Genomic DNA, 72,089 nt, shown 5'->3' with positions numbered 1-72,089 from the left:
GACAGCTTAGTTATCATAGAACTTGAATACGGTCTCAAATCGCTTAGCGAATAGCATTTTCACAAACTGGGACCATTTTTGTAATCTAAGTCAGAAATTTCCATATAACGTCAAACGCCTAGAGGTATGCAATGTCCTACAAATGTTCGTTATTCATTCAATTTTGTACGAATCATACTCCATTATCAAAGTTACCCCAAAACAGAAAACCAACTTTCGATTATATGAAAAATTATAAATCCATTCAAAATAATTCTTTTGCCAATCTATCGACTGTAATCGATAGCTAGGATGCCAGTACTTGTTTTAAAAATATAAATTGTAAATCTTTGAAACAGCATGCAAAAATATTCAAGTTTTCTTCGAAAAAACTATCAAAGTTACTCCGTTTTACGGTATCTATTTTAGAAAAAATGCTGCAACTCCACTACGAAATTTGCAAGTATCTTATCACATTTGAAGCCATATGATGAAAACAATGAAGCAGTGAAGAATGAAACAATGAGACCAAATGAATTCAATTTATCAAGTAAAGAAGGTATAAATGGTAAGATCATTTTCATGATGTTTTCCGAAAATCATTAAATCCTAAAAATTCGATTAATTCTTCCAAAATACCGTGAAACGGGGTAACTTTGATAATGCGGGTAACTTTGACAGTGCGTGGCTCACAACATACTAAGCGAAATACCGAAGTTTCTGTTAATCAGTTAAGCAAAACGAATCAACTACGCTAACGCTATCAGTTAAGCAAAACGAATGCAAAAGTAAAGAGTATTAGTATGACACTTCATGTCATCAAATCTGTTCTACGATCGCTATTTGATGAAGTCGTAATGAGTTCGTCACTTATCCTTGACAGCCTAGTTATAATAGAACATGAATTTGGTCTCAAATCTCTTAGCGAAAACCATTTTTACAAACTGGGACCTTTTTTGTAATCTAAGTCAGAAATTTCCATATAGCGTTAAACGCCTAGAGGTATGCAACGCCCTATAAATGTTCCGTAATTCATTCAATTTTGTTCGATTTATACTCCATTATCAAAGTTACCCCAAAACAGAAAATCGACTTTCAATTATATGAAAAATAATCCAGCTTTTTACGCTAGCTATAAAACAACAAGGGGTGAATGGGTTTTGGCGTCTATTGCCTACACTTTTTATGGTTTGATCTTAGTAGGCAATGAATTGCGTTTGTTGATTCATTTGTCAAAAATTTTCACATCATTTGTTATGAATTTCTATGTATTCAAATTCTCTTAGATGTTTAATATTTACCCTAATAATTGCATATAATTTTATTATTTCAGGTACTCTATTGGAAGAATAATCGTTTTTATCAATTGAAGTCAACCGATTTATGAGAAATATTTTGGCTGCTTTAAAAATCAGTGGATTAGGAATGAAAATCAATCATTCCATTACTTCCGGCACAGCGACGATCATGGAGATACATAAACTCAGTGTAATTATTATCTAATGTCTCTCTTACGCCACGAAGAAAAAAATACAAAAGAGCATTCAATTTGTTTTCTTATAGATATGAGAATGTATTTTATTTTACATATTTTTAATTCAACAATCAATGGACACTTTCTCCGTTCTTTCGCTGTGCCACAGACTTGATAATTCTCGTTGAATGTTAGTTTCGCAATTGTCTAGGATTACAGTTAAAATCAGAAAATATATTACATTGATTAGCTCTGCGGAAGCATTTCCAGGTTTTCCACCAATTCTCTAACTCAAATGCTTTTCAAATCTTAACACTAAGTAATCACCAACTATTTGATGCAGTTGTGATAATGCTTAAAGGACCGACTCGACACTACACATTTTGAGGATTAGAAAGACTCGCTTGGGATTTACCAATCGTCCATGATCTAAATCGCTTTAACATCTTCAAAAGGAAATCGAAATAATTCCAGCATAATCCATTTCAGCTCGTAGTCACTATTGGCATTAGCTACTGTACCTCATATACCTGAAATGATTAGTAAATTATTATAAGTGAATAAGAAACCTACCGTAAAACGGGGTAACTTTGATAATGCGGGTAACTTTGATAGTGCGAGACCCACAACATATTAGACGAAATAACGAAGTTTCTGTTAATCAGTTAAGCAAAACAAATGCAAAAGTAAAGAGTATTAGTATGACACTTCATGTTAAAGCTGTTTTCATTGGAATCAAGTGCATTTGAGGCTTTTTATACGAATATTAAAAATTGACACAATTTTAGCATTTTCGAAACGCTTACAAACAATCTGTTCTACGATCACTATTTGATGTAGTTTTGAATAGTTGGCCACTTATCTTTGACAGCCTAGTTATCATAGAACTTGAATACGGTCTCAAATCTCTTAGCGAATAGCATTTTCACAAACTGGGACCATTTTTGTAATCTAAGTCAGAAATTTCCATATAACGTTAAACGCCTAGAGGTATGCAATGCCCTACAAATGTTCGTTATTCTTTCAATTTTGTTCGATCCATACTCCATTATCAAAGTTACCCCAAAACAGAAAACCAACTTTCGATTATATGAAAAATTATAAATCCATTCATAATAAATCTTTTGGAAATCTATCAACTGCAATCGATAGCTAGGATGCCAGTACTTGTTTTAAAAATATAAACTATTATTCTTTGAAACAGCATGCATAAATATTCAAGTTTTCTTCGAAAAAACTATCAAAGTTACCCCGTTTTACGGTACTTCATATTTCGAGATCCTGAAAACAAAAGTGAAAAACTCAGACATAACAACATTACATCAATGTTTTTTTTTACTTCCACGACGCTTGCTTCGATTGAACTATAAACATTTATAGTGTAGACAACAAATGTCAGTAAGGGGTTATTCAAAAATTATGGCATGCTAGCGTAAAAAGCTGGATATATCCCTTCAGAACAAATCTTTTGGCAATTTATCATGGGCAATCGATAGCTAGGATGTCAGTACTTGTTTTAAAAATATAAATTGTAATTCTTAGAAATAGAATGCATATATATTGAAGTTTTCTTCGAAAAAAAAAGTTACCCCGTTTTACGGTACTTAAAATTGAAGTTTTATCATTGGTGTTGGTATCAAGGATGGTATGGTGGTATTAGTAGTATCAGGACTAAAATAATTTTGGGCAAGTGTAGAAGATTTTTGAATGCATCTTCTTTGAGAAGGAGTTTTGTAAACAAAATTGACCAAATCAGGATAATCAGCTTGCTCATCATCACTTAAGGATCCATATATATTGCGATTGTTTCTTCTTCCGCACCACACAGGAACTCCTACTACGCACCACACAGGAACACAAACGCAACACGAGATCCAAATCCAATCAGCCTCTTGAAGTCTTCTTCAAACGCGCCGTTCAAGAAATCTTGTTTACTTCCGCACCCAGGGGTTGTAGCTTCAGATTCTTTAAAAATAATCTCCTGAAAAAAGAAAGAAAAAAAAATGTCAGACGCTGAAAAAACAACGTCTTACCCCGATAATTACTCGTTCAAGGCCTGCTACAAAAGTTCTTTTTTTCTTTTTTGAAAATCTGTTCCAACGCACTGTTAGCTTAACTGCCGTTATACGCATAATTGTCCCATATTCCCAGGTGTGTGGTAAATTAAATTGAAATCTTTACAATAGTATTAAAAATAGCGTGTTCATTAGAGTCAAGAGTTTGTGTTATGGGAAAAAAGTAAATTTAGCTACGAAATTCAAAGTGGGACTGTTTGCCTAGAAATACGGATTTTTGGTGAATTTCTACGCATAACAGTCCCACTGATAGTAGTGACCAATTATGTGCTAAGCATACTGCTGTAGATGACCGTTCTTATGTATATATTGTACCGAATGTAGAGGACGTATATCCTCAAGACTACGTTAAGGCATCTAATGAAGGCTCAAGTGACATGTGCCAAACGGAGCCACATGTGGGGAAGTGAAGAAATACGATTTTATAGTTTGGGATGGAAAGCACAGTTTTCAGTATGTGTGATAATGAGAAAATGTATGAGTTAGTGAAAGAAAGAGTGGATGAGTAAGTTAGAGAGTTTAGAAGATGTAATAAATTCCTATATCGTTTCTTCCAGCTGCAGGCTTGACAGAAACTCATCTACGAATTCAAGTTTATTCTACGGAGTAAATATTTAACTCAAAATTCATGACACAAATCTTCACATGATTTGACATTCCTTTGGACTTAGTTCGCAAAATCATCGCAAATTTGTTTCACTTGTTGAACCTTACATAATTTTAAGCTTCCAAATTATGTTGGAACGTGGCTGCCACGTTGGGTAAATTAGTCATATATAAGAATATCAGAGTTATCTGTCTATCAGTAACGCTTTGAAATGTTTTACCGATTGGTTTGAGTACTATCATATACATTTAGCAGTTTATAAGAAATTACAAACGACAATACAGCTACTTCTTGACATTATACATCTCCACTGGGACGGAGTCTGCTTCTCAGCTTAGAATTCTCAGAGCCCTTTCACAGGTATTAACGGAGAAATTTATATGTCCATGTTGCTAGTTGAACTAGTTTGGTAAGCTAGTCATATATAAAATTCCAGAGTTGTCTTTCTGTCAATAACGCTCCACATTATTTAGAGGTTAGTTTCAAGAATCAAAGAACTGTACAACAGTTATTCAGCGTAATTTTCGGGAATGTTCTTTTTTACAATTGGTGGAACATTCTACTAGACCATTTTGTTATGCAAAACCAATCAAACCACATATATAAAATCCCAGAGCTGCCTGTCTGTCACTAACGTTTTGAAACGTTTCACGTGAAATATTTCACAACAAAACTCCAGCAGATTTTTGCAACACTATGGTCCAATGCACGAGTTCACTAATTTGACGTTTGAGCGGTGCCGAATTCATTAATTACCATGGCCACATAAATACCACGGCACCGCACAAACGTCAAATAGTGAACTCGTGCATTGGACCATAGTGTTGCAAAAATCTGCTGGAGTTTTGTTGTGAAATATTTCACGTGAAACGTTTCAAAACGTTAGTGACAGACAGGCAGCTCTGGGATTTTATATATGTGGTTTGATTGGTTTTGCTGATTGCGTTTGACGTACGGATCTTGTTTATCTGGGCTTTAAATGCGGTAACACAAAGTAATCGACGGATAGTTAGCAACCATGATCCATATCACCGCCAACCTGTTAAAGTAAATCAATCTTTGATTTCACCTTCCTTGTGAAAAATCTGTCCGCGTTTGGTACTCCAGCATTCGATATTTGCGTTTCAAACGTTTCAACAAACACTGCAACAGCATTTTTAAACATGCTTGCTCAACCCAGTAGAGTTATAGGTAGCAGACGTTTTGCATATGAATGTGCAACCTAAGATGGGTTATGCATAGTTTTATGCTTTCCAGTAGAGATGGTCGAGTCTCGGGTTCGGGTTTGAAAATTTAAAATTTTTCGGGTTCGGGTTCGGGTCGGGTTTGAAGGCTACCAAATTATCGGGTACGGGTCGGGTTCGGGCTTGAAAAAAAGTCGGGTTTAGTCGGGTTTGGTGAGAATGATGAACAGAGTAACAACCATCAGAAACGATGAATTTATCATTTTTTCAAACGCGAGTTCTATTCGGGTTTTTCTTAGAAAACTTTTTCGGGTTTCGGGTCGGGTTCGGGTTTGAACAGCGAAAATTTTTCGGGTTCGGGTCGGGTCCGGGTTTTAAGATATAAAATAAGTCGGGTACGGGTCGGGTTCGGGTTGGAAAATGTGAAACCCGACCATCTCTACTTTCCAGTTCCATTGAAGCTGGTTAAGCTAGTCTTACAGTTACCCCACAGTTATGGATCAACTAAGGGTAATTTTGACGTTGGATAACGTCTTACGGCAACATACTGGGGTACAATTTCGAAAACGAAAATTGCTCGCGTCACGAAAAGTGGTTAGATTTTGACTGTTATCAACATAATAACGCCCGGATAGAGTTTCGAGATTCTTGCACTACTTGATTGGAAATCTTTCTACGAATCGACTCCAATAATAAAAACTATTGAGTTTCATGACTACACTATTGATAAATGTGTCAATATCGAGGCAGGTCTTATTTTCCACAGAAAAGCGCATTTTTCTTGCTGTTATAAGGTTTTGACGTTTTGAAGTTTACGTGTACCGTAATTTTGGGTGAAATTTATCATTTTTCTTGTAAGTTTTCAATAATGTTGAAAACGCCAAACAACTGAATGCAGGAAAACAAGTACCAAGGTCAGCCTCTTTGGCTCATGTGCCAAAGTTTTCTAACAAATGTGTTTTTATGCTAAAAATCATCCCTACAATAAAAAATCGGGGAATCCTATTCCGGGGTGAAATTGATCATTTGTCAATGCCATTTTTGTTATTTTTTGTCACGACTCTACATGATGAATATGAGCTCCCTGAATCCGAATATGCTTGCTAAATTCTTAATAATGCAATATATAAAGAAATAATGAATAGTTATTTTAAGAATTTCAATGAAGACGCCTAAATTTAGGCAATTTCCTAAGCAAATCCCTGATATCTAACAGATATTTAATTATTTCAACCGTATGAGCTAATTGGTATGAGTTTAGAAGATGAAATTGGGCTCAGGGATATATTTTAAGCATCCTTACAAACTTTTAGGTTGATACCATGATCAAATCCTTGTTTAGAACTAGAAGTTTATGGATGTTTGTCAATATTACACCGTGGAACTTGAGATTATGGTGATATCTGCGCTGCCGAGATCACTATAATGAATTGCCGGGCACTACTGGCAGATGTAGAGACACATTTCCCCGGATACCACGAGTATCAAAAAGAGCCCATGTCAATCATCGTGACAGGCAACTATAACATCGACATGAGCAAACAAAAGAACATGGGGGTTTGCGGACTCCATGGAGAAGTACCTCAACCTAAAACTGGCCTCGGAACCCATTAAAGCAACCAATCTTAGTGAATCATTCGTGTACCTAACGTTCAACTGGAATATTTGTTTGGAAAGCAAGAGTTTCCGCTCATGCTTCTTCTTCCGTCGATCAATTCTATCGGTGTTAAAGTGTTAGCTGAACCAAGCAAATAATAACACCAATGCCCATAATCAGGCTTGATAGAAACTCCTCCCCGATGCAAAGAAGAGGCGATTTTGCCGTTTTTCTGAGGAGAAAAAATTGAACTCAAAATTTTCAACACAAATCCTCGAAGCATTCGAATGAGAGTGCAAAAAAATGCGAGGATTTTTTCTGGTACTTTCTCTCCCTTGTTGCTAGCTCACCTTTACTCACGCTTCAAAAAACTCTTGAGCACCCCGCCCAAACAAGGCAGTCCTCGGGGAGATGTGAGAGCATTCTTTTTTTATGGAATTTTACTCTGGTGTGTTTTGTGCTACATCTTCCTCGCTCAATTTTCGTTGCCTCCCTGCTTGCATTTTTTCGCTCCCTCGTAAAGAGGCAAAGGCAGCACGCCTGACTAGAGTATGTCACCGAACGCTGATGAAGTTGAGGAGTATTATCAAGCCTGTCCATAATACGTCAAAACTGATATGCAACAAATAGTGTGAAAATTGATTAGATTTTTAGCAGTACAAATCTTTCATAAGTTCGTGACGGTCTCGAACCAGGAAATGAAAGAAGCTAACGTTATCCAACGTCAACTTGGCGGTCGTATCTCGGAAACAACCTCTTACTTTTTTTCAGAACAAAATATGATTAAAAAACATGGTGACGCTGTACAAAACAAAATTACTTCCCTGACACTACTAAATATAGTTGTTTTTGAGAATACACCTCAAAATACTCGATTATTTACGAAAAAGTGTCGATTTCGATGGAAATTGCAAACGATGTCCAACCCACAGATGTGGATCAGTGGGAGAGAAGGCTTCGTATTATGGATCAAACCGACTCATATTATGGATCAAAACACTATAACAGCAATTCTCGAGTACTTTTTCAAATGGACGTAAGTCGGAAAATGTACATAAACTGGTTTTTCGCTGCAAACTCTTGAACAATCAGCGTTTGCCACGCTACTTTGACAATTTTAATACCAATCGCTTATTTGAATGTTTAACATTGGTTAAACAAAACGACGAAACATCCCTTTGTCATTTATTTTGGATACGTCCTTTTGATTACAATTTGACGAATGTATCAAATCAACTGACAGCATACATACGCTTGAATAAAAAAAGCGAAAGTTACAAACAAATAAAAACATTGAAGCGGAGCTACTTTCGTCGTTTTGACACTTGCTGTTGTTTTTTGTAAAATAAATATACTAAATATATAAGCAAAAGATGTAGAAATGCAAAAATTGAAATATGTTTCACGTTTCACCTATTAACCGTTCTGTAAGTCAAATAGAGGGTTATTAAAAGAAATGTATCGAAGCAGTGTAATTGTAGTCCAGATGCTGATACCCGTTTAGGTACGACTCAAACCACTTGCTACGATGCAGCCCGGTTACCTGGTTATCGAACCTTATTAAGGTGATTATAAAACTGTAGCATACCCTAATACACAAATGTCATATATGCAAAGTCAAACTGTAATAAAATTTACTCACCAATAACAAAGCAACGACCGTGCGCAAAAACGCATAGTTATGCAATTGTAAACAACACATCTGGAAGTCATTAACCACCAAGGCGCACCGTTCTATCGACTCTCTCTCTCTACCTCTACTTGTGTGGCGCGAGGGCCGATAGCCCGCAGCGCGGAGGATTCAAATTACAAAGCCATGGGCACTTGAAGCAAATAACCCAAAAGAATCGATAATGCAAGGATAGGCAATTTTGGCTATTTGTCACTCCAGTCGTCTCCTTTACATATCTATACCACTCTTTCAGACACATGCAATGTATTGTATTTGACAGGGTATAAAAACCCTAGAACTTTCAGACAATAAAGGATTCTTTTGATTTAGCTCGACCCAATTGGATGTTATCCAATCTTGGCTATCGACCACTACGTTGAAGACTCCAATGCGACCCACTTGGTGAATACCAGGATGGCTATCGCACCGTAATTAAAGTAAGTCCGTCGCGTTTGCACCGTAGTCGTGTTCGTTAAGTGAAAATTGGAATAAACCAGGAAATGGCGACCGTTCCGATCGAACCTGATGAATAAACTTAGTGATAAGTGCATATAGTGAAACCCAATAGTTGAAGATGGGTAAAACAAGTTCGAAGTCAGACGTAGTGCATAATGCGGACCCACAAGTACGAATAATCAACAACCAAGAATATCATGCTGAAATGTTACAGCAGCACGAAACACTAATTTATTTGATCCTGGGCATAGTGGCTACTCAGTTACTATTGACTCTGTACTTCATGCTGAAGAAACGCGAGCGCAATCGAGCGTTCAAATTGGCCAAAAGTGTGAACAATTTGGCAGAAGCGTGAGTGATAGAAAATTTAAAAAACAGAAAAGCCAGTGGAAAAAACACAACAAATCTGATCAGTGTACCTGTGCCATTCATGCAAGGAGAACTGCAATGAAAAAGTGTGAACTAAAACCTACAAAATGGCAACTCTTAATTTGCTAAAATCAGTGCTTGAGCAATTGGATATTGCCAGGGAAAGGTGCATGGAAGTTGAATTTGCAGTGAATGCTAACGTTAAGAAACTATTGCAAATCTTATCAGATCAAGGACTGTTACAATTAGTGATCTGTAATAACGAACAAATAATAGTGAAAGTGAACAAAGAGGCATCAAGTTTTAGTGCATTGTCACAACTAATCACAGTAAGAAGAACAAACTTGTTACAAATAGCTGCAAAGCTGGTGCCGACTGTGATGGGTAATTTACTCATTTTTACAAGGATGGGAGTTATGTCCCACCACGAAGCTTTACACCAACGTATGGGAGGTCAAATAATTGGAGTGGCTTTCTGACCACCAGTGATCGTGTTAGATAGAAGTTGTGACCATAATTGAGACCGCCCACGTTTGTTTTATTCTACACACCGGGCGTTAAGTGCAAATATTCACAAGACAACACGAATTACCCGAAGCAGTGAAATTGAGTGCCAGTGCGTGAGGATTACCAACGAGACGAACCCTGATGAAGTAGTTTTGTGTGCCGCTCCATGCCGACTGATACGACGACTGATGCAGTTAAATAACATGTCGCTGCCAGATGTACCAATCAAGTAACATAATACAAAGGTATGAACATAACTGAAAATAGATTTATTATTGATGAGGGCATGAAAAGTTTGAATAATATCCTGAGGAATTTAAATAAAGCGCCCAATAGAAAATATAGGCAATTTACATTAACACAAAAATTGAACCATGCAAAATTAAATTACGGGCGAATTACAGATGCCTTAGCTAAAATTGAAACGGTGATAGAGGAGTCAGAATTATTATTTTTAACTAAGGGAGCTCGACAAGTTTACAGTGACATACATATTTTAATATCAACCAAGCTTGAATTCGCTGCAATACATGAAATCAGCATATTCTCATTAGGTTATGCAATTCTTTTTATCAACAAATTAAAAAGTAAAATTAGTCCGAAGATGGCAAAAGTAGATATTAAAACTGGTGCCACACTTATTCATGTGTATGATGGTAACCCAACAAATTTAGATACATTCCTGGATTCGGTTGCACTTTTCGCAGACCTCGTTGATAACGATAACGCAGCCGCATCACAGGATGTTAAAAATGCTGCTAAAGCCACCGCACTTCGATTTATAAAAACCCGACTAACAGAAGCTGCTAGGCAAGCAATTCCAGAAAATGCGACTCTCGATCAATTGATCGACGCATTAAAGGCAAACTGTTCGCCGAAAACCACAGCTGATAACGTTTTAGCAAAGCTAAAAAGTACAAGGCAATCAACTTCCGCAGAGGCTTTCTGTACAGAAGTAGAAAAGCTCACCCAAGAGTTGAAGACTATCTACATTAGGAATAGAATCCAGCAGATGTGGCAACCCAAATGGCCACCAAAAGTGGAGTTGACGCACTAATTGCCGGTACGAAAAATTCGGAAACAAAAACAATATTACGCGCAGGAACGTTTACTAAAATAAACGATGCGATTCAAAAATTACATGAGAATGATGCAACACAAAAGGTTCAGGGGTCTCATTCGGAAGATAGAGCTAAATCTTCAAACGGTATTCAAGCACAAATGTTTATGGCTAACAGGAACCAATACCGAGGCCGTGGACGAGGTAGTAATCTTAACTACGGACGAGGAAACTATAATTCTTACAACAGATATGGAGGCAATTGGCGAAATAATAATTTCAATCATCCACAACATTACCAACCGCGTTTCCAAAATACGAGAGGGCAAGGGAACTATCGGGGTCAATGGAACCATAGAGGACGACCATCGATTTACCTTATGCAACCTAATCCACAAATGATGAACCAATCGGTTCAGCAACAACCTCTAGCTCAACAAATGCAACAAAATGCTCAACAATCAATTATGCCAAATCAAAATTTGCAAAATAATCAAACACAAATGCCAAACCAACATTTTTTAGGCACACCGTTTGGACGGTAGGCACTATAAATGCAGCCGTCTCTAATTACGTAAATTTATCTTTAGATTTATCAGACACTCGATGTACCTTCATAATAGATACTGGTGCTGATATATCTATTATAAAGGCAAATAAGGTGAAATCTACTCAAATTTACTATCCAAACGAGAAATGTATTATTTCAGGAATTGGTCATAACGGAATTTCGTCACTAGGTAGCACTTTCGCTAAAATATCTATTGAAAACGTATCAGTAGAACAGAAATTCCATATAGTAGAAAATGATTTTCCAATTCCAACAGATGGAATCATTGGAAGAGATTTTTTAACTAAATATCATTGCAAAATTGACTATGAACCATGGTTGTTATCCTTTACGATAGACCAAGTACAGATTTCAATACCAATAGAAGATAATTTTCAGAAAATGTTGTTTCTACCATCTCGTCATGAAGTTACTCGATATATACCAGGAATGCAGTTACAAGAAGATATGGTTGTATATTCACAAGAAATTCAACCTGGAATATTTTGTGGCAATACAATAATATCAGCCAAAGAACCCATATTCAAATTTATTAATACTACAAATGACGTAGCTTATATCGCATATGCAACTTTCAAACCAAAAATGCAACCGCTTAAAAATTTTCATGTCTGTAAACCCAAGAAGGCTAACAAAACTCAATCAGAACGACGAGCAAAAATCTTGTCAGAAGTCAATATGCATGAAATTCCCACTTACGCGAGAAATGATTTTGAAAAATTAATAACTGAATATGAAGACACTTTTTGTCTGCCCGATGAAATTTTAACATTCAAGACAAACTAAATATTTTCCAGTCCACAGTTCTAGAGAACCTGAAAATCGTTTGCAATCAGAATTTGATCAATTGGTTGCATGCTGGTGATGATCTACCGGTCGTTTAAATTTCCAGCTCAGAGCGATGTTTGGTTCTCTAGGCTAGTGCTCTTGAAAATTCGAGGTTCGGTTTCGTTTTACAATCATCTTAACTTACGTTACGTTCGCTATATACTGACTGAAACAAGTAGTTTAATAGCTATCTATCATATTGTGATCTTTCCAAACATGGTACGTATCACGTGCGTCCCTACCAACAACTGGAAAGAACTTTCAGCAGTGCCAGGAGTTCCGGATTATATTGCGAATAAAGTCAAGCGTTTGTCAAAAGCTACTTGGGCATCTCCATGGCTAAATTATAATAATAAGATGCATTTATGTACAAAGCATATTGCTCCTAAATACGAACCTAGTGACTTTGTCGATGTGAAACAGAAATGCCAAAAATGCGATCCGATCCTGTCTGTGTCACGGCAGTGATAAAGGATGTGACCCGCATAGTCACAATCATAGTCACTCTGTTCCACATAGGTATAATCCAAAAGGAAATGATCCATAATAGTGGATAATCCGTAGAAGTGCGATCACTGTAGTATAGCTTGAGCTCTTTTGCAAATGAGTTTGCACCGAAACGAACACCTCTAATGTTAGATATAACATTGCGGTCCGCAGTAAGGATTATGCTTGCCTACTATTTATCTAAGCTAAATACAGAAATCTAATCGACTTACCTTAAATGTTGCCATACATCACTAACGAATGCACCTCATCCCCGATTATAAAGCCGGTAGTCGATCAAGATGCATCGGATACAAAATTAAAAAAATCGTTCTCTGCTCCGCAACCTTCCTTCTCCTTGAAAAAATTACATCACTGGCCGTTCCCTCGTTTCGGACTCAGTCTCATTGTGGGTATGTCGGAACTGTTTCAGTAGGTCTTCACTGGAATCACTGAAGTACATTGACGGTATTGAGCATAATCATCTACCGAAATTCCTGTTGTTACTTACCGACTAACAAAGCTTCCAGTATCCCCGCTTGAATGAACACCTGGGACAATCAAGCGGTCAATTGAGCAATCCGGACTAGGACTCTGGGTGTAATATTCAGGTTTGTACTTATTTGGCAAACACAAAACACGGAAAGAAATTGCTCACTGCAATTTATGTTGGCTTTGTATACAAACATCTTGCATTTTTTGTTTGATTCTAATGTGTCGTAAGTAATGTTTACTTTCGCAGTTTGACGGAACATTATGACGTAAGCAAATAGCAGCATGAAAATATTACGTAACGTTTTGACGAAAGTAACACACATGCTGTCAGTATGACTTATGAAAAGGGCTTATCCATGTTGGAGGAAGCAAAACGTGGTAAAATATATTTTCCCTAAAATAACTTTAATTTTCAGAAAAATTTGAATGATTGTTAACAAGGCAGCAATAGGTTAATAAATTATGAAGTTTAGACATACTCGTACCGGATAAAATCTTCTAAGCTTTAAATAGAAATTGAAATAAGATTTCAAATTTATGAAGCTGATTATCTCAGGTTGGGATGAAAGTAACTTACGCCTATTTGAAAAAGTATTCGAGAATTTATCTGCGAGGTAAACGAATGGTGTGCTAGTGAAAGCATACGTTTTGGCGTTTGTTTCGGAATCGTCTTTTCTTTGATTCATAACTGTGGTATGGGTTTCAATGCCCCACAGTTATGAAACAATGCTTCTGGGAATACGGATGACATTTTATTTCCGACGATCGGAAAAAATGTGCTTAACCATATTATAATTGATTGCGATGCTGTACCGATTTATGTTTCACGTTAGTAAAATGTGTTCTGCGTAATTGCAACTATATTTGATGAGATATTCCCGTTTTAATCCAACTCTGATCCATATCTGTGTGCTATCCATAACTGTGGGGTGACTGTACACATGAAATCACAAAGTTGTCTGTCAGTAATTCTCTGAAATGTTTCACAAGCCAAATACTACAATAGCTGTTCAAATGCGGGAACCCTACAACAACATGAAGGCAGCATGCTCATTGCAGTATACTCAGAGCATAAATTTAGGCGATTTTGCGCTTTGAAAGATTACACATAGCTTTTCGCCTTAACCCGTATAGGCCTGAGTGAAAGAAATATTAGCGTGAAAGAAAGCTCAGCGAATACTTAACGGATTTGAATTATTTTTTGTCAGTATACTCGTACACATATCTAGTTTCTAAAAGTGGTCAAAGGATCTCGGGAATGTTCTTGTGGCCGGAATTATTGCGGTGAATCACTGGGTCAGGTTGGGTGACAAGGGTTCTGTGCTTCTCTGCCCCTGGAGGTAGGCAAATTTCAAGCCACAGATAATTTCCATAATCGGCTATAATTTGGCAACTATATCAAGGAGTTTTAAGAAAAACGCATACGCGTAAACCTTCTGATAATCGATTAAATTGAATAATTATGTCAACTGCATTTGATTGATCCTACACATGACAGTTTTCGAGTCCCCGAGATGCCTCAAACTTATGATAAAGGGCACAAATTGTATCTCGACATATGTGTCAAGCTTATGGGAACGCATTTTAGTGAACTATTATGTTCGATCTATACTTTGAAGATTTGAAACGGTTTAGTACCTAACAAATCTAGAGCCGGTTCTTCAGGGCATTAAGTCCGAGTGGCCGCATCTGATACACTTTAAACGGTGCAAAACTATTCATTTATAATGTTTAATATCGGATCTTAATGATTTATGCAAATTAAAATAATTTCCATTGGAAGTAAATAAAGATAACTTAGCGTGTCCCAAAAAATCGCCTTTTCCTACCCGACTTGACCCAGTGATCCCCCGCAGTAACTCCGGCTACCGCAGTATTCCCGAGTTCCTCTGGCCACTTTTAGAAATAAGATATGTGGGCCAATATACTGACAAACAATTATTTGAATCCGTAAAGTATTCGCTGAGTGGTAAGGGTTTTAGTGCTTTTGCTTTCACTCAGGCCTATACGGGTTAAAATTTCGTTGGAACGCCCACGTTGGGTAAGGGGTCATGCACAAATTACGTCACGCTCCAAGGGGGGGAGGGGGTCAAGCCAAGCGTGACAAGCTTTACAAAATTTTCGGACGGCTCATACAAACAGTGTGACAAATGGGGGGGGGGAGGTGGTCGAAAAAGTTGAAATTTAGCGTGACATAATTTGTGTACCATCCCTAAGCTAGTTGACAATGTTGTATCTGGCAGTGTGGAATTAAATATTGGAATACCACCGGAAGCATTTTCCGCCGAATGAAATATCCATAAAATCAGTCGATGGGCTGGTTATATTTCATCGATGCTGCAAACGCCAAGACAATATGTTAATGATTCTGAAAGAAGTCATTTTGTAGTGACGCACCGAAAGGCCCTAACGGACTAAAGCTGCTGTTAAAGTGCCTGTAAATTATTCATTAGCACAACCAGTATTCACACACGTCATCGATTTTTAAATATAGGGAACGCGAGGAGCTGTGGATCGAGTCTTGATTTCTGATTTCGCTAGATTAAGCTAGATCTAAATTATTTATGAGCCGATTTATCGCGTAACTTTTCAAAACGGCCTATTAAGAGGCGCTCTTTATCTACTTTCTCTTTTATCAATAATCAAGCCACATTAACCTCTTCTGTTGCGTTTTTGTATGAAACGCTAATTAAGGACATTGTCCGTCGATCCACAGTGTCATAATAGAAAGAGAGCGAGAGATGAGAGAATCTCGCATTGTAAAATAGGTTCCTTTGAACTGAACAGTTACGCGAGATTTGAATGAAATTTCCATAGGGGATCATCCAAATATGACGTCCATCTGCATGTATTAGGTATTGGAAATAGCGTGACAGAGGGGGAGGAGGGGTCTAGAAATCTCGAAAAACGATGGACGTCATATTTGAATCGCCCCTAGCACGTCAGACATAACTTGAATAGCAACATATATTTTTGAGTGAATTTTCTGATCACGAGTTTAAAAGTAATAACGATTTGACTAACGTTAATTTTTTGACAAATTTTAGTAATTGATATTACCCCTGAAAAATTAAAATAATCATAGTATTTCAGCAAAATTCATTAACAACTGAGGTATATCATTGCGAAATTGGTGATTTTGTATGAAACATCTAAAAAGTTGCAAATTTATTGTCCAATACTGTACGTTCACCACCTCCTCCAGTTCCGTTAGAAAACCAGATTATTTGCCATGCGAATATGAATATTCTGCCAAATCCAGATGGCCCATCTAGCGTCTGATGATAGGGCAAATGATACAAATCAGAGGCAATCATTAACCGTAGAGTGGTCGTACAAAGCACGATCGTAACGTCGGTTGACTGCTGTTGAGTAACTGTGGGACAACCAATAAATACATTTCTCACCATATTCTCACAAACTCTCCGGAACTTGATCCTCTCACGGAGCGATTTTCATTCATCTGGTGTGCTGCAGAGATGATAACGAATTTCTATTACGAATCGTAAAAGATCGAACTGTCGCGGGCCGTCAGTCAGTCAGAGAGCGAACTTCTGTAAGATCTGATCTCGCACAACTCGCGGCGTGGCTTCGGTGAAAAGTTCCGGTCGTAATTTGTTTTGTCGGTATCATCATCACTCGAATCTCATAGAATATCGATTAACCATTCCAGCAACATTATGAGAGCGTAAAATTGATATCTATATTAGTCCTAACCAGTGAAAGTGGTGAGTGGACAATGTTTCGAGTGTTGAGCATCGTTATCGCGGCACGTATCGTTTGGTTCGGGCTTGCATCTGAGATTACGTTTCAGGATTCTTCGCTACAAGGTTGATTGCAAAACAAAGTGATGCCGAATCTACAGACAAACAGACGTAGCAGCTTGAACAATAATTAATTTCAAACACAAAAAGGCACTCAATGCTAAAAAATACTGTGGCCAACTGGCAACTAGGTGGCAAAAGTGCGTTAAGGCTTAAATACAATGATAGCGGAACGGCAACGTAAAGCGGAACCGGTTCGCCAGCATGAGCGATAACATGCTTGTCGACTCAGTGTTGGTTCACTTACATTCGTGGACAGCTCAGTCGAGATGGTGAGATTCATGCTGGCAAACCGGTTCCGCTTTCCGTTGCCGTTTCTCTGTCATTGCGTTTGGGCCTTAAACGTCAAACTCGAACTAAAGCGATACGAGCACCATGGATGAGCCGTTTGCTAACTACACTTAAAATCGAAACAATACCGCAGAGAACAGACATTCATGCTAAGACAAAAATGAGGAACAAAAACTAAGGACTCGCCACACAACATTTTGCGTCAATCGGTAGTGAAAATACATACTTTTTTCGTATTCACCACAGCCATCGTTATGAAAACTTATCGATATCAGAACAAATTTCTTTAGAATCAATCGCCTAGCTCATGTTATCATCACAGACAAACAGCCGTACCACTGGCGAAATCTTCATCGACCACTTATTTAACGATCAATTCAAATTCGTTATTATCAAACCTCACAACTAGTGGCACGCGCATCAGCGTTCTTCGTGTTTGACGTTCCACACTAACGCCTTCTGCAGTCCTTGTTACACAAAACAGGAATTCGTGCAACATGCTCACTAGATGATGATGGAGTCAAATGGGCGATGGATATCCATGGAATTTGTTCTAAATGCTGCGTTTGTTTGTCTATGGTAACACTTTTCTTTAAAATTTATCATCAACATGTGAGAATGTTACGTGAAACACTTTTTTTTATGCATCAAGAACTCCAGAAGGCGCTAGTGTGAAACATCAAACACCAAGAAGAACGATCCACGCGCCACTGGTTGTATATATTATATAGTGATTTTGAACTGATCGTTGATAGTATTGTCGATGGAAAACTCGCCAGTGTAAAGTTTGTTTGTCTATGCAGCAAGACCTACAGATGGCGGTAAAGTGAAACTGTTGAAATCATATGTCGTTTTCGTTTTTAGGAACTGGGTCGGTGATCAACACATAAATAAAACAACGTCAAGCAAAATGTGGTTCGGTCGAACCTGAACCGGGTTGGGGTTGAAACTGTGATTCAGAACGGGTTGCGCCAGTTCCAACCTAGGTTCAAAAACGAATTCGACAATAGTAGACACTGGAATAAGCAAATGCAACCAATGAACTTATGTATTACGCTGTTCACACCAAATCGAACCGCACACTTTGAAAGTGTGACACTTAGAAGTGTGACGGCAAAGTGCAGCCTTGCGATCTGACAGCATTTTGACAAAGAGAAATGTCATAAAAAGCCACGTGTTATCAATTTTGCCTTTGTCTTTCAATGTTTTGTTTTGGTTTTTGATCTTCCACCACAACTAAAGGGCGAGCAAGGTTGCCAGTTATGTGAACTTTTTCATTAACTCCATTGAAGAAGTTTGTATTTGAATGAATATGTTAAATGATTATCTGCAACCACCTCCGAGCAAGAAAACAAGTGTGATCAACGAAGTGCAACGAAAATCCATATTTCAAAGCAACCTGCAATACTAGTGATCCTTTATATAAGAGACAAGCGGAAGTAAAATGGAATGATTTGGCAACAGACCAGCAGTGCTGAGTTTGCTCGGCGTCGAGAATAATATTATAACACGGACATGGCTTTCTCATTGCTAAAAAGTGTACTTTGTTTTGTTACAGATCGTTGAGCTACATTTCCTTCTAATAAACAGCAGAAAAAATCACTAAGGGGCCGTCCATGAATGACGTAGCATTTTTTCACTGATTTTTTACAGCCCCCTCCCCTCTCGTAGCATTTCGTCACAAATGCTGATATCCCCCTTGGTAAATACGTAGCATATCAAGCAAACCCCCCCCCCCCCCCTTTACATATTTTATTAGTTTTCCTCAGCGATTGGGTTGAAACAAAAAATTGGAATTCAGAAGTTCAATACAAAATTTGATATTAATTACTGACTAAAATGTAAGGATAATCTAATCTAACAGTTTGATATACAGTAGCGCTCGAAAGTAATTTGGAAAACAGTTTCAAATAAACACATTTCCTGTTACATAATTTTGGTGTTCAGTTTCATATAGGCTAAATTGTATTACTTTTGCTGTTGTTACCAAGACAAACAAGTTTACTATAGAAAATGTAAAAAAAAATTGATTGGATTGGTGAAGTTCGTTATTGTTGAGTTAGGGTACAATATATTTTTAGTTTATTGAACAGGAATTTCGTTATTAGAGGATTGTTTATTTTAAATTATTCTTTGTTAGGAAATGGATTTCAATGAAAATGAACAATAAAATATATTAATTCGAAATGAATCTTCATCATTATTTTCCAAATTCAAATCCATTTAGCAATCAGTGGTCAGATATAGAAAAGATTACACTTGATATATTTGGAATGTTTAGAAAATTTTAGCGATTATTATACAAATTATTTATCTCTATTAATATTTCAGCTGAACTTCATTATCGTTCCTCATACTAAAATAAACCTACACAACCTATAATGAAACAGTTAAATAATAAAAAATCCTCAAATTACCAAGTTATAAATAAAATTGAAAAGAGCATATTTTATTCTCTTGAAAACGGCTGACTTTATGACTTGTTAACAAATGAGAAAACAATGTACTCCAAGTAGTGAAAGCATTGATTTTTAATTAATTTATTAAACTTTGATTTTGTTTATTTATAAATTTATCAATTAAGACACGAATATAATATAATATTTACATAATTATTTAAAGCTTTGAAAAATCTGTTTGATTGCATTTATCAAGAAAATCTAAAATTTCTTAGATTTTTTTTTCAATCTTGATGAATGCAGGCATTACATTTCATCTCATCTTTTGATCATCTGAGTGGGATATGGATCGAATAACAAGATATTATCTTTGAGCTCTTTGATCGATTTTTCACCTAGATCTCTGACTCTTTTGAGCATCAATAGAATATTTTAATCTCGGCAAACTGTACGGAACAAATGTTCAGAAAGTGACACTCATGCAAATAGAAGACAGAATCCAGAGTTATTATGATTTGTGATTTTAGTGGAAGTGTAAGCTAGTTTTTCATATTGAAATAGATCAACACATTATTTCCCTTTATCTATAAGTAACGCAGCCCTCTACTTCAGTGAAAATTATCGTGTTTATCCTGCCCAATTTGGTCTCCTCCCATGTTGCACCAGGATATATCATAAATACCTTAACGTCAACATTTTCGTCTCAAAGGATTGAACGAAGAACGAAGAATATGAGGAAAACCTTCCCACAATCTAGATTTTACAATATTATTAAATATTATTGCTGCATGATATTTGTGGGATTAACAAGACGTCAAATAAAGATTACCATGCTTTGCATTCGTTATAAATGTATTTTTTTTTAATACTTCAACCCATTCAGTTCCTCTACAAACCGCGTTTGATCTTAAGATGATCTTGATTTTGAGGCTTTCGTTCAAGGATTCGTCATCGTACGATGATTACGGAACTTCAAGAGCAGTTTTTCTATTCAAAACTAAAAAATCTTCGAAGAAAATTTGTTCACTGTGTTTTTGTTGGAGAATAGAATACAGTGAACACTAGAGTGGTTCAAAAAATCGTTTTTGCTCCACACCGCTCATTCGATTCTAGATCAAATTCTGAGTGTCCTCCCAAAATTTGAGCTCATTCAGATGAAAACTGAGACTGCACAAGCTCTTTGAAGTTTATATAGGAATTACTATGGGAAAAGCAAGCAATTCATTCAATCGGTCATAGTGTTTGCCCATGCGCTGTTGGGGAGTAGTGCTACGTTGATACTGGGAGATATATTCATCAGCTACAACTTTGCCGAAGACCGTTTTCAAATCGGACGTATCAGTAATTAGTTATTCATTTATATCCAGTCACAAATTCTTCAAAAGTGCTCATTTAACTTATGAACAGGCAACATTGCTGCATCTGGCGCGAAAGATAGCACGCGCAAATCATGGCTACTATGTTTTACTGCATATATCCAGTGCTGCCTGCTAAACAGCCTAATTATTTTAGCCAAAGTTTCACAACTCATACAAAAATCAATAACTTATTACTGGGGCGTCCGATTTGAAAACGGTCTTCACTGAACACATTATCGTGTAATTTTTTTGATTTTGAACGATTAAGCTGCTTCTGAAAATTCTTCAACCAATGACGGATCTTGCCCCCTTTAACATTTTTTTAGCCATGAGTACATAAATAAAATAAGCCCTTTAATATGTTTAATACAATCATCTGATTATCAAACAAATTATATAGTTTTTCACGTTAACAATCAATTAGGGGGAAGCTAAATATGAATCCATAGGTGTAAAATATAAAAGTGTTTGTTTCACTACAATCAATTCCCAGCCAAGTAAATTGTTTTATTGAGCGCAAAAGCTTGGTAGAAATGGGCGAAAAATCAATACCATATGCCAAAAAACAACTGAGAAATAGAAATGATTACCGTCAGCTGTTCAAAAGAATCTTGGCTGCAGCCGAACTCGTCTGACCATCTCTATCTACTATCATTTTTTGAATATGAGAAAATTACTGACGGAAGCTCAAGGACCGGTGCAGCTCCTTACTAAGCGAGCAAAATGTGTTTTTTTACAACAAATTCCACAGATGTGGGACATCATACACTTGGTTTTACGAAAGTACGTTTATGAACTGTCAATTGTAATCATTTTATGATCAAGATGGAAAGATTGAATCATTTTAATGTGCTCTTGGATTAGGGATAATATCTTTTCAACATGCAAAGATGATCTCTACGTTCAGATGAGATTGGAATGCCTGGATAATTGTTTTGAAGCTGAATCATCATTTTATAAACCATGTTTATAAGTCAAACAAAAATAAAGTTTGATAAAAAATAATTGTATGCCATTTTTTCTGCGCGTCTCTTTTTACCGACATGATTCAAAATGCTACGTCCACTAGCTAGGACCCCTCCCTCCCCCTCGTCATACATCGTCACAAATCCCTCTCCCCCCTAAATAGCTACGTCATTTATGGACGACCCCTAACTAAATATCGCATTGACAAACATTCAAAAATGGTAAATATTTCATATTGTTTGCTCTATGCAAAACAACTTTTACCGAAATAATTTAAAGTAGTGATCCTTTATACACAGACAAACAGACGTAACAGCTAGAACAATTATCAACTCAAAACATAGTCACGTGAACATTTACGCCCAATGCTAAAAATACCTCATTTGGCCAACCGTGAACTAGGTGGCGATAGTGAGCAAACGTCAAACTCTAACAAAAGTGATGCGAGCGCCACTAGTGGCCCGTCGGCCAACTACCAATTATTAAAATTGGGCGCTATTCTGCTGTACGATGAAATTAATTAGAGTGTTACGTCTGTTTGTCTGTGCTTTATAAGAGAGATACGCGGAAGCTGACATTTCTGTCAAAGTGTGAGCCAATCGAGCAGCGAGAGCTGTCAAAGCGTGAGCCAAACGAACATGCGTTATGTTTGTTTTGAACTTTTCTTGAGGAGTAATGTAATCCGCTTGAAATTATTTCTGTGAAAGTTGTTTTACATAGAGCAAAAAATAAGAAATATTTACCTCTTATGAATGTTTGTCAATGTGACATTTAGTAAGTAATTTTTTCTGCTGTTTATTAGTTTGGAAATGTAGCTCAAAGATCTATAACGAAACAAAATACACTTTTAAGCAATAAGAAAGTCATGTCCGTGTTATAATATTATTCTCGACGCCGAGCAAACTCAGCACTGCTGGTCTGTTGCCAAATCATTCCATTTTTCTTCCGCTAATCTCTCATATAAAGGATCACTAATTTCAAGCGGATTAGTTTACTCCTCAAGAAAATTCAAAACAAACATAACGCATGTTCGTTTGGCTCACGCTTTGACAGCTCTCGCTGCTCGATTGGCTCACACTTTGACAGAAATGTCAGCTTCCTCAGGTCCGTCACACTCGGGCTCAGATTGTGTACCACTTCTAGTACTGCATTTGGTCCCTTGGTAGTACAAAAGGTACCCAAGTTTGACAGATCGCAGTACACTTTTCACGGCATTCTAGATTACCTTATGAGCCATAACATTTTGGGCAACTGCAAGGGACATCGAGGTCTTTAATTTGTCTTTGGCTTCCTCGTATCTCTCTTATAGAGGATCACTATGCAATACTAGGTTTGTTATAGGGAGTCGATGCCGGTTATGGACCCTTTGCGTATTATGGACCCCCTACAGAAAAACATAAAATTAACACTCAAAGCAACCTTATTCCTATGAAAATCCACCGGGGGAACTTCGATTGCATTGTTAGTCAGCAGTTTCAGGCAAAATATTTGGTTTGAGGGGCATAAATACAGATATTTGAACAGTTTTGTAAATGAAACCACACAAGAGGGTCCATAATACGCATTTCCAGGTGGGTCCATAATAGGCACGTCGGCAGCGAGCCGGATTACATGGGAATCAAATGGAGGGTCCATAATACGCAACGTCAAATTTGTAAACAATCCTATTATGGACCCCGGGAGGGTCCATAATAGGCATTCGGACAACAGTTTTCCAAATGTATACACGGGTAAAAATCGGATCCCAAAATCATAAAAAAAGACTCATGATTTCTGGAGCCTAGGGTATTTTCAGTTTATGAAAATACACCATGATTCGAAAGCATGATATCATGATTCGGTGCACCCGTAACGCAGTCAGTGCGTTATACTTTTGGCAAAATCATAAAGCTAAATCATGATGTTGGGATTTGGAATCATAATTTCCGGTGCGCATCTTTATGATTCTGGTCGGGTTTGCAAGCGCCATAAAGCTAAATCATATATTTAGGCTTTAGAATCATGATTCCAGGTGCGCATGGTTTATGATTCCGGTCGTTTTTTACAGGATCATGCAGCTAAATCATGCCATTGGGATCCCAAATCATGATTTCTGGTGCGCATCGTTTATGATTATCATTATATTTTCGGACCATAAAGTGAAATCATGATACTGGGATTTGGAATCATGATTTTGGGTGCGCATCATTTATGATTCTGGTTGAATTTGTTGGCACCATAAAACCAAATCACGTCTTTGAAATTTGGAATCATTATTTTTGGTGCGCATTGCTAATGACTCTGAGGAGGATGTAACGACAAAATTGCGTTGATACTTTCATTTATTGTAAAGAACTACTGTAGTGTGAAAGACAGAATAATATTTTAACTATTATTGTGCGTAAAGTTGACTTTTCATGTTTGGTGATTTGTAGATAATATTGTATTATTTTCTTGTTTATTGAAATGATGAAGGTTTGTTCTTTGGTAAATGCTACTACACATAGAGTACCTACATACACTCCCGGTCAAAAGTTTGGGGTCACCCCCTGAAAGACATATATAAGTTTTATGGTGATATCTCTGCGAATTTTCATCCGATTTCAAATCCTTTAGGCTCATCTGAAAGATAAAGAATTATACTTTGTACATAGTTTGCAGATAAAAATTTTTACATATGGTCAGTGTTAAGTCAGAGTGAACTAGGCGATATTTTGGACAGGTGTAGACAAGCCAACAATTTTGACAACTCTGAACTTTTCGATGCTATTTTGTTAGAGATGTTTTATTACATAAAAGAACTATGGTATTTCAGAAAATAAAGCGTTTGATGTGATATCCCAAGTGCCTGAAGGACATTTTTCTAAAATCATTGAAAAATACATGGTCCGGCCTGACTGGACATCGATCATATAGTGTATGAAAAAATGACCCAAAATTTTGATATTTTCAATCGCGCCTACCAAATTTTGAGATGAAGGTTGTAATAGAAGCCTAGTTCTATACCCTCTCAGCCACTTTTAAGAGATCATGGCGGAAAAATCTAGGAAAAAAGGTATTCCAAAAAATATCAACTGATGTCATTGATAAAATTTTTGGGTCACCCCTTAGTATGTTGCAATCCTTAAGTTTTGAGTCTCTTTCATAAAAAATGTAACAATTTTTCGTTCATATCTCTATCATTTTTTTTCAAAATTATATTTCTACACTGCTGGTGAAGGATAATGAATAGTACTCATTATAAGTCTTACGAAAATGAACTCAAACTTTTATGGACTGCTTCATACTAAGGGGTGACCCAACACTTTTGGTCGATGACCAAAATGACATTTGTGTCAATTTTTCATATATTAAATGTAAAAAAATATTGCCTGCCAACTTTGTACAAAATTAGTTTCATTCCTTATCTTTCAAATGAGCTTAAAAGATTTGAAATCGGATGTAAATTCGCAGAGATATGACCATAAAACTTTTACATGTTTTTCAAGGGGTGACCCCAAACTTTTGACTAGAAGTGTATGATACTAAATTTAAGAAGTTACCTGTCATTTTAGTACCTTTAGAAGTTGCTTGTAGTATTCCTAACTGGTAATATCAGCTATTAGTAACTACATATGGATTAGCTAGAGCAGGGGTTCCCAAACTTTTTGTAATCACGGCGCCCTTTGACATTTTTTATCAGAAGCGCGGCGCACTATTATCATTTTATACAAAAATATGAATATTTTCGACAAAGTTTCTGCCAGACTTTTCATGCTAGAACAAAATCTACTTTTGCAAAAAGTACGTTCTTTGATAATTCAATAAAATTATTGATATGAAAAACAATTGCACATTTTTTTTACAAAAATAGGAATCTGCAAAAAATATTAAATTATATTTTGAACTATCACAGTTTCTGGTGTTTCTGGATCCTGTAGTGAACTTTAAATTCTTGCTAAATTTGCGCCGCTTGTATTGTAAAAGCATAAAAAAGAAAAAACGACAAATTTTGATCGAAGCAGGATTTAAAAAAAATCGTCAAAGGATTCCTTTCAATTCGAGGCTATAAAAATGTCTTTACATTTGCGAAAGATTTTAACATGGTTAACATTTTTGCATCAGAATAAGAAATAAGAAAAGTTAAATTGTTTCTCCCAGTGTTGTGAAACCCCCTTCTCGATATAACTAAGCGACTTTAATTTTGATAAGGAGAATAAAAATTATGGCATTTTCCAGGTTAATTTACTTTTTGACATATGATCGCAGAAATGAGCCAGCCTAGGGCTGCAATTCTCTTAAACAATTAATAACATAAGTTCTTCCGTTTCTATGAAAATGTGTAGTATAACATAGGTAAACAGAGGAAGAGCAAGCAAGCAAGATGAAAAAATCATAGTGGAGCTTTTAATAACACAATGTAACTCCATCCAGCCTGAAGATCTGTTTGTTACTGAGATCCCTACCAGCAAGGTTGTGACTATAGCGTAATAACAATTTGATATCATTTATAGAGGATGTTGTTTCAGAACTTCATCAATATATAAACTCTGAGAAAGTTCTAACTAATCCTACAGAAAACTCTATTACAGTAGACGTTCGGTCGGTGCAAACGGTTTAACTGCAATGCTTTTTAACTGCAAGTCCGGTAACTGCAACAATTCTCCAGTTATCGCACCACCAAACGTCAAAATGGTGCGCCATGTTAGCCCCTATGGACCTATGCACGGGTTCATTATTTGACGTTTGAGCGGTGCCGTGTTATTTATGTGTCCATAGCAACGAGTGAATTCGGCACCGCCCAAACGTCAAATTAGTGAACTTGTGCTTAGGTCCATTAGCCCAAATGAACAGTCGAATGAATTTCACGTTCATTTTACGTCAGTTGATGGGTTGTTGACGTTTGTCAGTCGTTGCAGTTATCGAATTTCGTTCGCTAAGTGAAATGTAAACATGTTGCAGTTACCGAACGTCTACTGTATATACCTTTACAATGTTTGTCAACATAAATTTGGAACATGGAATTTGAAAAACTTTGAACATAGATATTTTTTTTTTTTTGAACTGGTGAGCGATATCTCAAAGCTATCTTAATGTTTTCACTCCCAAAAAGTTGCATTCAACTTCTGTGGCGAGCAGCTTAATTGTCTTCTATGTTCGATTTTCGTATTCAACTTTCGTCTGATGCTTTCGATCAATGTAATACAATTATAACATAAGTTGAGAAGGTTTGCCAGGCCTTACTTTTAATCGGCCCACGGCGCCCCTGAAAAAGATTTAAGGCGCCCCAGGGCGCCGCGGCGCACAGTTTGGGAAGCACTGAGCTAGAGGTTTTGTCTGTCATTTTTTGCAGACTAAACTATTGTGTGACGGTCTGATTAAGGACATGGTTTGTGAAATCTAAAAATGGCTATCACAATGGCCGCCTATCATTCTGCTCTAATTCCCATGATCATAAATCTGATCATCCAGCAGGTCTATGAAGCTGAAAATATAACTCGTTGCTCGCTCACTCGCAGTAAACATTGTGGTACATTTTCAGATTGAGGCAGATTTTCAGATTTGTGCTCGAGAAAACGCGAGGCAAAATGCATAGTTTTGAAAGTAAACGCACTGCACCTTCACCTTAAGCTATTTGTGAGTACAACATTTATTTAAAACATATTTTGAGGTTTTGAGTTTAATTCATTTATTCTATTCTTTTCACTTGAAAAAAGATTATTTTAAGAAAAAAAAAAAACGATCTTCCAGTTTAATTATCTATACCTTTTAGCAAATCACGTGTGCTCTTCGGGAGCTCAATAATGGACGCCGGGATTTTGAACAGGTATGACTGAACAAAGAGCCACAGCGGTTTGCAGTCCGGAGTATATCGCAAATTTAGCACATAAGAGATATGCATACAAATGCTATAGCATGCACAATATTATCTGCGATATACTCCGCGCCGCCAAAAATAACCATCGTTGCTTTTGTTTGAGGTTGTAGCGATGATTCCCCAAATTTTTCGCGGAGATGGTTCAGTCGCCGCTCGATCCTCCCTTCTATATCACCTGCATTCTGTATAAAAAAAGAAAAAGTAAATACGAAATTAAATAATAAAGCATAAAACTATACTCAAAGACAACTTTGTTATGAAGTGCAGCTATAAATTATGTGGTACAATTGATATAATTGTGTTCTCATGAACACTAAGTTGAAGAGGCAGGCGAAGTTCCAGTGGGGACGTTTGAGACAGAAAGAAGAAGAAGAAGAAGAATGTGTAACATCCAGAATATGCAGATGGTCGATAATCATGATTTTCTGTGCTGATATTAACTACATTTATTAGGGCTTCTGTCACTATGAATACAAGGTATAGTTTTATTTGAAGCAAGTAAAATTATATTCTTCTTCTTACTGGCTCGACGTTCCTGACTGGAACTTGGCCTGCCTCTTCAACTTGTGTAGAGAGTACTTTTACAGTAGTAGAGCACTTTAACAGTTATCAATTGATCGGCTTTATTTGCCTGCCTTTGCATGATTTGTACATTGTGTGGCAAGCACAATAATACTCTATGCCCAGGGAGTCGAGAAAATTTCCCGACCGGACCGGGAATCGAACCCGCCGTCTCCGGATTGGCGATCCAAAGCCTTAACCACTAGGCTAACTGGAGACCCAAGTAAAATTATATTACACTTAATCATTATCTTTATACAACAAACGGACTAATTCTCTTTGAGTGGTCCTCAGCTTGTCCAAAGTTAAATATAGAAACATTTAGAATCAATCAAGTGATTCATTTAGAAGAATACCTGCAAAGAAAAAGAAAAATAATATTTTTTTCACTTTTACACATTATTTTTCCCCCTTCCAGAGGGAGGAGGGGCTCCAAACCTTCCCCGTCCCCAAAAACCCCTGTATGCAAATTTTCACGCCGATCGGTCCAGTAGTCCAGTATATATAGATATTGTCCAAACAATACAACTGTTTTTCTCTGGAAGTACAACTTTCATTCCGTGTAAACTTCTACTCGCCAAAGAATAACAAGGATATTAGACTCAGAATACTTATTTTTATAATGAAGCAAAAGAAACCATACTTACTCAATGTTTCTCATTACATATTAGCTTTGAATGGAAATTGCCTTTCGACCATCGGGTAGGTTATGAAGATGGGACGGAGGATTACTTATATCCTCAATGCAACATTTCCCAACATCTTCCGGGTCCACTATAAACGAATCTAGATGCTCGTCGAACAGATGGTTTCGGTATATATGGACAATGAAGGTAATGGCGCCATCGCTTTCAATAATATGTCGCACTTCGTTGAAGACGTAGCTTTGAGGTTTGGTAATCAATACGCTTCCTGCCTTGATTGTTGTTTTTCCTAACATAATATGTCGTAATACTTGAACAATGATGTTCTCGTCTCCGGAAATTAGTTCATATGGAAACGGTATACAGCCAAGCTTGATGAAAAAACCAGTGCCTTCGATGAGCTTCAACGGTCCAAAATTATTGATCTTGTTGGTCATCACGTTGTATGCCATTTTGAATTGATCTTTGATTGCAATGGTCAGAGCAATTTTTTTTCTTGACGCAGTTGTTGTGGCAATTTTTTTGAAATACTTGTGCTTCATCTCAGGGATGAAGGTAGATGTAAACCTGGTAGGACCAGTCCATTGGATCGCCAGTGGGTAATGGGTCAACAAGTGAGCTTTTGGCTTAAGGTGTTTTTTAAACAACTGTTTATACTGGGTTAATGTGATGTTGATCAGATCTTTAAGTTCCTGGATTTCAGTAGATGTGAAAGATGGTTTCATTATGGTTGTTCCTATTCTGGTCACATTCACAAGAAATCGCCATTCCTCAACTGCAGGTACCAAATCTCCAATCACTAGAGTAATGTTGTCCACGAGACACTCCATCTGCGACGCCGACATCTTGAATTTACAAGACTCCAAATGCTCCTGCTTGATTTCCGGGGGAATGACTTTTCTCTGATTAACATCGAAATCGAAACGTTGCACTCTTTGATTCAGGATATGTAAGGAAAAATATCCGTTCGTAATAAAAGCGGAAATGCAGCTAGCAAGAGCATCATGAGCAAATCCCTCGTAATAGTCATGCATGCAATCAACAATTTTCAGGTCGGTGACGTGGAAGTTGGGAATAGTATTGAATATCGAAATTTTTTTTATTCCTGTTTCAGAAAACTTTCCGTTTTCAAGCGCCATGTTGTACGATTCTTCTATACGATACAATGAAGCATTGTCGACCGTTGATGTTCTCATATTCTCTAAATTCATAGAGCATATTCTGCAAGGATGATTTGCTACAAATGACTTACTGTAGTCCAAAATGCCATTGAGCCCTAAATTGTCACCTCGTAGGCCCCCAAACAAAAAGTATATGCTTTCTTCTTTATCTTGCACGCGAAATTGTATGGGGTTTTCTTCTTGGTGGATAATTTCATCAATCAAGGTGTGCAGAACCTCATCGTTGGAGAGTGATTTTTCAACGTTTGAATATACGAATTGGAGGAGGAACATATTCTCAGTTTTTCCTTGAAGGTGTCTGGGCAGGCTTGGAAAATTGAGATAAAACCCAGTGAGCGCTTGTTTTCCAGCTTTTGAGTCCAAAGGATTGTTAATCTCAAAGGAATCAGTAAAAATGAAGTATGGAACGCAAATTTCATTCGGCCGTTCCTTTATCTTCTGTTGCCAGAACTTGCCTTTGATGAAATTGTCACAAACGTCATCCGCCGGGGATAAAGCTTCATTATTGCTGTTTAGTAACGCAGTCATATTAGCATTAATTTCAAAAAAAATGGTGAAAAAGTTCTCCAATCCTATGTAAACGTTCGATTTTGATTTTTCCATCAATTCTACGCCGTCATCGGTTTCCATGGGGAGCAGCTCATTAGATATTTGATCCAGGACTGGCATTTTGAAGCCACCGCGTTCCTTAAGAATTTTCACAAATTTGTGTTCTGTATCCACCGCATCGAAAACTTGAGTGGCTTTCATTATGTTGTTCAACACAGTAGTCTTCTTTCCCTCCGGGACCGCTGGCTTGACTGCTGCACAAACAATCGACATTAGTGGTTCCATTAACATCTTCTTCAGCGAAGAAATCATCAAGAATACCATAGCCCGATTGTAATTTGGCAAACTATGTAAGTATGTGGTGAAAGAAATCCCAATTTGTTGCATTTTAGTTAGAACACTATCATCCACCTGACTCATTAAATCTTCCCAAAAATCTTCAACCTCGATCGCATCATCGTTTTCACTTCCAGAGTGAACGGACAATGATCCTTGTTCCAAATCGACTCCTTTCACGAAAGCATCGGAAGTGTCATGGATTCTAAAAAGAAACATGTTAAATTAAAAACAAATGTGCTGTGTTAATATTTGTATTAATCATATAAACAACGAATGGAAGGGTAGATTATCTTGAATGAAGATTATCCATTTCGTGAACTTACTTTCCCTTCAATTCTCATTTTCATGTTAGGAAAATTACATCAGCTTAATACAAAATGATTTTTCCCCACACTTCTTATTCCAATAATCACATGTAATCTAACATGATGCCAGATTGTACATTGTTGGATGGCAATCAAAAATCAATTAACACTCAATAGGATACCATGAATAAATTTAGATTTATGTCTTGCAGTAATGGGAAATGTACCTCAATTGCATAGAAAAAGTCATGTTTTTTTTAATTCCACCAAACTTCCGTCAACATCGCCTATCAATAATTCTGATTAGTTAGAAAAAAAGTTGTCGATTAACATATCTTATTCGGTTCAGTGAAATTACCAAATGGCAAAATGAAAATTTTATGACATTTTTCAACTCCTCTCTGTGTTCAATGGACCCCAGAATAAATTCACTTGATTCTCATAAATCGAACGAATACCAAGAGGACTACGCGATTGAATTACTTAAGGAATCTTTTTAAAAGATACTTTCAAACCGAAAAGTTATACAGGCAGCTCTAAATAATTCTGGCCGAACATTTCAATAAGTCCAATCTGCAAGTGAGAGCCTCACGTTCTCTTTCAATTATTACGGTGTCATAGTAGAGTTTTTGACAACTTTTGCTCTACTGATCAAAAGACGATTGTTTTGGCTATCACCTTACGCAAGAAGGAAATAAAAATTCGAAATAACATGCGCAATATCAACGAAAGAGAGCGATATCGAAGAGAGCCTCTCTTTTGCAGGTTGCACCAATTTACTTTCTCGTCAACTTATTTATCACCAACTCATTTTCTCATCAACTTACTTTGTAACAACTCACTTTATTATCAACTCATTTTCTCACAAACTCACTTTCTTCCCAACTCATTTTTCATCAACTGACTTGAACTCATATTCTCATTAACTCATATTTTTCTAACTCGCATTCTCCATAACTCATATTCCCACTAACTTTCTCACGAACTCACTTTCTTATTAACTTGCTTTCTTAAGAACTCACTTTCTCATCAACTCAATTTTTCACCAACATATTGTTTTACAAACTCACTTTCTCATCAACATATTTCCCAGCAACCAATTTACTTTCTTACTAACGTACTTTCTCCCTGAACTTTTCACAAACTCATTTTCTCACTAACCCACCCAATCACCCATATTCTCACTAAGTCCCTCACTTAATCATTTTCTCACCAACTTTCTAATTCGTTTAATAACTCACCTCTGTTCTGTGAACTGATTGGCTTAGACAGAGAACTGCATTCAACTTTTTAAAGATGTTTTTTCTACTTCGGCTCCATTATGCTTCCGAACTTCTGTGCCTTTCGATAAATTACTATGCTTGAGTTATTATAAACGATGTTTTTTTTTTTCAAATACCTTGAATGGGATGCAATGTACAGTTCACCTGTCAGCCGTATCAAGCATTCAAATTCTTCTTATTAGATTGTTTTTGTGTAATGTATTGCCTGTATCTGCAAAACAGTTCCATATGAAAAAAGTTGGCATTGAGAAAATCGTTATCAAAGTTTCAAACTACATAATTCATGCAAATGTTTGAAAAATCACTTATAATTAGCCAATATACAACATGGACCCGATTTTGTCAGCTCCATTTTGCGACAATCTTTATGCTGTCATCATTTTACAAATGAAAATTTTCCAAATCTTTTTGGTTCATCATCAAACTGCTTTCGAAAACTAAAAAAAAAGCGATAAAAAGTTGAAAAATATGTTTAAATTTTAAAGGAGAGCAAAACATGTTCTCCAAACAGGAGCTGACAAAATTGGGTCAATAATGTATGTACGATAATAAAGTTACAGTTACAATGAAGTTAGAATATTATAATAAATTATAGAAAAATAGAATGACCTCGAAAGCAGATCCTTATGGTGATTCCTGGTCAGTTCAATTCCATCATGGGGCTGATATGCAGTTACTTTGGGTCTCCAGGTAGCGTAGTGATTAAGGCTTTGGATCGCCATTTCGGAGACGACGGGTTCGATTCCCGATCCGGTCGAGGAAGAATTTTTCTCGACACCCTGGGCATAGATTATCATTGTGCTTGCCACACAATGTACAATAATTATTCGTGCAATGGCAGGCAAAGAAATCTCTTCAATTAATTACTATGAAGTGCTAAAGGAACACTGAGTTGAAGAGGCAGGCCAAATTTTAGTAGGAACGTCGAGACAGAAAGAAAGAGTCAAAAACTAACATGGGACAATTATGTGTGGAGCGGCAGATTGAATGTCTGCCTGATAAAAATATTTAAATTTGTATTATTTGTTGCTAGACAACAGAGATTGTGTTGAGAACTACGTCGACTATATGATTATGGACAGGATAGTAGGAGTGGGAATGGGGCACCCAAAACAGCAATGGAAATGGAAGCTAATTACGAATTAGAAGGCGGTGGAAAGTGGTCAGCATTTGATGTCCATTGCAGATGCAAAAATAGAACTTACCGGTAGTTGTGGGGGAAGTCGGAACGGGAACACCTACTGGGCGGAACCAGCCAAGGCTGAAAACGAAACGTCCGGAACGCAACAAAATCGGGAGCTTATTACGGAAGAGAAGACGGTGAAAAATGGTCAATATTTGATTTCGATTAGAGGAGCAAAAATACATTAATTTTGTATCACTTACCGGTAGTTGGTAGGGCGGAGCTGGTCACTCAATGCGGAGCCGGAACGGATGCACCTATTGACTGTTAAACGAAAAACATGCGACGATCGACGCGCCACCATATTTCATATAACGGAGGGTATTAGAACTAACTTGGAGGTGATGATTTGGAGGTTATTTGGCAATTTGGAGGTTAAAATCCCCTCCAAACACTAGCGATTTTGCGGTAGGATGTTGACGTTTGATGACGAATTGGACGGCAACAGCCGCGGCGGGAATGGCGACGGTGGCACTGGGACAATAAAACGGCTAAAAAGAGAAGACGGTGGAAAATGGTCAAAATGGATTTCGATTACAGGCGCAAAAATGGATTAATTTTGTATCACTTACCGGTAGTTAGTAGAGCGGAGCCGGAAGAATTTTCCCTCAATGCGGAGCCGGAACGGGCAACAGCCACGGCAGGAAAGGAACAGAATGAAACGGCTAAACAGAGAAGACGGTGGAAAATTGTCAGCATTTGTATTGAATTGCATGCGTTTTTTTCACTTACCGGTAGTTCTGCAGAGCCGGAATAGCTCGATATCAACGGAGCAGGAACGGAATAGTAGAGCAGGAACGACAGTAGAGCAACAGCGGCGCAGGAAACCGGCAATAAAAGTGAACTTTTTTTTTTAAAAAAAAGGGCAACTTTTCCGTGAATGCGCAGCCAACTATGCTTTGCACAAGCTTTGCTAAACACGTTTTGACAGGTGCACCGTGTGCGTAACGCTTTTCATGGTCATGATTTGGAGCTCATGAAAATGGTTGCTCTGAATCATGATAGTGGTAGCTCAGCTTCAAAAATCATGAGTCTGAATCATGATTTCGTCCCAAGAGCAATTTATAATTTTCATGATTCGTAAATCATGATAATGGGATCAGATTTTTTCCCGTGTATTTTTCTGTGAAAATCGTATGATTTTGTATGTTGCATGGGTGTATTGTGAAGTAAAGACATTGAACTTGTTATTAGACTCTACAAAACGTATATCTGCCTGATATATAATTGCGGAAAGGCGTCGAGAATGAATTTCAGCTACTAAGGGGTCCATTACTAGCATTGACACCCTATATAATGTTACTATAGGAACGATAGGAACGCCTAACAGCAAGTGGTGCCGAAGGCAGTTGAATTGAAATAAATTTTTATTAGTTTTTAGTCAGCGAACCGAACCGGTCGTTTTTACTCTACAATTGGATATGGGCCCAGACTGCCCATAGTCAGAAGAAAAGTGAAAAATTAGTTTGGCGATGAGCAGACAGCAGCAGAATCGTCCTGCTGGAAGCGGAAGTGGCCTGCCAGCCGCCGAGGGCGAAGCTGGAGGACAAGCCGCTGGAAGACCTGCTGTTGGAGAACCAGCCGCTGGAAGTGGACGAATCAACGCGGTTGCTCTACCCATCATCGAGAAGCTGAAGGGGCGCGAGAATTTCAACACGTGGGCGTTCGCGATGAAAATGACACTCATTCGCGAAGGCACCTGGTACGCGATAGCGCCACCGGAAGGACACCAAGTCGACGAAGAGGTTAGTTTGCGAGCGTTGGCCATAATTTGCTTGAGCCTGGAGACGACCAATTACAGTCTGACCCAGAACGCCAAGGAGGCCTGAGAGAAACTGCGGAACGCTTTCCAAGACAATGGTTTGACCAGGAAAATCGGCCTACTGAGGAAGCTCACTTCAATTGGTTTGGATGACTGCGGCAGCGTGGAATTGTATGTCGACGAGCTGATGTCTACGGCACATAAACTTGCGGGAATTGGATTCAAGGTTGACGACTCATGGCTGGCTGTGTTGTTACTCATGGGGCTTCCGGAGCATTATGAACCCATGATTATGGGGCTCGAGGCATCGGGTACTGCGTTGACGTCGGACGCGGTAAAGGCAAACATTTTGCAAGACGTGAACCTGCAAAATAAGCCAAAGAATGGCAGCGCAGATGGTGCGTTGTATTCTAACCAGGCTAGGAGACTACGAAGCAGCAACGGTGGCACGACGAAGAAGGACCACACGTGCCACAACTGTAAAAAGCATTTTTCCACGAAATGTCCACAAAAGCAAAACCCTCAGAGAACGTCTGGCAAAGCTTTGTGAAGCGATTTTGCGATGGGTGAGATAAGTGGTGAAGAATAGTACTTCGACTCTGGTGCCACGTGCCACATGTCTCGTGGTGGCAATGGATTCGTTGAGCAACAACCTATGGTGCACCAGGTAGGCACGGCAAACAGCGGCAGAATGATGTCAGTCGCGAGAGGATTGGTCAAGTTAGATCTCGATGAAGGTCCCATCGAAGTGCAGGAAGTGTTGCAGATTCCAGAACTGGCTACCAATCTCCTCTCAATTAGCAAGATTTGCCAGAAGAGACTGCCGGTTATCTTCGACGCAGAGAGCTGTGAAGTCCGCGAGAATGATAGAAACGTTATTGCATCCGGTACGCAAGGGAATGGACTATATAGGCTCAACTGGAACAACGAACAAGCGCTACTGACTCCGAGCGCTTCCATCTGGCACAAGTGGAGGCTCGTGACGATGGCAAACGGGATTGAACTGCGGAATGACGTTATCCCAGAGTGCATCGCTTGTAACTGAAATTAAGCGACCGAAGGGACTCGCGGATCGAAAATAAAACTTGTAAAAATACTCTTTTACGAAAGAAACGAATTCAACGCGTGTTTATTCATTTAACTTTGTTGTTATAATGATGGATAGCAGAAACATAAAAAAAGGAAACTGGTTTGACAGCAGTGGTGTCGACATCAGAAGGGGTTGAGCATAGGCGTAGGGATTGTAGGGTTTGCACTCTTAACACGCCCGCTCAAACTCTGCAATAGGTCAATCCAAGATACTCACGAAACTTCCTGAATGCAGGGCCCGGAAGGCTCTTCGTAAGTATGTCCGCCTGTTGCTTCGACGTTGGTACATATTCAACTCGAATCAAATTACTCTCCAACAGCTCTCGGACGAAGAAGTGTTTCACGTCCAAGTGCTTCAGCCGACCAGAATCTTTCGGGTTAGTGGCAATACTCATCGTCGATTGGTTGTCTTCATAGAAGGTAATAGGAGTGATCGGCTTCGCCCCCAGATCTCGCAAAATCCTCACCATCCACTGACCATGGCAAGCAGCTGCGCAGAGAGCGATCAGCTCAGCTTCCGTAGAAGAGAGAGACACGGTAGCTTGCTTCTTCGCGCTCCAGCTCACAGTAGATCCATACACCTTAAATACTGCACCAGACACAGACCGACGATCGGTACAGTCGTTTGCCCAGTCAGCATCCGAAAAAGCTTCGAGCACCGGACCACGATCGCATCCTCGGTAGACAAGCCCATAATCTAGCGTTCCTCGTATGTAACGTAGTACACGGCGCAAATGGACCCAGTGTATCTCGTTGGGGCAAGCCTGAAACTGGCTGAAATAGTTTGCAGCAACAGCCAAGTCCGGCCGAGACGTCAGCGATACGTACATGACGCATCCAACTAGCTCACGATATGGCTTGCTCGTTCTCTTCGCCTCGTCACCTTTTGGTAGTTTCAGCCTGTTCTCCATGGGCGTAGCAATCGGCCTACAGTCCAGCATCTGGAAACGGTCCAAAAGGTGTTCCAAGTAGCGTCGTTGGCTAATCCGAAGGGTCTTCTCCTCGATATTCCGCTCAATCCGCATGCCTAAGAAATTCTTCACCTCGCCCACGTCCGTCATTTCGAATTCGGTGGCGAGACACTTCTTGACCGTTCCGACTAATTTCCCGGAACTGCTGGCGATTAGCACATCATCCACGTAGATGACCAAGATAACTTGCATTTCTCCTGAACCACGACAGTATAGGCAAAGATCGTTGCGGCTTCTCACGAATCCCAGACGAACTACGAATTTGTGGAATCGTTCGTTCCACGACCTTGCTGCCTGCTTAAGGCCATACAGAGACTTGTTCAAACGGCAAACGAGTCCGTTCTGCTCTTCGAAGCCTTCCGGCTGACGCATATATATTTCCTCCGATAACTCTCCGTTGAGGAAAGCGGTTTTAACGTCCATTTGGTGGACGGTCCAACCTTCATGGTTCGCCAGTGCCAGCACCGTACGTAGCGTGTCCATCCGTGCGACAGGCGAATACGTGTCGGAGTAGTCAAACCCCGGCTTCTGGGTGAATCCTCTGGCGACCAATCTCGCCTTGTACATTGGAGCCTCTTCGTCATCGGATTGCTTCAACTTGAACACCCACTTACACGTAACGGCATTCCGACCCTTCGGCAGCTCTGCTAAGGTCCACGTCTCGTTTCTCGCCAACGAATCCATTTCCTCCTGCATCGCTTGCTTCCACAAAGGCCAATCTTCCCTCTTTCGACACTCCGCAACTGTATTGGGCAAACGCTCCACGTACGACGTCGCATTCAATGCGAACCCTGCGTAATCAACTTCATAGTCTCTGTGCCACGACGGCACACTACGGTTCCGCAACGGTCGCGCACATGGATCGGCTTCACCTCCCGGCACAAGATCTTCATCAACGAAACTCGTAAACTGTTCATCATCGTGTTCACCATCATCAACAGGGTCATCAGCATTATAGCCACAATCAGAACTACCGGCGTCACTGTCCACATCACTTCGCTCTTCTTCAGTGTCATTAGCAAGTTCACCGACACGAATCACCGAAACACTATTTTGTTTCTTCGCTTTCTCTTCTCTGAACGCTTGCTGTTCCAAAAAATCCACATCGCGAGCGACCACGATCGATTTATCCTTTGGGTTCCACACCAGGTATCCTTTCGCCGCGTACCCAACAAAAACGCCCTTCCATGCCTTTGGGTCTAGCTTCCTGCGGCGCTCTTGTGGCACATGCACATAGACAGCACATCCGAAGCTCCGAAGTCTGGAAACATCCGGTCGTTTTCCTTCCCAAAGCTCTGCTGGAGTTTTGTTCGGGTCAATAGCAGTTGTCGGCGATCTGTTGACAACGAACGCAGCGGTCTGAACTGCTTGAACCCAAAACGTTTTCTCCAGTTTTGCTCCTTCAAGCATCGCACGAGCCCTCTCGATGATCGTGCGATTCATCCGCTCGCTCGTTTCGTTAAGCTCCGGGGTATACGGAACAGTCCACTGGATTTCGATCCCTTTCGTACTGCAAAATGACTGGAACGCCTTATTCTTGTATTCGCCTCCGTTGTCACAGACGAACCGGGAAATGCGCGTACCGAATTTAGCAGTGACTAACGCATCGTAGTGCACAAACCAATCAAAAACTTCGTCCTTCCTCTTCATGGGAAAAATCATGACGAAGTGACTCCAATCGTCAATGAATGTGACGAAGAATCGTTCGCCGTTCCGTCCGATTGGCGACACCGGTCCACATACGTCCGAGTGGACAACTTCTAGCACTCGCGAAGATCTCTTACCGACGCGCGCGGGAAAAGGCTTTCGCGTTTGTTTACCGATAATGCACGGCTCGCAAATCACTTCACTTTTGTCCGAACATTTCTTCACAGGTTGCAAACCGTCGACCATTTCTCTACTAATCAACTGTTCGAGCTGCTTCATGTTCAAGTGGCCGAACCGGCGGTGCCACAACTCCAGCTCCTTTGTGATACGACCACACGCAAACGCTGACGCACCACTGTCACAGTCTTCGATCCTAAAAAGATCCAGTTCGTAGAGTTTTCCACGTCGCGCACCGGTTGCCACGATTTCGGACCCGTTGTAAATACTGACTCGTCCATTCCCGAACACAACGCGCATGCCTTTCTTCTCCACATTTACCACCGAGAAAAGATTGAAACGTAGCGATGGGACGTATAGCACGTTCGTCACTGTACATGGAATGCACTTTCCATTAACGACGAATTGCAATCTCACCGTCCCCGAGTAGTGCGCTACGATTGACTGTCCGTTTTTGGCCACCGCGATTTCGACCGGCTTTGGCAGCGGTACAAGCTCGTCGAATAACTCCTTGTCCTTTGCCATATGGTCCGAGCAGCCGGAGTCCACAAACCATTGCACCGAATACCGATCGTCGCGATCATCACTCACCGTCGTGGTAACAAACACAACCTCATCACGATCAGCCAAATTCGCTTTGGACTGATGTTTACTCACGTTCGCACTTTTCTTCTGCTTATTTTTCGGACAGTCTGACACTTTGTGCCCTTCTTCTTGGCAGCCAAAGCACCGAAGAGGCATTTTCTTCTTCTTCTCGGTTTTCTTCTTGGATCCTGCAAACGCCGCCACCTCCAGCTTAGCAGAGGAGAATTCCAAACTTTCACCACCTCGCTGCTTTATTTCCTCATCCAAAAGACGACATTTGACGAGCTCTAGATTCAAATTTTCCTCGGGCATTGTCTCTAGAGCCGTCACGACGGTCGAGTAGGCCGGACCGAGGGTGAGCAGTAGGTGGCAAATCACGTCCAGCTCTTCGATGACAGCGCCCGTTCCTCGGTACTCCCTTACCAGGCGATCAAACCGAAGGAAGTGTTCCTGCAGGCTTCCGGATTCCAATCGCAGCGACAGCATTTGTCTTTTTAAGTGCATACGACTGGCGATGCTCTTCCGCTCGAAGACGCGGACCAGAGCATCCCAAATCTCTTTGGGCGTCGTCTTCTCCTGCACGTATTCCAATTGAGAATCGTGTATCCGGGAGACCAGTATCGATTTGCACCTTTTATCTTTCTTCGCGCGTTTCGTCCGTCTCGTCAGCTTTGCCGCCTTGACGTCGTTGCCATCGCCCGCTGCATCCTGCAGCTCCGGCAACGTAGCAGCCTCCGCCTCCACGCACTCGATGAGTTCGTGCTCCTCCAACAATACGCGCATGCGATACTTCCATGCCGTAAAGTTTGTTCCGTCGAACAATGGCAGCAGGAACCGTTCGTGCTTTTCTTCCTCCGTCATAATTTCACTTGCCACTCGCGGAAAACGTTACTGGGCACCGTAACCTGAAATTAAGCGACCGAAGGGACTCGCGGATCGAAAATAAAACTTGTAAAAATACTCTTTTACGAAAGAAACGAATTCAACGCGTGTTTATTCATTTAACTTTGTTGTTATAATGATGGATAGCAGAAACATAAAAAAAGGAAACTGGTTTGACAGCAGTGGTGTCGGCATTAGAAGGGGTTGAGCATAGGCGTAGGGATTGTAGGGTTTGCACTCTTAACAGTAACGAGGGTAAGCATGCACGTAATCCTTTTCCTTCCAGTGTCTCGCGAGCCGAAGGACTACTGAATTTAGTTCATTCGAACCTGGTTGGACCCATCGAAGTTCCATCTCTCGGTAGTAACCGTTATGTGACAAGTTATGTGATGACTTTTATCGACGATGCGAGTTGAAAAGTGTTCCTCTATATCCTGGAACGAAAAAGTGAAGCTTTTGGTGCATACGAAAGTTTCAAGTCTATAGCCGAGCGTCAAACAGGAAGGAAGTTAAAGGTACTAAGGACGGATAACGGTACCGAATACGTCAACGAATCCTTCAGAAGAAGGATGGAATACGCCACGAGAAGACTTGTCCGTATACACCGGAGCAAAATGGTGTGGCGGAGAGGATGAATCGGACATTCATCAAGAAAGCCAGAAGCATGCTGAACGATTCGCGCCTGCCGAAGAAATTTTGGGGTGAGGCGGTTTCCACAGCAGCGTACCTCGTCAAGATAAGTCCAACGAGAGCGATCGAAATAACACCAGAAGAAGCTTGGAGTGGTAAGAAGCCCGACTTACATCATTTGAGGGTTTTTGGATCGCTAGCCCTTGTTCATGTGCCGAAACAGAAGAGGAAGCAGTTCGACGCCAAATCCCAGAAAGCGATTTTCGTGGGATATGTTAGAATATAGTAGTGACAGCCCCCTGGTAGAACCGCTTAGAATTGAGAGTGTCAACCCCCTGATCAATAGTGACAGATAATGTTTATGTGTATGAGATTGTGTTGTGTATAGTAAAAGCAAAGTAGTCGACGAAGCATAAATGCTGATGTGTATTGGACAATGTATATATGTTTATTGTTTACCAGTCCGTACTAGTTCTCCGACGAGTAAAGTTGTTACGAAAAACGCAAAATAAGTTCTCGTCTTTCTTCGTGTCACAAATCCCGGGAGGATAATTGTCCGTCTATAGTTTATCCGTGACTACGGCACTGGGGTTTCCAACAGGATATGCCGACGGTACCAAGGGGTATCGATTATACGATACGGTCAAGCATGATATCCGGATCAGTCGTGACGTAGTTGTGGTTCTGGAAGGCAAACTGCTTGAACTTGGCGAACTTGGCGAGCATCAGCAGACCGGAGTTCATGGAGCTGTATTCCTTCGATACTTCGATTTCGAGGCATCCGATTGTGGAACCGAGGATCGGTGAAGATGAGGTCAACGAGGACAAAATCGACCAATCGGCATTTTCCGACAGCGATTCAAGCGATCCTGTGCTACCGTCGCAATTTAATAGGCCAGCTGGTGAGCAGCAAGGGCTTAGGCACAGCGACCGGGGGCGCCGAATTCCTGGCAAGCTTTCCGATTTCTTTACGTATAATTCGTTTTCTGCCAAAGTTTTTTCCCCACAGCCTTCATCGAGTTCTTCAAACACGTCGTTTGATGACCCTCAAAGCTACGAGGAGGCGCTCAACGGGCCGGATCGAGAGCATGGACTTATCCACGGTTTTCTTTTATCCTCGACTTTCTTATTCTTTTCTGCTCTAAATGCGGGCAATGTTTACATTATATTACATCCGGACCAACATCCGGACAACGAATGTTCACCGGATGAACATGAAGTGGATGAATGTACAACGAAATCGTTAATTTTTTGTAAACACGGCCCGCAGTAAAGGTTTTCTTCCCGCTGGAAGTTGCAGTATGACGTCAACGTAGATTAGTTCATTGGATTGCGGCCATGCGTGAGGAAATCAAGGCACTGGAGGAAAACGAAACGTGAGAGCTAGCCAGTCTTCCGAGCGACAGGAAGGCCATCCGAAACAAGTGGATCTTCAAGACGGTACAAAGCGCGCTTGGTCGTGAAAGGGTGCTCGCAACGGCCAGGAATCGACTACGACGAAGTGTACTCCCCGGTGGTACGATATTACACTATTTGATATCTTCTGGCGCTGGCGGTAAAGCACGATCTCGACATAGAGCAGATGGATGCAGTTACTGCATTCCTTCAAGGCGAGTTGTCAGACGAGGTCATCTTCATGGGGCTACCTCAAGGATTTGGTGGCACATCGAAGCAAGTTTGTCGATTGCGGAACGTCATGTACGGGCTGAAACAGGCGAGTTGGGTGTGGAATAGTCAGCTAGACAAGGTACTGCAGGAATTCGGTCTGGAGCAGTCGAATGTTGACCCATGCCTGTACTTCCGAATCGACGGTGAGAAAAATGATTTTCGTCACCATTTACGTGGATGACTTCCTGATCTCCACCAATGATGCAAAGCTGACGAAGAAGCTCAAATCGTGCCTTCGCAATCGCTTCAATATGGAAGACCTTGGCGGAGCGACGTTCTGCCTTGGATTGAGGATCATGCGAGATCGAAAGCATGGAAACCTGTGGGTTGATCAGGAGCACTACATCAACAGCATATTGCAACGGTTTAACTTGGCGAACTGTAATCCAGTCTCTACACCAGCGGAGGCGAGTATCAGACTGGAAAAATCGATGTCACCATCAAAGCCGGATGAAATGCGTGAAATGAAGGAGGTTCCATTTCAAGAGGCAGTAGGCTGTCTCACTTATCTGGCGCAAGCAACGCGGCCGGACATCAAGCCGGTATCACTTTATCCGAGACGTGTTAGACCAAGGAGTGGTACAGCTGGGATACGTGAGCACAAAGCAGCATCCTGCAGATGGATTCACGAAAACCCTGGCAAATCAGAAGCTAGAAGAAAATAAGAAGTTAATTGGATTAATTGCTTAGGGAGGAGTGTTGAAATCATAGAAGCCATTGGAATAAGCAAACCCAACTAACATTCAGTGCAAATGTAAACATTCTCTAGGCTTTATGCTGAGTAAAGGCGCTGTACATACGAACGAAAGCTTCTATGCGATCCTTTCACCAACAAATCTGGCGAATCTACTCAGCTACTTTTAAGCTGTATTGGCAGCTCTTATTCATATCGGTCATTGCTCTATCACGACAGTTATACGACAAGTAGCTGTGTAACATCTTCGGAAGGCGCTTTCTCAACCATTTCGCAACTGTTGAATAATTATTATACAGCTTCGCTGTATTATCGATTAGATATTATTTTCAAGCTGTTTCACAGCTTCCGGAATTCATATCATAAGTATCTGAATTTAATGTTCCCAACGTTACCTGCCACCACTTGGAATCGAACTCACGATCTCTGCATCCACAAGTCTCGACGCTGTCCTTGTTGCCACAACAGTCTATATCGAAGGCAAAGAAAACACATCGTTTTGTTCTACATCGAAAACGGTTCACACAATATTTTATAATGATCGTGAAAGATGCCATAGCCTCGCTTACACCACTTCATCAGGCTGTAAAAGGGTGCGAAACGTCAAACGCAATGTTTACATCCAACAAGCTGAGTAGATGCGCCACAAGTTGTTGTTTTACAGCATACTGCTGTATGCTCGCTGTATAACTAACGACAAAGCGACTGAGCAGCATAACAAATCATATTGTATAGAAGCAGCCGGATTGATGATGGCGAGTTTTATTCCACATCATTAGGTTGCTATCTATTACGGTGTTGAGTTACAGCTTAGTGAAAGCAGCAAAAGCGATAACTGACGAAATTTATTCAGCTAAGATTTGTTGCTGCAAAACGTTTGCGTTACAGCTGTATTAACGCTAATCGTTCTATTTTTGAAAGCTTTCATTTTTTGCTGCGTTCGCTGCTTCAATTCAACTGTTATACAGCACAAAGCAAATAATCTTGGCTTATAGCGCTAAAATTGTTAGTTGGGAATGCAACCAATGAACTTTAGTACTAGCTTTGTTATATATAATGTTACTATAGGAACGCCTAACAGCAAGTGGTAGACGACCGGTTGGGAGATGCTTATCACGTTGCTGATGGCATGGGCCCCGGTTCTGCTCAACCGGGTGGGAGCATCCGGGCCCAAGATGTTGAAGTCACCTTCCTCCAAACCTTGCTGCAGGATGACTCCGTTTCGGTTTCTTCGGGAGTTACCCCAGACTTCGTTGAGGTCGCCAGCGATTATGTACCGCCCGCGTTGTGGCGCAAAGCGATGGCGACTCCCCCTCCTTCAAAGCCGGTCTGATCTAGCCGTATTAGCCGATAGTTGGGAATGGAAACCCTCAACTCAGGCTTGAGGAACGTCTCCATGATGATGGCAACGTCGATGCTTTTCTCTTCGAGAAAGTCGACGAACTCGACGGCTTTGTTCCGGAGGGAACAAGCGGTTCAGTTTGCGATCCTGGTGATGGCCTCACAGGGCATATTTTAAGAGGAAGCAAATACCACCGAGTTGGCGGCCACAAAGCGATGCTGAACCGAAGGGGCGGACTGGTGGGATGCCTAAAGATGGTTCGGTGGAAGCAGTGGCAGATTGAGCTCCTGGTAGCAGGAAGTTTGAAAGTGCTCCTCAGTCAGCGATGGGGGTGGCCGGCGCTGACGCTGTCGTCCCTGCTTCTTGGTGGATGCTTGCTGACGGATCGCCAGGAACTCCACTCGTTTGCGACAATTACGGCTGCTGCCCTCGTGATTGGAACTGCAGTTGCCACACTTCGGTTCGATACCCTCCTCCATAGGCTGGCATGTCGTCGTTGCGTGCGCGCCGGCACATTTGCCTTCTTCGAGCGGTACCGCTTCCATTCAACAATGATGGTGAAGAGTGCTCTCGCTTTCAGTAGGCCCCTTCTCCATGTGGACCAGGTAGAGGTTGTCCCAATGCCTTTCTCTTTCCACTCGTCGGATGGGGAACACTTCAGTGCACTTGTTTGCCAGTTGTCGGCCAACGGGCAGGGTTCGATGCAAAATTGCTATAAATAGCTGAGCTATAAACGGTCAAACCTGACCTGCAATTTTTCGTGTGTTTGATGTTAACTACGTCTTACGGTAATATGCTGGGTGTCAATTAAAATCTATAATGTTGCGACCGTTACGATATCATGTTAGAGTTTGAACTAAAGGAAGGCTGCAACTATGACAATCGACTAAAATTCAAATGCAGAAAATCACTTGGCGTAGTTAACGTCATGCGGTCGTGTCTTGTACACAACCCTCTCTGATTTTTAATATTATAGGTACTCCTATATGTTACCGAAGGACGTTATCCAACGTCAAAAATATTGAAAACTTAAACATTCTAATCCTAATTTCAAAGATTAACAAATAGGTATTAGAATTGAGCGCAATACTGCTGAGCGATTAAATATTTAAAGTGGTACGTCTGTTTGTCTGCAGTGTACTTACGGTAATATGATGAGCTTCCATTTTTGTTTCTTCCAGAGGGCGATACTTGTACACTGGCTGATGGATTGACCCGTGGATCGTGCCGTCGGGACACGAACTGTATCTCACTGAAGACCATACCGCAGAAAGACTGGAAAACGTGTTCGCTAGACAAGAACTCGTCGATCGTTTGCTGTATAGACACGAAACCCGATGGCGTACAGGATGTGCGAGGTGGCTTCCGCTACAAAAGCGATCAAATGTGTGCAAGTTTTCCGGAAATGCCGGCAACAGGAAATCACATTCTAAATGGCATAGAAGCAGACCTCGAAGACTTCCCCTACCTGGGAGCGTTGGCATTGCTGGACAATTACACTTCGACGGTATCGTACAGATGTGGAGCTAACCTTATTTCTGATCGATTCATGCTAACGGCTGCTCACTGCTTATTTGGCAAGCAAGCCATCCATGTTCGTATGGGAACGTTGAGTCTCACGGACAACCCCGATGAAGACGCGCCGGTGATCATCGGCGTCGAGCGGGTGTTCTTCCATCGCAATTACACGAGGCGTCCCATCACCCGAAACGACATTGCCCTGATCAAGTTGAATCGCACTGTTGTAGAGGACTTCCTGATACCAGTCTGCTTGTACACGGAACAAAACGATCCGTTGCCGACCGTGCCGTTGACGATTGCCGGATGGGGTGGTAACGATTCTGCCTCTCTCATGTCATCTAGCCTTATGAAGGCATCGGTGACGACCTACGAACGTGATGAGTGCAACTCTTTATTGGCGAAAAAAATCGTTCGGTTATCCAACGATCAGCTCTGTGCGCTCGGAAGGAGTGAACTGAACGATGGACTCCGGAACGATACATGCGTCGGTGATTCTGGTGGGCCCTTGGAGTTGTCCATCGGTCGACGAAAGTACATCGTGGGCTTGACATCGACCGGTATAGTTTGCGGTAATGAATTTCCAAGTATTTATACCCGCATATCGCAGTTTATCGACTGGATTGAGTCAATTGTATGGCCTTAATAAAGACAATGTGAGATCGGTAATTCGTTTTCAAATAATGCACAGTACTGACAGAAGAAGGCCAATTCCTATAGGAATTGAAGGCTTATTTACCCTTTTTTAAATTATTTGAATCGTTCAAGATATGTAGCTATATGAGAAATCTAATGTTATTAATGTATTATTATATTTTATATTAAAGTCATTCAACTTTCACGCCGATTGTACTGAAATGATTCGCTCAACTATGGCCGAACTTTTGTTTGAATTTAAGGAGAACAATTTCTGTTCTTTTTATTAGCATCATTTCAAACAATCCATTCTTTCCTTATATGTCACTGTTCAATGTTGGGCGGCACAGTTATACTAATTTGATAAAAATAAGTTCAGCTACAATTTACATTTTGTAACAATATATTAAAATTTGCTAATAAATGGAGAATGTTTACAGGTGAATGGACTATTGAAGGTATTTTTTTCGGCACTCACCGCGTCTAAACAAAGGCGCCACCGTATATGGCCAAGGTAACCACTAGACCAGGATTTCCCAACGGTGGTCGACAACTAGGCTTGTCATCTTTACGTGTACATAATTGTGGCAAGACTTGAATCCATTGAATCGATCCTAAAGGTATCCCCCAGAAATTCCTTGTATATTTCAAGCTTAGTATTTTGCAAATTTTGTCAAAACTCCTTGATATTTTTTGCGGTTTGAATAAGTCTGAAATTTTCACAGTTTCCATCATTGGCGGAGCTCTCTCTACAAGATTTTTTATTCGGCTTCTAGCTGATAATAATTAAAAATATTCTCAAAAAATCTTAATGGATATCTGAGAAGATTTCAGGCATAATTTTTAACGACTTGGCTCCTTAAAAGCAAGTTTTTCAAAATATTTAAAAGAGCTTTTAGATTCTAAGTGAACTTAGTGAACTCCAGAGAATCATAGCAAAACTCTCACATATCTGTTGTGGACTAGCCAAGTAACTAAATTGCTCTTGTCTGACCCTTGAGGGACTCCACATAAAAAAAATACACAAAAAACACTTTTTCAACCCCCCCTTTTCCTAAATACGTTCAAAACTGCAAAACTTTTCATATTGCATATTACATTACTAAATTATCTCAGATTTAAGCATAAAAATTGAAAAACAAGAACATCAAAAAATAAATTCCGGATAATCGAGTCCAACCTGTACTGGTTATTTGGGTACAGACCTGTCTTTTAGAAGTACCTGCTAAAAATATCTGTGCATTCAATAAAAAATCTTTCCATAAACATTGGATTCAAGTACAAGGGGTTCGTACCAGGTTTGAAGAACTTCAAAGAGGGTTGCCACTTCGAAAAAGTTGTGAACCACTGCACCAGAAACTGTTATAACTGGTATACCTATTAGCTGTGCAACGGCTTTTCAGTGCCAACAACAGCTAACTCTTCCTTAAGCGGCCCCTAGACGGCATCAATATATTGATGGATTTATGTTACCGAGTCCGATGATTTGTTTGGAGTGACATCATGCAAATTATTGGAATTTTGTGCGGAGCAACCCAACATGGCTGGCCCGACTTGAACGCGGTGAAAATATCGCGGAAAACTATTGGCAATATCCTGGTCATCTAGAGGCCGCTCGACTGAGCTGTCATCGAATGAAAGTAAACCAACCCTGAGTTGTTCCGCTCTCGTTGCGTTTGGGCCTTTACTCAATATTCCGTATCTCCATAACGAATTACCCTGATAAAAATACAATACAAAAACAATATAACGGTTTGTAACAGTACCATTCAAAACATTGGAAATACAACACAGTATATTGAAAAATAACAATACAATGGATCATTAAAATAACCAAAACGGCCGCTATGGAAAGCATAGATAGCGCCACCGTAGCCTTGTGTGTTTGACAGAACAGCGAAGCTGTCACAATGTTAAATCCCATATACAGTGGCGCCTTTGTTTTGATGCGGTGAGCACTTGCAAAAACTACCTTCAATGATCCATTAGAGTATTGGCGCATTTGCCCAAAAGGACACGTGGCGTATCCCAGAGGAAAGGAACAACCGCGGTTTTGCTCCCTTTTTACTTCATTCTTATTAGAATGTTGATTCAATGAGTGAAATGCCGCAAGTATGCTTGAGGAAAAACTTCCTCCACAGCATACGTCAGCCAACCAAAGTGGACGAGGAAAGAGTCAGACTGTGCCTGACTTCCTCCAACCAAGCTAGAAACACAAAAGACTTTTCTCATAAAGTTCGATGGTAATCCTACCACTCGAACATCCATAAATAGTACTCAGAAATTCTTAGAAAAAGTATAAAACTATGTATTCACAAGAATTCTGTACATATACAAAGGATACATTGATTAGTCATGAGGTCCCTACTACCTATTGGACTACAAGGTACATTAGTGATTGGTATCGTTATTTTACTTGTGTACACTACAGACGGGAGAGAGCAAAAATTAAATGAGAGAGATATTGCTCCGCCTTTGGCGGTTAGAGAAATTCTGATTGGAAATGATCCCTACTAAATCTAAATGATAAATTGAAATTTAACACTTCCCCTCAATTTTCATATTCAATTCTTTTGTAAATTTGTCAAACTTTGCTCTAGCTAGGGGTTTAGTAAAATAATCAGCAATTTGGTCAACGGTCGGCACATATTTCACAATAAGCTTCTTCTCCTTTATCTGTTCCCTAACGTACATGAATTTTACGTCCACGTGCTTCGTCCTCTGATGTTCTCGTGGTTCCTCTGCAATTCTAATACAGGGTATATTGTCTTCAAATATAGTGAATGGAATTGAATGAATTCCAATCTCACTCAATAATTTGGACAACCATACACCTTCTTTAGACGCATTGCAAAGAGAAACGAGTTCGGCTTCAGTTGATGAAAGAGTCACAACTTGTTGACGCTTGCTGCTCCAAGATACGACGTTTCCATACACCATAAATAGGCATCCCGAATTCGATTTTCGTCCTTCTTCGTCGTTTGCAAAATCGGCGTCTGCAAAACCGGTCAAGGGGGCCGATTCGTCGACCTTTCGTATATCATCCGTAGCTGCTTCGTTCCTTTGAGGTAACGGAGAATACGCTTGAGTCCTGTCCAATGTTCTTCTCCCGGTTCACTCTGAAATTGACTAAGAATACTGACTGAAACGGTTATGTCCGGCCTTGAGATGAGGGCCAAATATTGCAGACATCCAAGCAATTTTTTAAACGGTTCTTTGGTTCGATTACCTGATTTCTTCCATTTAATATTCGGATCCATAGATATAGAAACCGGGTTGCAATCAGACATACTAAATCTTCGCAAAACCTTATCGATGTATGATTCTTGGGATAATGTCATTCTTCCAACAGCTGCATCAAAATGAATATCCAAACCAAGGAAATTACTCATCTCATTCAGATCCTTCATTTTGAAATGCTTGGAAAGTTCATTTTTGACCCAACGAACCTCTTCCAACTCTTCCCCAAAAATCAAAATATCATCAACATATAAAATGATAATGATTTTTCCGTTTTTACTTACATAAACGCAAGAATCACTATTTAGTCTCCGAAAATTCATTTCTTTCATTGTTTCGTCGAATCTAATATTCCAACTCCTGCCAGCTTGTTTCAAACCGTAAATACTTCTGTTTAATTTGCAAATTTTACTGCCTTCATCATCCAAGTTAGGCAGTCTCATATAAATTGTTTCATCAAGAAACCCGTTCAAAAAAGCGGTTTTCACATCCATCTGATGGATGATCCACTTCTTTTGAACAACGATTGCCAAAAGTGTACGCACACTGGTCATTTTGGCAACAGGCGAAAAGGTTTCACAAAAATCCATACCAGGACGCTGCGAACAACCTTTTGCCACTAGCCGTGCTTTGTACCGGTAGGAGTTATCATTCATTTTTATCATGAACACCCACATCGAATTAATGGCTTTTCTCCCTTCCGGAACACTGCCAACTAATGTCCATGTGTTGTTCTCAGATAAAGATTGCAACTCCTCCTTGATTGCATCCCTCCATGTTGGCCAATCATCACGTTTCTTGAGCTCCTTGATGTCCTGCGGAACGTTATTGATAGAATCAGTTGCCGTAAAAGAAGTTTCGTATTCATCAAGCCAACGGGGCGCTCTTGTATTTCTTTGGCTTCGACGCAACACATTTTCATCTCTATCGTTCTCAGAATCAATATCAGATGTAGCTTGTTCGAAATTTTCCGATGATATCTTCATTCAAATTGACTCACGTGTTTCGATGATTTCTACAATCGGCAAATCTGCCACATTGTCTTCGAAATGATTAGCTTCCGTTTGACCACAACCGTTAAAAAATGATTTAGACTCATCACATACGACATCCCTTGAAACGATAACTGTTCTTTTTGCGCTGTTCCAAAGCCGATACCCATTAGGAGCATAGCCCACAAAACCCAGTAACTCACTTTTTTTGTCCAACTTTGTCCGGCGTTCTTTCACGATGTGTGCATAGGAGACACATCCAAAAACTCTGAGATTTCTTACCCGTGGAACCGACCCGAACCACATTTCGTACGGCGTTTTTGCTTCCGTCAATGAGCTGGTCGGACTTCTGTTTGTCACATAAGTAGCTACATAAAGAGCTTCCCCCCACATTTGAGCTGGAGCACCGCTGTCATTTAACATACTTCTTACTTTTTTCCATTAGTGTGCGGTTCATACGCTCACTCACACCATTTTGTTGAGGTGTGTAAGGGACCGTTGGAACCATCAAAATTCCTCTTTCACGGCAAAACGACTGAAATTCGTTACCGAAATATTCCCCACCATTATCGGTTCTCAGTTTGGATATGCGAACTGAGAAATGAGACGTAGCAAAAGCTTCAAATTCTTTGAACTTTAGCAGAACTTCATCTTTACTTTTTATCAGATACACCATCACAAAGTGCGTGTAATCATCGATAAAACTCACAAAATATTTGTACCCGTCGTGTGTCTTTTCTGGCATCTGTCCACAAACGTCTGAGTGCACAAGTTCCAAAGGTCGGCTGGACCTTGGTCTGCTACCTCCGTTGAAAGGATCTCTTGTCTGTTTCGCTTCTATACAGGGTTTGCAAATGTCGGAATCACATGCCAATGAAGACGGTTGGAAATCCAACCCTTCAACCATTTTGTCCTTGGCAAGCTTCAACAAATTTGCATCACCCAAATGGCCAAAACGTTTGTGCCAAACAGTCAAACTGGTGTTTGTTTTCCCCAGAAAAGCTTTGTCGTGAAAATCAACAAGATCCACATCGAGTTGGTAGAGTCCACCGACCCTCACCCCTCTTGCGACTACCTTTCCGACTTCGTCACGAATCAAAACTGAACCTTTCTCAAAGTGGACTGACTTCCCGGCGGACTCAATGCGAGAGACGGATAACAAATTACAGTGAAGGCCGGGAATAAAAAGCACATTGTACAAGTCCAATACTACTTTATTCTGTCCAACTTGGCTTCGGAGCATGACATTTCCACGTTGTTTGGCAACAAGATTTGCGCCCTCCTGTGCCGTAGCAATGCTTACCTCGTCGCAGTCCCACAAATCATTAAAGGCGCGCATTTCTCGGAGCATGTGCTCCGAGGCACCACTGTCCAGGAAGCAGGGGAAACTCGTTGGTACCTTCACTGGCATCTCGTGCATCGCCATATTCCGGACTCGCTGATTTTGCTTGATGTCTTCTTTCGTCTTCCATTCCAAGCGTGTCTCGGATCTCTTTTTGCCTTCAGTGGCCACAGAGTAGGTCACCGGTACACGTACCATGAACGACCCCCCTCCGCGAGCTACTAAAGCCACACGCTGGGCCGAAATGTCCCGCGTCCTTGCTGATTGGTTTGGGTCTGGTCGTTGCTCCCGTGCCTTCTTCCGCCGCAAGACGAAGCATGACTTCTTCTTATGGCCAACTTTTCCGCATTCGAAGCAAGTTACTTTCGGTTGGTAGATGCATTTTAGCCGATCAATTATTTCTTTGGCAAATTTGCATTCAAATACATGGGCCATGGCTTCATCACCAATAGCCATAAAAAGTTCATTAATGGCGGCGCCATCATCTTTTAATCGCTTTTGCATTTTTATTTTCCTTTGAGCCTCAGCCGCAGCATCCGCTTCCGGCGTGGCATAGACTTCGTCGCTAGGAAGTTTTTCGAGAGTGTAAAACAATTCCTCTTGTAAAAGGTGGTGTTCCATTCGTTTGAGCCAGAACGGAAATGATTTCTCATCTCCTCTGAATACCGGAACCATCACACGCCTTACTTTGTCCATCTTTATCAGAAGCTCGAATCCAATAGATCAAAAGTAATAATCTTATTAGATTTAACTTCGTAGAAATCTTATTGGATTCTTATTCTGGGCCCATAACCTATTAGAATGTTGATTCAATGAGTGGAATGCCGCAAGTATGCTTGAGGAAAAACTTCCTCCACAGCATACGTCAGCCAACCAAAGTGGACGAGGAAAGAGTCAGACTGTGCCTGACTTCCTCCAACCAAGCTAGAAACACAAAAGACTTTTCTCATAAAGTTCGATGTTAATCCTACCACTAGAACATCCATAAATAGTACTCAGAAATTCTTAGAAAAAGTATAAAACTATGTATTCACAAGAATTCTGTACATATACAAAGGATACATTGATTAGTCATGAGGTCCCTACTACCTATTGGACTACAAGGTACATTAGTGATTGGTATCGTTATTTTACTTGTGTACACTACAGACGGGAGAGAGCAAAAACTAAATGAGAGAGATATTGCTCCGCCTTTGGCGGTTAGAGAAAATCTGATTGGAAATGATCCCTACTAAATCTAAATGATAAATTGAAATTTAACAATTCTTATGGGAGTTAACATTGCGGTGTTTCACCAAACGCGGTTGTTCCTTTCCTTAACCGTTCGCCGCGTGGAATTTTGGGCAAATGCGCGTTTTTGGAAACATTACAACAGCCGCGCGGTGTATCATATCCAGCGCACCAGCCAATACACTATATTGTTTGAACAATTCTCTGTATGGTATATGAGCTGTTGTAAGGTTTCGAAGTTTACATGCACACGACGAACACATGTTAAATGTACAAATTGAAATTTAATCTGCTAAAAGGTACCACGCCCAACTAACATTTGTTGCAAATGTAAACATTCTCTAAGCCCTCTTTATACGGCTTAATGCTGAGTAAAGGCGCTGTATATTTGGACGAAAGCTTCTATGCGATCCTTTTACCAACAAATCTGGCGAATCTACTCAGCTATTTTTAAGCTGTGTTGGCAGCTCTTATACATACCGATAATTGCTCTATCTCGACAGTTATACGACAAGTAGCTGTGTAACATATTCGGAAGGCGCTTTTTCAACTATTTCGCAACTGTTGAATAATTTTTATACAGCTTCCTTGTATTATGGATTAAATATTATTTCTGGAAGCTTCCGGAATTCATATAATAAGTACCGTGTACCCCCGCTAATTTGAACGGTACCTCATGCAAACCATCTGGGTTCATTTTTAATTTGAACATCTAGTCACCCTAAAACCGTGTTTCTGGTTACCTCTTTCACTGTTTTGTTTTGATTCTGCGTACCGTTCCACAGCGTTCCATTTCATTCTACTCCGTTCCAGGAGCTAAATGACGTTTGAACCATTTTTAATCTGAACGATGTGCAAATTAGCGGGGTACAAATTAAAAAGTGTTCAGATTAAATGTGGTCAAACCAACGGGGGTACCCGGTATCTGAATGTTCCCAATATTACTCAACTAAAGTACCTGCCACCGCTTAGAATCGAACTCACGATCTCTGCATCCACAAGTCTCGACGCTGTCCTGCTGCCACCACAGTATATATCGAAGGCAAAAAACACACCGTTTTGTTCTACATCGAAAACGGTTCATATAATGTTTTATAATGATGGTAAAAGATGTAATAGCCACGCTTACACCACTTCATCTAGCTGTAAAAGGGTGTGAAACGTCAAACGCAATGTTTACATCCAACAGGCTGTGTAGATTTGCGCTCCCATTTGCGGAATCTTCTTCGATAAAGTAAAGTGAAACTGCTGCTGAAAAGAGTGCGCGATGGCTTTTGGTGATTAACCCGCGGAGTACAACTCGAAGATCCACGGACCTTACGATCCTGCCCGACTACGCCCTAGGGCCAGCTGAAGTTGAACGAATTGGGTGCTTGGTTTGGCCGCCATGACATGAACCCTAGGCTGCCGCTGGAGCCGTGAGCCGTGCCTTTTGGAGATGGCAAGACAAGTACTGGCAACCCAAGCGGATGGGAATTGCCCCGTTCTTCCAGGTCATCGTCGGCGGAATGGTGTCATCAACTACGGCAAACTGAAGCACCACAGGAACTACAAATACCATTAAACGAAGGCACCCTGGAAGCAGGGCAGTGAGAAGCGGAACCTATCCACAGTTTATTATATAAGCGCGATCCACGGAGAATAATTTTGACAGGATCTCCGGAGGGTGGTTCCGGCTTTTGTAAGATAGCAATTTGGCATAGATTGGCAGACGGAAGCAGACAGTTAAAATCTGTTAATTTTGTTCGGCGAGCACTTCCACCCCCTTCAGCGTTATCAAATATGTGAATGGGCCCATATTGTAATATAATTGTACTGTACACCCCCGTTAGTTTGAATGATACCTCATGCAAACCATCGGTTTTCACATTACTCCGTTCCACGAGGTAAATGACGTTTGAACCATTTTTTATCTGAACGATGTGCAAATTAGTGGGGTACAAATTAAAAAGTGTTCAGATTAAATGTGGTCAAACCAACGGGGGTACCCGGTATTGCTATCTTAAGCCTGGTATCCACATCCTAAGTAGAGCGGTCAAGTACAATTTGTTGCTAATTACCAAAGTATTTTTGACAGCTGATCCAGAATGAGCGAAGTGTCAGTTTTACTTGTGGAATAATTGAGCGGCACATTTTTTCGTACGGAATAGTGACAGCTCCATTTGATTTCCCCATTAAACATTTGACAGTTCAACAGCAAACTTAATTGATTGAAAAATCGGTCGATTGTTGCACCGACGCTTATGGAAGTTTAACACAGCGATCAACTGACTAATCGCTAGATTAAATCGGGTAACCGAGGAAATCTGATGTTTAGTAGGTCAATTTGCTTGGATTTTACTTGAAATACCGATTTATCCACCTATTTAGTAGGATTGCGTCGGCCCACCCTATTAAATCTGGTGATATTCGGTTGATCTCTGTGTTAATCTTCCATAAGCGTCGGTGCAACAATCGACCGATTTTTCAATCAATTAAGTTTGCTGTTGAACTGTCAAATGTGTAATGGGGTTGTACGGCAGGCGTTACCAATGTTACGAAATCAGCTCTACTTGTCAACTGGATACAGCTCAAGCAATTTGGACAGCTGAAGCGGGTCCGTCACACTCGGGCTCAGATTGGGTACCACTTCTAGTACTGCATTTGGTCCCTCGGTAGTGCAAAAGGTACCCAAGTTTGACAGATCGCAGTACACTTTGAACGGCATTCTAGATTACCTTATGAGCCATAAAATTTTGAGCAACTGCAAGGGACATGGGGGTCTTTAATTTGTCTTTGGCTGAAGTATTTCTTGGCCATTACTTGTCCTATCCTTTTGCACAGTACTTACGAAGTGGATACTACCCATTACAATATTAATGTGTCGTATTTCCAATGTTTTGGAAGGTACTGTTACAATGTTTTACCGCCCCATTAAACATTTTGACAGTTAACAGCCGACTAAATTGGTTGAAAAATCGGTCGATTGTTGCACCGACGCTTATGGAAGTTTAACACAGCGATCAACTGACTAATCACCAGATTAAATCGGGTGGCCGACGAAATCTGGTGTTTAGTAGGTCAACTTGCTTGGATTTTACTTAAAATACCGATTTATCCACCTATTTAGTAGGATTACGTCGGCCCACCCTATCAAATCGGGTGATATTCGGTTGATCCCTGTGTTAATCTTCCATAAGCGTCGGTGCAACAATTGACCGATTTTTCAACAAATTTAGTCGGCTGTTGAACTGTCAAATGTTTAATGGGGCGGGTACCCCCGTTGGTTTGACCACAGTTAATCTGAACACTTTTTAATCTGTACCCCGCTAATTTGCACGTCGTTCAGATTAAAAATGGTTCAAACGTCATTTAGCTCGTGGAACAGAGCGAAGTGAGATGGAACGTCGTGGAACGGAACGCAGAATCAAAACAAAACAGTGAAAGAGGTAACCAGAAACACGTTTCTAGGGTGACTAGATGTTCAAATTAAAAGTGGACCCCGATGGTTTGCATGAGGTAACGTTCAAATTAGCGGGAGTGTTGTTTTTGTATCCTGGCGCTCTATCGAGTTATTTCGTTGAAAATATATTCTATCAAAAATTGTAGGTATGAGATGAAAAGTCTCAATAATAAAGAAAGAAAAAATAAATTGGGTCTTAAAATTTTTAATAAAATCTTGTTTTTATTTAACAACCCGAACGAGCATGTTAATTCAACTACTTTAGCATTTTTTCCCGCTCAAATAACGGCTATATCATATTGCGGCGCTCATTTTAAATCCACATCCAGCGGCGGCGGTAACGCGCAGAAGATATGCGCGCAATTCAAACGCAACGTCAAAATTTAAGTAGGCTTGGATTTTTTCGTTCCTCATGGACGCAAATGTTTTAAGTTTGCTTAATCTGAAACATTTGGTGATTTTTATAAGCACTGCGACGGTGTATCGACATTTTCAGATAATCGCATTACGTGGATTTATCTTGCAGAGCACAATATTTAAACTTTAATTTAAAAATTGGGTCCACAAATGAACCTTGACACTTGAGATCATGTTTGACGTTCGCTTAGTCGACAAAAACACCACAGGGGTTTTAGTTTCAACACTGGGGTTGTTCCTATCTGTCATTTCGGAAGGGACACGGAAAACGAAATACACCCAAAATTTGTGTTTAAGCCAAGTGGTGTGACAAAATCTAAAAAAAATGTTTTTTGGACTTAAACCAACGGAAAACATTAGAAAATTGAGTAAAAATGTGTTTTTGGCTTAAGGTGAAGATGAATCGAAGCCAAACCTCAAATTTTCAAGAGCACGGATCTGGAGAACCGAACACCTGTTTGAGCTGAAAACTTAACCGATTGGTCACCACCAGCGAGTGACCAATCGATTAAGTTTTCAGCTTAAACGGATGTTTGGTTCTCCAGATCCGTGCTCTTGAAAATTTGAGGTTTGGCTTCGATTCATCTAGTAGAAGCATTAACCTAAGAATGCTAATGTCGCTGCTGTTCGTGTTACCTACATCTAGTTTGCCACGAACTGACAGCGTGAGTACCGGGTCTCAAAGTGTCAGATTAATTTTAAGAACCAAAACAATATCATGGTATAGAACAAACAATGAAAAACCACAATTAAAGGTGATAAAAATTGAAATCAGTTTGGTGACAATTATGCCATTAGCGTTCTACTACTAATATTTCTATTATTCATCTTCACCTCAAACTTATGCGTTTGGCACTAAAATCGGGACAGGGCTTTAGGACCCTATTGTAGGACCCTATTCAGGTCGATTTGAGGTTCCGTGTAACGGTCATTTTGAACGCTTGGCCCACTTTCCGTACCGTCCCTTACGCGAACACGCGCGTCACCGATGACGTGCCGCTTCGCTTCCGCCAACACCTGCTGACGCGTCGCCGCGATCCACCGTTTGTTGACAGCCGATCCACTTCCGTCCCGTGCTGTCAAGCGACCATCTTTCTTTTCTGATTCGTGCTGTGCTAGAAGTAAGTGCCGTGTTCCGACATTTCCGTGCCTAATTCGTGATTTTCCGCCCCGGAACGTTCCGTTTCCACCGTGGATGTGCTCCTGTAGTTATTGCGCGACACGAGTGACATGGATTGTGACATGGTGCCATTCGGGATGGAGGAAATCGAGGGATGTTTAGTGGTGCCCTTCGAGTAGCAAGTGCGTGTGTTTTTCGATGTGTCTCCGGGAGAAAGATGTTTTGGGAAGCCACATCAACGAAACACGGTGGAAACGAGGCCGGCCACCGGAGGACGATGATTCAATACGAAATGCGACGATTAGGACCCGGATGGTGAAACATGTTAATATTTATCGGTGTTGTTTTCCTTTGTAGACGCCCCAAAGGTCAGCAAGATGCAGTTGCATATTCGTGGACTTAATACCCACGTCCTGGACGTCCAGCCCCAGGAATCCATCAGCCAGATCAAGGTGAGTGCCAAGTTTGAATAGCTTTTTTTTAGCAAAATCGAAACGGTGGAAGTGGATTATCTTAGAAGGGTGTCTCATTTTAGTAGGTTTATTCAAGAGGGTCGAAGAATCGAAACCAGAACTTCCGGAGTGAGGAAGTTGCCTCCTATGCAAGTGGAGAGTGTATGCAATGGACAGCAGAATCCAGCCTCCACCCTTGGCTCGGATTCCCTAGAACCGTTGCTAGAGCAAAACCTGATCGTTTGACCTGCTGCCTGTTCCGTACGGGCAGCAGGGTTTCTAAAATCAGGACAACACAATCATTAGAGTGTCCCAAAATGTTCCTTTGTTGGAAAGCTTAGGGTTCAATTTCCAGAAGGGAGGCTAAGAATGTTACAAACGAACTTTTGTATAGGAGGAAATCTAAGAAATAACGTTTAAAGGTTGCCTCGTTCATATTTTTGTATGAAGTCAGTTTGTTGGTGAAGATAAATCGAAGCCAAACCTCAAATTTTCAAGAGCACGAATGCTCTTGAAAATTTGATGTTTGGCTTCGATTCATTTTCACTTTAAATTAAATAAATGTTTCTAGTTTAGCAATATACCGATTATTTTTATACATTTTGCGGGTCTATCTCTCAGAGTTCATTCATTTGGTGTTTCATTTCAGGCAAAAGGTATTTAAGGTTTCTATTTTAAAGACACCAAATCGCTGCCAGCACTGTTATTTTTAATCATTTAAAGTGGGTATCAATTGTAATTGTAATTTATTGGCAAAACGAGATCATGTTAGTATTTACAATTTTAAGTCATGTCAATGCTTTATCTATGAAAAGATAGATAATGTTAGTAGGAAAAAAGTTATATCTCTAATATAATGCGTGTTACAGGGCTGGTAGCAACTGCTTTTTTAGAGAAAAAAAATCTAATAATCTATGTGTGTGAGACAACACAAAATTCTTTATGAATATGTGTAGGGGAAAAGCACCGATTTTCGACCCATTCATACGATTTTGGCCTACTTTGTATGAAAATCCGAAAATTGGCACAGAATTCTTGTAGGTCGAAAATTAGTGCTTTTTCCCTACTATGTTTTTCTGGAACTTCTTTCATAACATTAGATTGACTATTTTTACAATAATTATCTTTCTATTTCAGGAATTTCTACAGAAATTCCTTACGTTTTTCCTTAGATTTGTTCCCAGGATTTTTTTCTTCAGTGTTTTCTCCAGTACTCCTTGTCAATTCACTAGATAGAGACATTCCTGGAAAAATACTTTGAAAGAATCTTAGGAGATTCCTGGAGGTATTCTTTCTAAATGTCTTTGAAGAATTCTTGAGCGAAAATTTGTAAGATTCTCTAAGAAAACCGTGTTGCCATCTCTGTATTTTATAAGTAAATTAAAAAAAAATAAAAATTTGACTAGGAGAAAAGAATTCCCAATAGATTTGTTTAGGGAAACCTTAAGAAAATCGAAAACAATCAATAGGGTGCCGGTACCAATTGTTGTAATGTACCAGTAGATTGGACTATGGAATAAAACGTACATTTTTCGATAAAAACGACATGTGCTATTTTCGGTGGATAGATCGCCTCTAGTTTAGTCGATTTGTCAAATTTCAGCTTTTTATCTTATCAAAAAGTCATATAAATAATTAAGTTTACGTAAAAAATTGGCTCCCTTGCACCAATAGTAGCCGTCGTGTTCCAGTAGTGGATCAACGGTTGGAAGCAGTTTTTAAATGGATGTATAAAAATGAAGAAAAGCCCTAGAGATGATCTTTATGCTTCATTCGAAAGATATTAATTGCTGTTCCGAGGGAAAAATGTTAAACCTATGTAAAAATTTACCATTTTGTTTAAAATTCCTTGTATCATTCCCGAACGTCTACTACTGGAGCACTAGCGCAACTACTTTTTTTTTTTTTTTTTTTTTTAAATCTTTATTTGAGTGTATTTTAACACACGAGGGCTAGTTCTACACTTAGCGCAACTACTGGAAAACGTGTACCAATAGTGGCTCAAGCGATTTTATGTTAAAAAATTAGTTTTATCACTCTTTTTATATTTTTCCCATATAGTAGAGGTTGAAATCTTTCTGTTGACGCCAAAAGATCTCTGTTAGAGCTTTTCATTATTTTGTTATGATTTTTTATAGCTTAGGTAGTCCACTAATGGCACCGGCACCCTAGATAATTTCTCGCATAACTTGTGATCTCGCCCTAAAAGCCATTGGTAATCAAGTGTGTAGCTTGTTGTTACGGAGCAAACGAAAGGATTTACACGTTATTCAACATTGCAGTGGCCGGCAGAATCAAGTCTTGTCTCGGTGGCTTCGGTTCCCTCCTGGAGCCCACTGCCAGAGCAATATCTGACCGTTTGACCTGCTGTCTTGTCGCTCGGTGCGGACAGTAGGATAGGGTTTTCTCAGGACAGAGTCCTTTGAATCGAAGAAACGAATCCAGAACATCCGGAGTGAAGAAGTTCCCTTCTACATATACAAGTTGAAGGTATATGCAATGGACAGCAGAATTCAGCCTCCACCCTTGGCTCGGATTCCCTAGAACCGTTGCTAGAGCAAAACCTGATCGTTCGACTTGCTGCCTGTTCCGTACGGGCAGCGGGGTTTCTAAAATCAGGACAATACCCATTCACGATTTTTGTGATTCATATCAAACAAGTGTTTCAAGATTAGCAAAACTTAAGATAGGTACCTATTAGTTTTATATTTGCCATCTCGGATCTATCTCTCAGGGTTAGCACTATCTGGAAACTAGCAAAAATTATGATTTTTTTAGTACATTCTAATGCTTTATCTTAGGAATAAATAGAAAATTTTGTAAGGAAAAACAAAATTCCTAATTATGCCTTTCACAGGGTTGGCAGAGGGTTTCGTTTTAGAGGCTCGGTCTCTATTCTAATGCCACTTTCAATAAAGTATCCATTTTAACCAAAACGGTCTCTTTTTTCCCTATTCTGTTTGCAGTGCATTCTGATTCAATGTTTTACAGGCTCCAGAGAAATCTTCAGAGACTACTACGTGACTATTGAACTGATTCTTGCAAGAATTTCTACTCAGATTCCTTGAGAAAAAAGCTTCTGGTATTATCCTAGCGATTCTCCACAGTTTTTTCTAGAGATTTATCTATCAATTCTTATAGCGAACGATTTTCAAAGGAAGCTGAATTTGCTCCAGAAAATCCTAGAGCTTTCCAACGCTACTACATTCACTATCATAGGATTTCCTCCAGATATTTTCCCACTAATCCTTCGACTGAATTCTCAATATTCTTAGAGCAATTGGAGATCTTCTAAAAATTCATGCAGATATTTTCCAAGAAATCCAGCAAGAATTCCTACGCCGTTTCATCCACGGTTACTCCCGGGAATTGCTAAAAAAAATCCTATCAAGAACTTTTTCAAGAAATCCTCTATAATTTCGACCTGTTTTAGTGACGAACTCTTCAAGAGCGAAAAGACACCATTCGAATAAATATAAATAGTAATAAATTCGAACTGTGATTCATCAATCAATTCCTCTATTTTTTTCTAAAAAATCCATGTCTAAAAAAATCCTCAAGGAATCATCAAAGAATTATTCAATACGATTACAAAACCAGTCTTCCTAAACGAACACCGAACACGTTGGTTCAAGCGATTTCGTACTCTTCTTGTACTCTCTTCTCGTGCGCAAACCGGAACGCTCGGATCTGAACCTAAACCCTAAGACGATGCCCACCGCAGCGTGAATAAACACAAATTGCTAACGACCATCATAACGCGACATCCCACCGGTCGTTGTTAAACACGTATGGGAAACAGCAGCCTACCCTGTCGGTTAACAGTGCGTTTGTATATTTGGCAACGCTATCCAACCGATCCAACCATTGCTATTCTTCAAAACAAAGTGACGTTCGTTTTGCAAGATGCGCATGTTTTGTTATGAGGATATTTTTTTAATATATTTAAACCTTTTAATATTTAATATTGTGTATCCGGTAGAAATCAAGACCAACATTTATTTAAAACTATTGTTTTCTCGGGAGCTTCAGATGAACTTCATCTTCTAGAGTAACTCCATAAAGGAAATCTGTAAGAACTCCGGAGGGATGTAAAGTAACGAATTCCTGGAGAAATCCAGAGGAAAGGTGGAGGTGGAGGTCTGAATCAATACAAGGATAAACTTGTGAAAATTGCCCGGAGGAACTTTTGAGGATGTATTGGAGAAACTCTGCAGGATATCTAGGGGAATTCTCGGAATAACTCCAGAAGGATTCCTAATGGAGCTTCGGATGATTTCCTAGGAATTACTGGCGCATTCCTGGAGAAACTCCGATTAAATTATTGGAGGAACTATCTCGAAAATCCAAAGAAATTTTCGGAGGAGTTACCAGTGTAGCTCGAAATGATTTGCCGTAGAGCCGCCCAGAAATTACATCGGGACATTCTTTTCAAGAACGGATGTCAGGTTCTTTAGATCTGTGAACTTAAAAATTCGGAGTTTGGCGTCGTTTTACAATCACCTTTAGGTTCTACACCGGATCAGTAAATTTTCCAGGAAATTTTCTGATCATGGCTACAAATTTTTTTTTTAAGGATTTCGTCCGATAACTTTGCAGAGATCGATAGATTCTTTTTTTTTATTATCTTAGCAATCTAGGATCTTAGAATCTAGGAATTCTTCTGAAGCTTCCTGAAGAGTGCATAAGCTCTCTCAGAGATCTTTTACCTATAGGAAATTCTAAGAAATCGCTGGTGAAAATTTCTGGCTGATTTTTTGGAGATCTAAACGGGATTCTCAGAAGGTCCTAGGGAAATCATTGATAGAATCATCGGATAAAATCCTGGTGGACTTTGGACTATCTTGAAAAGTATCTAAAACAATTTTGGAGGAATTCCTGATAGAATCTCCGAGCTAGTTTCTAAAAAAAATCCAAGTTGTATTCTTTAGGGGTCTACCCCGTTTGACATAATGCCGTTTGATATGATGCCATTTAGCATAACGGTCACCATTTGGCATAATTGTGGCATAATTGCATCATACATGACTTTCGGTGCCATTACGGCCAGGTTATTAAGTGCATCATTAACAAAAATGTGTCCAACGCCTAAGATATGCCACACTGTTTGAAAAAAGTAAGGAACATGATATTTTATAACGCTCCTTGACTCCCGGATATTACTTTTTCTTTGCAGTATCATCCTTTTCAAATTATGCCTAACGACTGTCCAAAACAAAATCGTTGGTAGAATTTCTTAGTAAAAAATATGAAAGATTTCAATGGGAAATATTCACCAAATGAACTTCTGAAAAAATCTTCGGAGCAATATTGTTAAATGTCCAAATTTAGGAAAAAATGAAATACTTATAGCACCCTTCTATGCGAAATATCGCATCAGTAAATATTGCCAACCGATAATAATTCGGAAAAATTCACCGGGGAAAACATTTTCCGATGACTTTTTCCACGGAGAACGATAATATTAGCAATAATCAATTGTCAAAGTCACGTGATATTCATGACATTGAACAACCCTGCTCCGGATTAATGTCTGAATCTTTGAGCAAATACCTGAATTTTCGATGAAATTCTTGGAGAAAACTTTCAAGGCTTTTCTGAACTATAGAGACTAATAAAAAGTCGAAACAGGAATCAGGAAAACAAAACGAAACCCAAAAGGAACAACGAAATAGGAATCATATAATCGGACTAGACATAATGCATTCTAATAAGCATACAGTAATTATGCGAGAAGTGTTACTTGTCGTAATCTCACGAGGAATGAAAAAAAAAATCATGAGATATTCTTAGAGAAATGTCTGTTCCGATTCAATGATGAATTCAACTCTTATTTCCTTGTTAGGTTTCGTTTTGTTCCTATTTGGTTTCTAAAGTTACTATTTTCAAGACACTCAGTCACTACCAACTCTGGGAATAATCGGTCCTATTTATTCGGAATTTTGCTGAACTAGAAACATATTTTTAACTAAACCATAAATCATAATTAAAAAAAGTATGTTGTTTACATTAGTCACGAAAATCGGGCTTTTTGTTACAAAAATATCAACGAGGCAACCGAGTAGTGTTTAATCCATTGAATCTTTTGCATGCTCCTTTGTAGGCGACGGACGGAATCCGAATATTGTCCGGTTCGCTTAGTAACCGCAATATCGGAATAGTGCTCACGTATTCATTTCAAATTATACCTTTATCGTGTACCAGACTCCCAGTGTTTTCTTGTGGAAGTGCAGAGGACTCCTCGGCTTCCATAAAGCAAGTAACACGTCAACATTTCCCTCCCATTCCCAAATTGACCTGCATTCGGACGCAGCCGGCGCCGGTATTGTTTGTTATAATAGTGAGAGCATCAGTACTTACACATTGAAGATGCTACTGATCCTGAGTAGCGTCTCTTGGTGCCCTGTGTAAGTACTGCTGTTCTTGAAATAACGAAGAAGCAACTGCGGTCGGTCAATCATGCTCAAAAATATCAACGAGACCACCTATAAACGTCATTTCTCAGCGTTCCCCCCAAACAATAGTTCGTTTGTATCATTCTTAGCTACCGTATGGAGAGGTTAAGCCTCCAAGTTTTCTGACAGAGTGAAATTTTGGAATACTTTAATGGTCACCTTCCGGCCGAAATTACCCCACGCAAACAGTTTACCAAGCCGACGAATTCATTCTCCGATGCGTAGATCGTTACGGTTTAAGAATGTTTGCCAGAATAACTCCAAAAGGGGTGACGGTTCCCAACTCGTTCCTTTCGTCTCAGTGAAAGGAAGGACTTAAACCGTCGCCACAGGATTTCGTTTCGCACATTGACTCCCTCCAGAATGACTCCCGAAAACAAACGAAGACCGTAAGCAATTGCATTTGGCCCGATGGGTACCCGCCTCAATGGTACAGCTGTCTCTAAAGCAATTGCTAGAGTAAACTCTTTCCACTATGACTTGTCCGACCTCCAGATCCTTGGAACGGACGAGATTCGTCGGTTAGTACAAATGACATACAATGGAACAAAGTCACGAATTGGAGGTAGTCACTGTGGCGAAGCGCAATCCGAGACGCAATCACATTTGGCCCGATGCGCACCCAAAAGAAACGATGGTGCAGTGTCTCTAAGGTGATTGCCAGATCAAAATCTAACCACTATGACCCGGTCGAGATCCAAACCTTGGGAACGATCGGGATTCGTCGGTATAGGACAAATGAACTTCTCTCGCACTTGCACAGGATATTGAACCCCTCAAGTTGTCCAACTAGGTGAAATTCTGGGACACCCTAATAGGCAATTTCCACGCTCTGGAAATAGATCGGCATAGCTCAGGGAAAGTGACTCGATGTATCCATTGCGAACTCACTTACTGATGCTGTGCCAGAGTAATCGCAACTGCAGGAACTTGAGACCTTCGTTTACCTCTGATCGATGGAAACGACAGGGAGCGTAAGTTCCGGACAGTTCTTCGTACCCCCACCTTGAATAACCCCCCCGATACTCCGCAGATTCCAGCGGATGCCACCTGCTCAATCCTGGGTGGCCATCCTCCTAAATCAAGTTACATCTGCTAGATAAAACTTCCACCGAGCCATGAGAATCGAGCAGCTTCAATGCCCTTCCCCGAGGGCACATGAACTGCCCGAGGTTGTTTGTTCGGACATCGATTCGCAGAGACACCCCTCCAGAGAGAAACCACTTCCCCACGCCCCACCAGATTCGCAGATTCCAGCGGAACGTACATCCACTGCCAGATGTTTGCTTCCTCCTAAAACAACTTCTGCCAGAGTAAAGCTTAAGTAAAGGAACAATGAGACTTGAATCGCTCTTGGACTTCAGTAACGATTTGAGGTGCTTGGTTCCCGACAGTTAATTCAGCAACCGCGAACAGTGTTCTTTGTTTTGTAGATTTCGTGCGCTTTTGTGACTCAACGATCCTCCCTATTAACAAACATTCATCCCAGTAACCTTTGTGGAGATGCAGAGGCAAATACGGCCTCCAAATAGCAAATGTTACCCACTAACATTCCTTTCCCTAATTCCATCCCCAAGGACATAGCCAAAAAAAACTATATCGCTAAAAACAAAGGTTTAAACTCTATTCAAAAAGTGCACGAAATCGACATAACGAAACACTGTGCACTGCTCCCTAAAAACCATCTAACGTAATCTTTTTAACTCCTCCCCCACCATTGTAGGCCCGCCTGGCCGCGCTCGAGAATGTCGAAGACGCCGCCCACCTGGTCCTGTCCTGCGAGGGTGCCATCCTGGCCACCGATGCCCTGGTGACCGATCTGTCCTCCATCGAGCTGGACCTGACCATCCCACTGCTGGGAGGTAAGGTGCACGGTTCCCTCGCCCGTGCCGGTAAGGTCAAGGGTCAAACCCCCAAGGTCGAGAAAAAGGAAAAGAAGAAGAAGAAGACCGGCCGTGCCAAGCGTCGCATCCAGTACAACCGCAACTTCGCCAACGTGGTGCAGGCCTTCGGACGCCGCCGCGGACCGAACGCCAACTCGACGTAAAACGGTTGAGACATGGTGGTGGCCTCGAGTGTGTGTGCTGGGCACGGAGAGTGTTGGAGTTTGTAAAAGTGTTGGAATTTCGCTGAATGCGATCGTCCGCACAAGAAAATAAACGGAAATCCTTTATTATTTAAGATGTACCTAGACGTTGTTGATGGAGAATCAATTTCTGAGAATGATGACAGCCGTTTTGGTAATCCTATGGTAAGTATACTCAGGATGTCTACTACCTGGAAAAACCTGGAATTATCAGGGAATTTTGTTCAACCTGGAAAAACCTGGAATTCTCAGGGAATTTCAGCCATGATCAGGGAAATTATTTTAAATCAGTAATATAGGATAGAATATGTCCTCTTTGTGACAGAAAATCTTTTCAATCAGAAAATTTTTCGGCTGCGCCGCTATCAAAACGCTACTAGAGATATTCTTCTTTCTGGCATTACGTCCCAGAAAGTAGTTCCACAAAGGTTTCTTCTTCAGTAGTTCCACAAAGGTGTCTTCTTCATTTTGATATTTTTCCATGAAACCCTATTAAAACTCCTACGCTGATTTTTTTCATTTTTTATAGGGATTCTTTAATTAAAAATCATCCTCGATTACTTTCAGAAATTACTCAGAAAATTCCTCCACGCATTATTCAATGAAATCTTTTATAAACTTTTCCAAGAATTTCTCAAAAAATCGATCTGGTATTTCTTCTTAAGTTCCTCAAAATTTCTCTCTCTTCTGTGGAGTTTTCTAATAATTTTTCAAAAAATATTTCCAAACTCCAAGGACTCTTGAAAACTTCATTCAAGGTTCCACATCAGTTATTACTACAGCCATTCTTACAGGTATTTTTCTAATTATTCATACTTGAATTTATGCAGGGAGTCTCTCCGAGTTTCTTCACAAAGTTTTGTAGGACATTATACAAAGATTCGAGTGTTGTTCAGTTATATTATCAAGAAAATCCCAAGAAGTATTTCATCAAGGAATTCTTTCAGAGATCCTCGTAGGAAATCATCAAGGCATACTTGGAACTCACCTTTTTTTTTCTCTACAAATTCCACGCGGATTTTTCTCAAAATATCCTCCAAAAAAATTGACACAAATCCTTGACATTTCCCTGGAGATATCTCTGCAAGCATGAATGGATTTTTTTTAGATTTCTTCGGCAAATAACTAAATGAATTTTGAAGAAGCTTTATGTCTTTTAAAGAAAGTTATTGAAAAATCACAAAACAAACTCCTGAAGACATCCTTGGAGTTTTATGTGAAAGAAATCCACAGTAAAACAAGCAGTAATACTTTTCGTAATGTCAAATGACTCTAAAAAATCATTCTTATAGAAATTTATGTATGGTCTCATTCTGGTACATGTTTGGTTTGTTTTTTTCAGGCGAGAGGTATTTAAAATTCTTATTCTTATACAATCAAAAGCTACCAGACCCGTTTTCTCCAAGGTATCATCTTGAAAAATACAAAACGCCCTCTAAAGAAATTTTTTGGGTGTATCACTGATGTCCGTAATTCAGAAGGTTTTGTCCCTTAAGAATAGCATATTTTCTTCATATCTGATTTTGATGATTTAAGGCACTTCCAGATCATTTGGTTAGAATATTTTTTTTTTTTTTTTTTGAAGAAATCAAATAAAAATCATCAAATTTGTATTTATTTTTATAATGTTGTTTACATGTTTCAAACAAACTGATAATAAAATATTTGTTTGTTAAATAAAAAATACGAACATTGAAATTTATCTTTTTTTTTAATTTAGGTGCTTTGAACTATTTGTTAATCATGTATGTATTTTGGAGAATATCTAGTACCGGGAATTGTTTTTCTTTAAACCTGAAAAAACCTGGAAATCTCAGAGAATTTCATTTCTGGAACCTGATACTGAAAGGACCAGGATAAACACTACCCATCATAAATACGGATTCACTAAAATAAGTATTGCAACACTCAGCTGAATAATGAATCACCCCCAAAAAGTTTAGCATCACCTCAAAACAGGTTATTTCACATTGTTATATCTCGAGATCCTTAAGACTTGCAAAGAAGCGATCTTCAGCAAAGTTGTTCAGGGGATCAAGGACATCCGGAAAGCAAACAGTTTGGTTCGCGATTTTGCCGCTAGGTAGCGCTAGTGAGCATGCAAAATTGAGCAATTTGAACTAGTTCTAGCTTGTGATCCATTAGAGATAGAAAGTTCGATTCTTCGGCAAAGTTGCTAGGAGTTCAAGGACATCCGGAAAGCGAACAGTTTTGTTGAAGATTTTGGCGCTAGTGAGCATGTAAAACTGAGCATTTTGTACTAGTTCTAGCTTGTGATCCACAAGAGATAAAAAGTTCGAGTCTTCGGCAAAGTTGTTCATAAGGTCAAGGACATCCGGAAGACGAACAGTTTTGTTGTAGATTTCGCCGCTAGGTGGCGCTAGTGAGCATGTAATATTGAGCATGTTAAACAAGTTCTAGCTTGTGATCCACAAGAGATAGAAAATTCGAGTCTTCGGCAAGTAAAGAACAGAAATAAAGTAAAGGACATCCAAATATCAATTTTTTTGGTTCCTAATTTTGCCAATATGTTGCACTAGTACGCATATTTAATTAAATATATGAAACAAATTCTATCTTTTGAGCCAGATGAGATAGAAAGTTTGAGTCTTCAACAAAGTTGTTCGGAAAGTCAAGGGCATCCAGGAAACAGTTTACTCTGGAGTGATGACTGTACCTAAACATTATGAATTTGATAAGATAGAATTTCCAGAATGCTGTTCAGAAATCCTTTGGCATTTGGAAGTTAATCACTTCAACTGACTTCAAGTGACGGAATCATATTAAATTAAAGTGATTCAGGTCCGCTCAAATGTATATTCAAGTGTATCATATCTGATTCATATTCTAGTGATTCTGGTATGACTTACTCCATGTGCGAGTGACTCAGTCGGGACTCATATTCATCATATCAGAGTTGCTCGCTGTCACTATCAACGCTTGAAATTTGCTGATTTGTAAAGGCCGACTGCGATACAATTCTGATCACATCAACATCATGCTGTCTACTCCATCACCAGAGCATTGATGATGATATAGCATGGATATCACTGATGGGTTAAGTTTAGTCTTAAATTGAGTAAATAAAATGGCAATTTATCAGTCAGTACGATATTCATGATAGTGCTGCAGATAGATTGAAACTGTGTGTTGGTCGCTGAAAAACTTAAATAGCGTGGATAACTACCACGTGATCACTCATTCTGCAGTGATTATGATCTAGAGTGCGATGTCGCATCACTGCTGATGGTTGTCAGATCAAAGTGATATTGATAGTTCGCAACTGATATTGATAGTTTTAGGACATCAGCCATCAGCTGATATGATTGATATTGCGCAACTCTGCATCATATTCAAATTATTTAAGTCAGAATCTCTTCATGGTTCAAGTTTGATTGACTTCATATCCAAGTGATTGATATCTGTTTGATTCATTTTATATTCAATAGATTCAAGTTTAGTTCTCTCCATACCCGCAAGTGTTTCACGTCAGATTCACTTTATTATTAAGTGATTCAGAATTGATTCATTTAATATTCAAGTGATTTAGTTTGCTCCATATCCTAGTGATTCTTATCTGATTCACTCATATTCGAATGTTTTAGGTTTGATTCATTGATGTTCAAATGATTT

At 39.9% G+C, this 72,089-nt stretch overlaps 2 protein-coding genes, 1 long non-coding RNA gene and 1 pseudogene across 3 annotated transcripts; 3 read left to right on the top strand and 1 right to left on the bottom strand.

The window, feature by feature from the left end:
- The first annotated feature begins 16,891 nt into the window (after positions 1 to 16,891).
- Positions 16,892 to 47,885, top strand: LOC5576686 (serine protease persephone). The gene is made up of 2 exons (XM_021842637.1): positions 16,892 to 17,190; positions 46,708 to 47,885. Exons 1-2 carry the CDS (start codon positions 17,100 to 17,102, stop codon positions 47,688 to 47,690), a joined length of 1,074 nt encoding a protein of 357 aa, XP_021698329.1. The 5' UTR covers positions 16,892 to 17,099; the 3' UTR covers positions 47,691 to 47,885.
- On the bottom strand, positions 34,528 to 35,191 carry LOC110676101. The gene is made up of 3 exons (XR_002500074.1): positions 34,812 to 35,191; positions 34,652 to 34,744; positions 34,528 to 34,570 (listed from the first exon to the last, which is right to left on the bottom strand). It is a non-coding gene; the product is annotated as an uncharacterized LOC110676101 (long non-coding RNA).
- A 7,725-nt stretch (positions 47,886 to 55,610) lies between the features above and the next one.
- LOC110674452 lies at positions 55,611 to 57,183 on the top strand (annotated as a pseudogene).
- A 2,177-nt stretch (positions 57,184 to 59,360) lies between these two features.
- On the top strand, positions 59,361 to 68,557 carry LOC5580030. Its single transcript, XM_001653864.2, has 3 exons — positions 59,361 to 59,464; positions 59,821 to 59,915; positions 68,094 to 68,557. Exons 2-3 carry the CDS (start codon positions 59,841 to 59,843, stop codon positions 68,415 to 68,417), a joined length of 399 nt encoding a protein of 132 aa, XP_001653914.1. The 5' UTR covers positions 59,361 to 59,464; positions 59,821 to 59,840; the 3' UTR covers positions 68,418 to 68,557.
- The last annotated feature ends 3,532 nt before the right edge of the window (positions 68,558 to 72,089 follow it).

This window comes from Aedes aegypti, chromosome 1, assembly GCF_002204515.2.
Source record: "Aedes aegypti strain LVP_AGWG chromosome 1, AaegL5.0 Primary Assembly, whole genome shotgun sequence".
Taxonomy (NCBI): Eukaryota; Metazoa; Arthropoda; class Insecta; order Diptera; family Culicidae; genus Aedes; species Aedes aegypti.
This window is presented reverse-complemented; position numbering and strand designations above follow the sequence as displayed.

What these genes read in the sequence shown, in the direction of transcription:
- LOC5576686 (XM_021842637.1), top strand. Translation starts at nt 17,100, where the DNA reads ATGTTTCGAGTGTTGAGCATCGTTATCGCGGCACGTATCGTTTGGTTC. An exon ending in TCAGGATTCTTCGCTACAAG is followed by an intron (nt 17,191 to 46,707) that starts GTTGATTGCAAA and finishes TGTTTCTTCCAG; the next exon opens with AGGGCGATACTTGTACACTG.
- LOC5580030 (XM_001653864.2), top strand. Translation starts at nt 59,841, where the DNA reads ATGCAGTTGCATATTCGTGGACTTAATACCCACGTCCTGGACGTCCAG. An exon ending in AATCCATCAGCCAGATCAAG is followed by an intron (nt 59,916 to 68,093) that starts GTGAGTGCCAAG and finishes CCACCATTGTAG; the next exon opens with GCCCGCCTGGCCGCGCTCGA.